Raw genomic sequence first — 60,948 nt, forward strand, 5'->3', positions numbered from 1 at the left:
GCTACATAGTGATACCCTGTCTTTTCGGTTTGTTTGTTTTTGTTTGTTTGCTTGTTTTCTGAGACAGGGTTTCTCTGTGTAGCCCTGGCTGTCCTGTAACTTGCTCTGTAGACCAGACTGGCCTTGAACTCACAGAGATACGCCTGCCTCTGCCTCTGCTTCCTTAGAGCTGGGGTTAAAAGTATGCTCCACCAACACCCGGCAGTGGCAGTGAAACCCTGTTTTTGTTTTTGTTTTTTGGTTTTTCGAGACAGGGTTTCTCTGTGTTGTTTTGGTGCCTGTCCTGGATCTCACTCTGTAGACCAGGCTGGCCTCGAACTCACAGAGATCCACCTGGCTCTGCCTCCCGAGTGCTGGGATTAAAGGCGTATACCACCACCACCAGGTGAAACCCTGTCTTTAAGAAAGAAGAAAGAAAGGGAGATAGGGAGGGAGGGAGGGAGAGAGGGAGGAAGGAAGGAAGGAAGGAAGGAAGGAAGGAAGGAAGGAAGGAAGGAAGTCATAAGGAAATCCACTATTTTGTACATTAAATTAAAAACATTTGCTGGGCAGTGGTGGCGCACGCCTTTAATCCCAGCACTCAGGAGGCAGAGCCAGGCGGATCTCTGTGAGTTTGGGGCCAGTTTGGTCTACAGAGCGAGATCCAGGACAGCCAGGGCTGTCATACAAGAAACCCTGTCTTGAAAAAAAAAAACAAACATTAATAATACATAATTTAATTGGTTCTTTGGCAATATTAAACTAGTCCTTCAGAATAAAAGTTTACTACCTTCAGAATTCTACTTATGCTGGACAATTTTATCCTTTTTTTAATTCCAAGCTACTCTTAACTGATATTCTGTTACATGAAGCCCAATATAACCTAACTAATTAAAACAAACAGTGACTACATGCCAGTCAGATCCAAATGCTTACAACTTGATGAAGGATACATAATTATTTTCCCACTATATAGATTGTATAATTAAGGCCTCCCGAAGTCAAATAACTTCAAGTCTGCACATCTAGTGAGTAGCATAGCAAGAGTTTGAACCCAGCAGTCAGCCCCCAAATCCCTCACTCTTGGATGCTGCATAAACACATCAATGGTGACACACAGAAGTCGGGAACAGGTGTTTATAGTTGGAAATCCAAGTGGAAATCCGGAAGCTAGAGATGCCAAAAACAGATATTCAGAACAAGGAGCCATCTGCATGAGACAAGAGTTGATGTACAACCTCTGAAAGATCCAAATCCTTCTATCTGCAAGGTGAATAGAACAGAGGCATAAATACAGCAACTTTACTTTGGCCTGAATAATGATCTTTAATTGATAAAAATGCCTTTACATATCCAGAAATGAGTGCACTTGTCTATACAAGCATTTGAGTTCTGGCTTACGTCATCAGCATTGCTGTGAAGCAGAGCTCAGGCCACCCTCTGCTCCTTACTGCCAGGGGAGACTTTGGGCTGTGCATAGCAATTAGAACATGACCTCAATCTCCCAGCAGCTATGCTGACCCAGCAAAACTGCGCAGAATCTGAAATGAAGTTCCCAGGGCTGGTGGCTGCTCTAAAACCTCTGACCTCAGAACAGCTGGTCCTTGGGAGCAAGAATGGATGCTGCTTACCTTCATAGTGCTGGGAAAGAAGAAAGCAGGGAAGGGGGTGGATGGTATGGACTCCAAATAATAATGAAATAAGAGCTCATCCTGTGCCAGGCTCTGTGCCAAGCAAGTGCTGCCCGTGAGTTATCTCACTTGCAGCAAGTACATTGCAGGTCTGCATCTATACTAACAGAGCTGTAAAGTTCCTGAAGAACACACTTGGTAACAGTAAGGACATCTTGGCGTCTGCCTACTGGTTTAGCGGTTGTTTAGACACTTGTTCTGGTTTGACTTTTTTCATTTTCCTTTTCCTTTCCAACTTTACCCTAAGGAAAGGTCTAATAAAAGTCAGCTGCTTAATATAGCCAACTGGATATTCTTGTGTTCACAACAATGCTATAATTCACAAGCAAGTGACAACCAGGTAATAGATCAGTCCTGTGGAAAACACATCAGCCTGGGGGGATGTTCTAAGTGGTCACACACATGAAGAAGCATCTTTGAGCTTCCTACAGCCCACTGTAACAAGAAGGTATTATGTAGTCCTAGGAATGGGCCAACCTAAGCCTTATTGATCCAACACCACATTGTTAATGTGCAGCTTCATGAAAAGAACAGAATGGAAAGATGCCCATTGTACAATCTTGGTGCAGGCCAACCTCATTCTGTGCTTTGCAGATAATTCATTGTTTATAAATGGAAGGTTTGTGCAGTCCTACATCAAGCAAGTTATTGGCACCATCCTTCCAGAGCCAGGTGCTCACTCTGTCTCTGTCATGTTTTGGTAGCTCTCCCAGCATCACAGATGTTCTTATTATTGTATCTGTCATGGTTATCTGTCCACCAGTGATCTTTGACATCACTACTGTAGTTATTTAGAGGCATCACAAATCATGCCTATGAAAGGAAGCAAACTAAGCTGTGTGTGCATCTTATCTCCTCACTGGCCACCTATTTATCTGCCTCTTTTTCTCTCTGTGGACTACCCTACTACATGCAACACAATATTGAAATATGGTCCATTGATAACCCCACAATGGCCTCTAAGTATTCAGATGAAAGAAAGATTTGTACATGTCTTAGTTTAAACCAAAGCTAGGTGCCAGGCACCACAACCACAGCTTTCCGCAGGCTGAGGCAGGAGGACTTCTTCAGGTGCACACAGCCCAGGCTTCTGGGACATCTCTCAAGAAAAATACCAACAAAAACCTCCACAAAATGAACTACAAAATATACAAATGATTAGGACGTACTGAGGAAGGTATGCTAAAAGCTGAGACAGCCCCAAAGCTTACCATTAAGCCAAGCATTTAGCTAAGTGGTAAATCTGAAGGAAACGTTCCTGAAGAAAATTAAAAGTGCTACTCCAGTGAACACATGAATGAAAAGAAAACAAAACCACCAGGAAGGTGTGGCAGCCCAGACTTGTAATTCTATCTTTAGGGAGGTTGGGCAATTGTGAGTTCAAGGCCAGTCTGGGCTATATAGCAAGACCCTATTTTGAAAAAAGGAAGAAAGAAAAAGAAACACTGATGATACAGAGAAAATCCTAGTGGTCTTGACAAACATCGGCTGCAGTGTTCCCTTAAATGGATGTGAGTACAGAGGAGGGCCCAACTCTGATGCTGAGCACACCTAAGAGATCGAGGACGCTGCAGGAAGGTTTAAACTTCGAGACTTAAAGGAGCCCTCCCTACGGCAAAGTAAGGTAGAGGCTGTGGATACAGCTCAGAGAAGCAGATCTTTCCTGCCCAAAACCTAAGGGTCAACCCTTAGCACCACAAAAGAAGCAAAACAAAGCAGAAAAGGGGGTAAAAAGGCCAGAAAAGGACATTGAATGCCTTGGAGCCGGAGTTAGAGACAGTTGTGAGCCACCTGATGAGGGTGCTAAGAACCGAACTCAGGCCTTCTGCAAGAGCGGTATGATCTCTTAACCGCTGAACCATCTCTTTATATACACTAAGCTATATAGTTTTAAAGAGTGTGTTTCAATTTTTAAATTTTTTGAGATTATAATTACATCACTTTGCCCTTCTCTTTCCTCCCTCCAAATCCTCCCATATACTCCCCCAACACCCTGCTCTCTTTAATACTCATGGGGTCTTTTTCTTAAATTGCTGAGTAAGTTGTGTAGATAGATAGATAGATAGATAGATAGATAGATAGATAGATATAGTTAGATAGATAGATAGATAGATAGATAGATAGATAGATATACATACATACATACATACATACATACATACAATTAAAGAGTATTTTTTGAAGGAATATTTACAAGTTTTTGCTTGAGGAAATATTTACAAAGGAAATATCTGAGGTTTCACAATAAATCAGAAGAGTGTTGAGAAAAAGTGGTACAGAATGGTTTTTTTGGGTTTGGGGAAATAGTTGAGCATGCAGGAGGCCCTGCATTGGATTCCTCACCCTGCATAAAACTAGGCATTGAGGCATATAGGCCTACAATCCTAGCATTTACAAGGTGGAGGCAGGAGGATCAGAAGTTCAAGAGCATCCTTACTTACACAGTGAATTAAAGGCCATCCTGGGCTAGAAATTCAAAATCAAAAGGAAGTATGTGTGGAGGGGTAGTGGTGTGGCACTGGGAGGAGGAGGAATGGTGGTTGTAGACCTAGTTTTTCCGTCCTGGAAGCCACTTCCAAATTACCACACAGAGACTTATATTAATTGTAAATGCTCAGCCAACAGCTCAGGCTTATTACTAACTAGCTCTTACATTTAAGTTAACCCATATCCCTTATTTATGCTCTGCCACATTGCAGTACCTTTATTAGCATGGCATGTTCATCTCCTGTTCCCTCTGTTTGGCTGGTGATTCCAGACTCCTCCCTTCTCCTTCCAGCATTCTCTTAGTCTGGCTGTCCTGCCTAACTTTATCCTGTTCAGCTATTGGCCAGTCAGCTTCTTTATTAAACCCATCACAGTGACAAATCTTCACAATGTACAGAAGGATTATTCCACAGCAGGTGGTGGTACCGGGAAGATAAACCCAAGGCCTTAGCCTAGAACACCACTTGTGAATGAAATTCTCAATCCACAGAGGTTTGCTTGTTTGAAGGTAATAGAAACAAAGACTATTTAAGAATGGAAATGGGGCCCCCCTTCTCCAAGACCCCCCAGAGGACCCTGCAATCTACACACCCTGCCCCCACACCTATCTGCCGGAGACCCCTGCCACTTCCTGAGACTTGGAGACCAACACCCAGCTCCAATCCAGTCCAGAGTGTTCCCACCTGGCCCAGAGAGCTCCCATCCGGCCTGAGAGCTCCCATCCAGCCCAGAGAAAGAGAGAGATCTCATTGGACCAAGAATAAACTCAGGAGACAGGGAATCCGCCAGCCCTGATTAGACCAAGAGTGGCTTTCTGAGAAGCAGAATCTGCCACTTCTCATTGGACCAAGAGAGGCTTCCTGAAACACAGAATCTGTCAGCTCTAACTGGACCAAGAGCCCTGATAAGACCAAGAACGAATATGTGAGTCACAGAATCAACTAGCTTGGGTTGACCCAAGAGCAGCTCACTGAAACACAGAAGCTGCCTGCTCCAATCAGACCAAGGGCTAAGATTAGACCCAGAAGGGCCCCCTGAGACACAGATACAACAAACACAGAGTGGACCAACAGCAACTCGCTCTGACACAGGCACCTCTTATACCTATTAGAGGAGGAGATGGGCAGATGTCAATGCAAAAATACATACAACAACATAAAGAGCAATACAACATCACCAGAACCTAGCCCTCCTCCAACAGCAAGACCTGAACATCACAAGGTAGAAGAAGCAGAAGAAAGCAACCTTAAGAATAGCACCATGAAGATGCTAGAGGCCTTTCAAGAAAAAATGAAAAATGAAATTGAGGAAAAGATAAACAAAAAAGTGGAGGAAATCAATGAAGAAAATGAGAAAAAGTCAAACAAAAAATGGAAGAAATCTATAAAGAACTAGAGGAAAAGACAAATAAAAAAGTGGAAGAAAACAATAAATCCCTTAAAGAAAACCATGAAAAAGCAATGAAACAGGTGAGGGAAACAGTACAAGACCTGAAAAGGGAAATAGAAACAATGAAGAAGACACAAACAGAGGGAATGCTGGAAATAGAAAACCTGAGGAAATGAACAGAAAACACAGATGTAAGTATAACCAACCGAATACAAGAGATGGAAGAGAGGATCTCTGGTGTAGAGGATACAATAGAGGAAATGTATTCATCAGTCAAAGAAAATACCAATGCCAAAAAAGTCATAACACAAAATGTCCAAGAAATCTGGGACACCATGAAAAGACCAAACCTAAGAATAATAGGGATAGAGGAAGGAGAAGAATACCAACTCAAAGGCACAGAAAATATATTCAACAAGATCATAGAAGAAAACTTTCCCAACTTAAAGAAGGAAATGCCTATGAAGATACAAGAAACCTATAGAACACCAAACAGACTAGACCCCCCCCAAAAAAAGTCCCCTCGCCATATAATAATTAAACAACTAAACGTACAGAATAAAGAAAGAATATTAAGAACACCAAAGGAAAAAAGCCAAGTGACTTATAAAGGCAAACCCATCAGAATAACACCCAATTTCTCAATGGAGACTTTGAAAGCCAGAAGGACCTGGACAGATGTAATACAGATGCTAAGAAACCATGGATGCCAGCCTAGACTAATATACCCAGCAAAACTTTCAATCATCATAGACGGAGTGAACAAGACATTCCAAGACAAAACCAGATTTAAACAATACTTATCCACAAACCCAACCCTACAGAAAGCACTAGAAGGAAAATTCCAACCTAAGGAAGTCAGATACACCCATGAAAACACAGGCAATAGATAACACCACAGCAGTAAACCCCAAAGGAGAGAAGTACACACACACTACCACCAAAAGATAACAAGGATGAAGAATCACTGGTCATTAATATCCCTTAACATCTATGGACTTAATTCACCTATAAAAAGACACAGGCTAACAGAATGGATACAAAAGCAGGATCCATCTTTCTGCTGCATACAAGAAACACACCTCAAATTCAAAGATAGACACTACCTAAGAATAAAAGGCTGGGAAAAGTCTTTCCAATCAAATGGTCTTAAGAAGCAAGCTGGTGTAGCCATCCTAATATCCAACAAAATAGACTTCAAACTAAAATAGGATAGCCAAAAGAATCCTATACAATAAAACAACCTCTGGAGGCATCATGATCCCTGACTTCAAGCTCTACTATAGAGCTACAGTAATAAAAACAGCTTGGTACTGGCATAAAAACTGACATGTGGACCAATGGGACAGAACTGAAGACCCTGACATTAATCTGCACACCTATGAACATATGATTTTTGACAAAGAAGCCAAAACTGTACAATGGAAGAAAGAAAGCATCTTCAACAAATGGTGCTGTCATAACTGGATGTCAACATGTAGAAGACTGCAAATAAATCCATATCTGTTACCGTGCACAAAACTGAAGTCGAAGTGGATCAAAGACTCAACATAAATCCAGTTACTCTGAACCTGATAGAAAAGAAAGTAAGAAGTAGTCTTGAATGCATTGGCACCGGAGATCACTTCCTAAATACAACACCAGTAGCACAGACACTGAGAGAAACAATTAATAATTGGGACCTTTCGAAACTGAGAAGCTTTTGAAGAGCAAAGGACATGGTCAACAAGACAAAGCGACAGCCTACAGAATGGGAAAAGATCTTCACCAACCCCACATCTGACAGAGGGCTGATATCCAGAATATATAAAGAACTCAAGAAATTAGACATCAAAATACCCAACAGTCCAACTAAGAAATGGTCTACAGAGCTTAACAGAGAATTCTCAACAGAGGAAGCTCAAATGGCTGAAAGACATTTAAGGAATTGCTCAACATCCCTAATCATCAGGGAAATGCAAATCAAAACGACTCTGAGATACTACCTTACACCCATCAGAATGGCTAAGATCAAAAACACTAAAGACAGCTTATGCTGGAGAGGATGTGGAGCAAGGGGAACTCTCCTCCACTGTTAGTGGGAATGCAAGCTTGTACAGCCACTTTGGAAATCAATATGGTGCTTTCTTAGAAAATTGGGAATCAATCTCCCCCAAGACCCAGCTATACCACTCTTGGGCATATACCCAAGGAATGCTCAATCATACCACAAGGGCACATGCTCTTGATGGAGGAAGTATGCCACTGCAGGGGTGTGCTTTGAGGTTTCCTATGCTCAGGATGCCACCCAGTGTCTCTGTCAACTTCCTGTTGCCTGCAAGATATAGGACTCTCAGCTACTTCCCCAGCACCATGTCTGCCTGCATGCCACCATGCTCCCTGCCATGATAATAATGGACTAAACCTCTGAACTATAAGTGAGCCCCCTCAATTAAATGTTTTCCTGTATAAGAGTTGCTGTGGTCTTGGTGTCTCTTCACAGCAATAGAAACCCCAACTAAGACACACACAAAAACTGGATAGAGATTTGAATAGAGAGGAAAGTGTTTTGAGATTCCAGGTGAGAGAAAGTTAGGCATGGCTAAAGAGACATGTTGAATCATTTCATTGAAATTGCCAGATGCCAAACAGATACTTTTTAAAATCTCAAACTCCTCACAGTGAAAATTGGTAACACCAAGAGAAAAAAAAAAAAGATATTTTGCCTATAAAAAACCAAGCATTCGAGTGTCAGAATTCATTTCCTGATATGCCCAGATGTGAGCAACTACCCACTGACACCACTGTGACTATCTCTAAGCCATGAGCTGAGTTAATTTCTTCTTTCTTTTTTTAACTTTTTTTTTTTTTTTTTGGTTTTTCAAGACAGGGTTTCTCTGTGTAGCTTTGGAGCCTGTCCTGGAACTCACTCTGTAGCCCAGGCTGGCCTCGAACTCACAGAGATCTGCCTGCCTCTGCCTCCCAAGTGCTGGGATTAAAAGGTTTATAATTGGGGGGGCTGGGGGTATCTGCACATGAGGGCAGGTGCTTTTTGAGGCCATAGGTGTCGGATTCTCTGGAGTTCTCAGTTACCTAACATGGTGCTGGGAATTAAATCCAGGTCCTCTACAAGAACAGTAAGAGCTCTTAATCACTGATAATATCTCAAGTCTTCATATGCTCATTTACTGCTGCAGGCCACAGGAATATATCATAAGAACTCAGCTGGTTATGGCAAAGTCACTACCTGGAGGGATCAAGGAATTCCTCCAGAGGAAGCCAAATTCCAAGGAGCTTTTGGTGTTATTTGGCTTGTTATATATCAGCTGTCTTCTATTATGAAAATCATGTGTTCCTTCATAGTTTTCCTAATTGATTTTTCCCTAAGAAGGGCTAACAGTGTGGACTGATCACTCTCTGGACATACACATTCAAGGTATTTGGAGAACAGCCTTAGAAAAGGCTTCCTCTGGAATCAAATATCTCCCTTAGCCACTTTCAAGGATTAACAGTAATAACAGTCCACATGAAAATCTCCTAATTTAAGTTAATTCCACAAGGAGACACTGCCTAGGTCAAGTGAACATTAAGTAATAGCTTTACACAATTTAGCTCAGACCCTCCTTTCTTACAGCCTTACTAACTTTATAGACCTCTAACTCCTTACCTAACCACTTCTAGGAATATATAACCTTCTGCGCTGACAGCTATGCTCAGCCAGAACCCCAGTTCAAGCCTCCCTGTAATTATCATCATTGGCAGCATCCGGTCAGGTCCATCCCCAGATGGAGGAAAGTACCTTATCAGAGATACCTCTGTACTCTCTAAGAACAGACTTAAGCATCCAGGCTACCTGTTTGAGAAGGCCTGGTGGATGTGCCAATTAAGCTTAACTTCCTCCTTTCCCAAATCTTACCTCTAGTTCCAGATCTCCCTTTAACTATCACCAGAGGCATCTAGCTGTACACAGGTTGCCTAGCGACTGAGCACACTTTCCCCCCACCCTGCAGAAAAACGGCAGATAGCTTGGACAGACAGGAGCCACAGGAAAAAAGGCAGTTTTATTTTCTCCCACTGACCTAGCAACTTATAGATTCCTAACATTTTCTTTTCTTTTCTTTTTCTTTTTTTTTTTTTTGTTTTTTGTTTTTTGTTTTTTGAGACAGGGTTTCTCTGTGTAGCTTTGTGCCTTTCCTGGATCTCGCTCTGTACACCAAGCTAGCCTTGAACTCACAGAGATCCGCCTGCCTCTGCCTCCCGAGTGCTGGGATTAAAGGCGTGTGCCACCACCGTCCGGCTAGATTCTTAACATTTTCTACCAATCACGTTTAAGACTATAGTTGAGCACATAAGATCCCTCTTCTTAGATATTACCCAAATTTAGCCTTTAGTTAATTCATTTCCCCATTAGTCACTTCCCTTTTGGGTTGCAAATGATAATTAACAATTACTGCCTCTTATGTGATTCTTATCACCCCTCCATTTGACCCTGGAAGCCTGGCTTTGCACTCCCAAGGGATTACTGCTTGTAAGTGTATATATACCAGGACTTCCAGGGCACAGGAGGACGGAGAAGAGAAAAGAGAATGGAAGAACTAGATGGGTAAGAACTTGAGAGGAACAAACTGAGATGAAGAACTAGGTTGAAAGGCTAGAAGAGAGTACTAGAGGAACGAGATGGAAGATGAGGAAGAGCCAGATGGGGAAGAACAAGATGAGGAAGAAACAGATGAGAGAGAAGGAGATGGGAGTGGAGATGATATGGGAAAGAACAAGATGGATGAGAACCTAGAAGCGGCAGAACTAAGATGAAGGAATTAAGATAGAACCTAGAGGGGACCACAGATAAGAGTAGAGAGAAATCAGGCAAGAAAGGAGCCAAATATGAGAGCAGAATATAAACCTGTAACTGACACAGAATAATAAAGTATATGGACTGAGGAATTTCATGTACATAGATTCATTTCTTTTCATCAAAGATTAATTATCAGCTGGTTGTAGATTATTCCCAGAACCTGGGAGGGGACTATCGAGGGGCTAGACCCCCATGGTCCCTCATAATTTACTGTTTGTACATGTCTTGCAATGAAATGTCACTCTCTCCACTAAGTTGTTTTTGTCAGTGTATTTTATCACAGTAACAAGAAAAGTAACCAGGTATTGAGCAAGGGGGTAGACAACTGGTCTGACAGAACCATCAGTGCATTAACACAGGCCAATTGCCTAGCCCCACAGCTCAGGCAGCTTATGTTCCAGCAGAGCAACAGTTCTTAAATGGAAGTATTTTCCCCTAGGATAGATTTAGCAACATCACAACTAGAAGGATGCTATCGGCATGGTGTGTACAGACCAGTGATGCTCCTAACATCCTACTGTGCACATGACAGCAAGTTATTCTGTGAAAACATCCAGCAGTGCAGTGATAGAGAAACAGGCAAGCTAGTAAAACAGCTGAATCAGTCTGAAAGATGCACAAAAAGGCACTGAAGCCCATAGTCTAGCTCATGAAACATTGAGACGGGCAATTAATGCTTTAACTGAGCTGGATATATGGGGAAGCGGTAGGGAATATGAGCACTAAGAGCAGAAGTACCTAAATGGGAGATACACTCTTATACAGATTTGGGCAACTACAAACAATTTGGGGTGAGTAACACTCAGGGGCAGGAAAAAAGGGGCATGACGAAACAAAAAAGGAAGTCAGGCTAGATCACAAATTGGGTAAGGAGTTTGGACTTTACCTAGTAATTAAGAGAATGGAAAGATATTGATATTAAAGGTGAATGATGAGAAAACAAGGAGAAAATCAGAAAGATTATAAATTGTAACCAAGAAACATCTTCCAGACACAACAGATCAGATCATGTGGCAGCACACACAAGACCTGCGCAGGTTCAAACCAGACACAATCCTAGCACAAAGAGGGGAAATGGACATTAAGTCCCACCTCTAACCGAGAAGGTATCTGCAATTGATAACTGCTGGGAAAGGGAAATCAGTTTTCTCCAACTGAGCATCACTGAGTATATCGAACACACTCCAGGGTAGGCTCCATGCCCAGAAGTTGTTGGTTAACATGAAATGGACACCATAGGTTTTTGATTTGTTTTAGTGTGTGTTGGAGCATAAATTAAATTAATCTTATCAATAAAAACCATGAGTCAGATATCAGGGTAAAAACCTGAAAGATCAGAGAAGTAGGGGATTAGCCACCAGTGACTTCCTACCTCTTCCATTCTTCTAACCAAAAGGGCTGAAATCCTGTCTCCTGCCTGTACAGACAGACCTCAAGACCTCTATGGCTAACTAGTGGCTAGCTCTGCCCTCTAACTCCAAGCAAGCTTATTTTCAGAACAGAAACAAAATAGGACATAACAGTGCATTCACACTTTTTATTATTTTTCTTATTGTTTGTTTTGACTTTTTTTTTGAGAGAGAGAAGCTGGGTAGGTAGGGAGGTGGGTAGGATCTGAGGAATTGGGGGCAAGAAAAATATGGTCAAATATATTGTAAGGAAAAAAATTAATTAAAAAAAAAAAGATCAGCCAGGTGATGGTGATGCACACCTTTAATCCCAGCACTTAGGAGGCAGAGGCAGGCAGATCTTTGTGAGTTCAAGGCCAGCCTGGTCTATAGAGTGAGTTCCAGGACAGCCAGTGATACACAGAGAGACCCTGTCTCAGGAAAAAAAAAAAAAAAAAGTCACTCTTGCAACATTATGAAGAATGGTTTGACAACAAAATTAAAACCAATTAATAAACCACTAAACATAATCCAGATCAGATTAGACTCAGAACCAAATCTTGGTTGCCAACTGACTGGATCTAGAATCAAATAAAAGATATACCCTTGGGCAGGTCTGTGAGGGTGTTTCCTGGAAGGACTGAGGGAAACCCCTGCCCCAGATGAATAGCACTTTCTAGCAGCAGCCCAGGTACAAAGCTCTCTGAGGCTGTTGCCACCATCCTTCACAGACATAGGAACCCATCTTCTGTGGCCTTCCAACACAAAGTCAGGTAGCTCTTCAGAAACCTTTCAGGCTTTCTGCATCAGACTGGGACAGCTGGGGTACCAAGCCTCATCAAACCAGACTTAGCCAGGCTCCCAGCCTCCCCAGTATGCAGATGGCCACTGATGGACTACCATGCCAACATGGTGTAATCCAATTTAGTAAATCTCTTTTGTAATATATATTCATTCTATTGGTTCTGTTCCTCTAAAGAACCCCAATGTAGCTGGAGAGCTTCTCTCCGGGTCCCGCCAAGTCCCGCCAGTCCCGGAGCCCACTTATAAAATAAACACACAGCCGCTTACATTATTTAAACTGCTTGGCCATTAGCTCAGGCCTATCATTGTCTAGCTCTTACTCTTATATTTAGCCCATTTCTATTAATCTATACTTTGCCACGTGGCTCGTGGCTTACTGGTACCTTACATCTTGCTTGTCCTGGCGGTGGCTCCAGGCAGTCTCTCCCTCTGCCTTCCTGTTCTCTCAATTCTCTCTGTTAGTCCCGCCTATACTTCCTGTCTGGCTACCGGCCAATCAGTGTTTATTTATACAGAGCGATATCCACAACACCCCAATACAAACACCAGGAATACAGAACAATGGATTGATACTTCTATTCAGTGATGCAGTATCAAGATCTAATTATATATATTTTAAGCACCATCCATGTATTAGTCAAGGTTCTCTAGAGTAACAGAACTTATAGAATAAATCTCTATATATAAAGGGGGCTTATTGAATGATTTACAGGCTGTATTCCAGCTAATCCAACAATGGCTTGCTGTGAACAGAAAGTCCAAAAATCCCATAGTTGCTCCATCCACAAGGCTGGATGACTCAGCTGGCCTTCAGTATATGCTGGAATCCCAAAGAAGTAGGCTCCAATGCCAATGAAGAAATGGATATGCTAGCAAGGCAAAAGCAAACTGACAAAAAAGCAAATGCCTCCTTCTTCCATGTCCTTATACAGACTTGTAGCAGGAGGTATGGACCTGATTTAAGGTGTGTCTTCCCATCTCGAAATCTGGATCACCAGTATTCCTCAGAGGTCTGGACTAGAAGTGGATTCCTACTTCAAACCAAGCAAAAATAATTGCTCACCATTTCTAGATTGTAGTTCATTCCAGATGTAGTCAAGTTGATAACCAAGAATAGCCATCACAGCCCACAGAGACTGTTATTTAAAAGAACAAAATGTCACACACACATACACATCTCACAGTGAAAGATATCTAAGTATACAGACAGGAGTACTATGAGAGTATGTATCAGCAGTATCTGTATTCTTGGAACTGGAGAGAAGGCTCAGTGGTTAAGAGTACTTGCTGCTCTTGCAGAGGACCTAAATTCAGTTCTAAGCACTCACATTGGGCAGCTTACACACACCTACAGCTCCAGGTGATTTGATGCGCTTTTGGCCTCTGTGGGCACCTAAACACACATGGCAGACACACATTAAAAATACATATTTGTATTCTTGTGCTTTGAACTGGTTTTTCCAATGAAAAACATTTTTGCATCCTTTCATTCAAACTTTTTTTTTTTTTGAGACAAAGTCTCATGTAGTCCAAGCAGGGCTCTATGCAGCCAAGAATGATCAACTTTTGATCCTCTTACCTTCATTACCATGCTGTTTTTCTGAATTATGAAACCATACATGGTGGCACTCACTAGAGGCAGGTGAATCTCCACCTTTGAGGCCAGCCTGGTCTACAGAACAAGTTCTAGGACAGCCAGGACTACACAGAGAAACTGTCTCAAAAACAATTTTTAAAAATTATGTATATGTGTATATACACTGTGCCCATAGCCACACCTGGGGAAGCCAGAAGGTGTCAAATCCCCTGGAGATGGGGGTTACTGGCAGCTCAGCAGGCCATCTTAGGGACCAAATTTGGGTTCTGTAGAAGGGTAGCAATCAGCTCTTAACCACTAAGTATCTAACCAGCACCCTATTTATAATTTTAAGATAAAGGATTAATAAAAATAACTTCACCTCCAAAACAGTCTCTTTAACAATCACAATAAAATTAAGTAACTTATATGCACAGCTAATTCAAAGGTCAGATGCCTCATGAATTTTAGGCTACCCTGGGCTACATAGCGAGGCGCCATCTCAAAAACCATGGGACCAGTCATGGTTTAGCAGGTAAAAGGTGATTGCTGCCAAGTCTATGACTATTTTATTTCCAGAATCTGCATGGTAAGAGAAAAGTGACTCTCACAGGTTGTCCTCTGACCTATACAGGCAAATAAACGTAAAATGACACCTAAATAATAGCACAAATTTTTGGAAAGTCAACATATTAGAGGCAAAATTACTTTCATAATTTCTAACTTTCAATAATGTATCTCATTGGGGAACATCCTCACATTTCTTTATGTTTTATTTATTTTTTTTTTGTTTTGTTTTTTGGTGTAGCTTTGAGCCTTTTCTGGAACTCACTCTGTAGCAGTCTGACCTCGAACTCACAGAGATCCGCCTGCCTCTGCTTCCCAAGTGCTGGGATTAAAGGCGTATTGTTTTATTTCACTGTGTGTACTTGTGTGTGTGTGTGTGTGTGGTGGGGGCACATGTGGAAATCAGAGGACATTTTGTGGGAGACAGTGTTCTCTTTCACTATGTAGTACCAGCAACAGAATCAGGTCATTAGGCTCAGCAGCAAACACCTTTACCACCAAGCCCTTTTGTCAGCTCATCACAATTCTTTATCAGTTATCTTACATTCAATTCACAATTCTTATTCAATTATCTTATATTCTCAGCAAGAATGGGTCAGCAAAGTTCTTCAACAAGCAGGACTGGGGATGTAGCTCAGTTGGTAGAGTATTTGCCTAAAAAACACAACCCTGGTTTTAAGCCAATGCACCAACTAAACCTACACAACCCTAGTTCTGGCACTTCGGCGATGGAGACCAGAGACTAGAAGGTCAAGGTTACTCTCAGCTATACAAGAGAGCTAGAGGCCAGCCTGGGAATATGAGATCCTGTTTCCAGGAAGGGGAAAAAAAAAAATCAAGGGTCTAGAGATGTTGCTTTATGATAGCATTACAAGACCCTGGCCCAGCATCACCAAACCAAACAAAAATACCCTTACACATACATTTTGATTAAACACTTTTATTTTTAAATGTCTGTGTGTGTGTGTGTGTGTGTGTGTGTGTGTACTCCATGCTGCATGTGTGGAAGACAGACAACAGAATCTGGGAGTTGTTTCTCTCCTTCAGTCCCAAGGGACCTGGGGATCAAACTCAGGTCCTCAGTCTTGGCAGAAAGTCTCTTTAACCACTGACCATCTCACCCGTTTTTAAGCTCTGAAGCTTTTTCTTCTTTTACAGAATTCCAAAAATAAGAATATAAACAAATTTGGTTACAAATATTTGCATGTTGTAAAGTGTACTCCAATAGTATTTTGGCAAATTATTTATTCAGCCGCTTCTTTAGGTTCTCAAGGTGCTCCACACCAACATCCTGCAATTCAAGTACCACGGCTTTACATGAAGAAGGATTAAATGAAATAGTCATCAGGCAACACAAATCTATCAGATCTCGTTGACATTTTTGTAATCCTTTTAGGAATTTTTGATATTTAAGAGGGTCCTTTTTTAATTGTTTCATTTCTGGTACCGAAAACCCTATCATACTGGTAAGTATTTCATCTATAAAATCTACATCTAGATATGCGGTACCATCAGAAACCTTTGCAGTTACACCCCAACAGCCCCCAGAGCTTGAGAGATTTCCAGTTAAAGTGACAATAAATGCTTTGACTTTCACAATAGTAACTTCCTTTGGCTTTCTGGCCATTAGAACAGACAAATAGATAAAGGGTGGAGAATTTAAGTCCATGCCAATATAAAGATCAATATTATTCTCAAATGATCTTGAAGAACAAGCCTGTAAAGGGTAGTCGTTTTCATTAGAAATTTCTGAACTCTTTTCTGATAGACAGGTTCCCAGTTTTCTATTTAACATTGTATTACTTAAGCAATGCTCATCTGAACTGGCAATGTTTGGTTCTGTTGTGTTATCTACCTCCAAAGTCTTGCTGTCATTTGTAAAATCATGGGCTAAGAGTCTCTTATGATGGTCTCTAGCAGACGAACAGCCAAAAAATTTGTCTTCGTCAATCATTTGTTCAGATAACTTTTTTTCATTGTAATTGCCGTTTCCTTGTTTATGAATCAAAGTAGTGTGGTTCAGAGTATTAGGTTTATATGAAAATATCTCTACACATTTATCTGTATTTTTCTTCAAAGTTAGTGGCTGCAATGCTTTTGTTTCCATCTGTTCTTTCTGGACAGTTTCTTCTAAAAGCAAGGCGTCTTCCAGTGAAAAGTCATCAAACTCTCCATCAGTAAAAGGCACAGATTGGTTTGGTGGCTTCTCCTTTTGCCTTGGAGAAATATCACATCCTGGCTCAAAACTAGGCTGACTTGTGGGAGTAGTATTTGAGGAACTGCCTGTGCCGAAACAGCTTCCTTCCACCGATGTGTCATTATCTGCTGCAGGTTCTTCACTTTCATAAAGACTTGCCAAGAGTTCTTCATCTGAAGGTCCCAAAATAGGATCTAACCCCCCCGGAACTCTGGGCAAAATGTGATCAGAATTATTTGGTATGATTGAAACTGTAGGATCAAGTTCACCAATTAATCTTGCAAGTACTTTTTCTTGAGCATATTCTTCTGAAAGACCATCTACCTCACCTCCTAACACCTTCACATTTTCTGGTTTCAACAAGAGAACACCAAGACGGAACAAAATGCATCCGTGAACCAAAATTTTTGTACCTGGAGGAAGACCACTATGGAGAGCTGGAATAGACTGATATTCCATCCCTTGAATTTGTGTGACACCATCAGTGAGCTGCAGCATCAGCATCCGTGAAGGCCTTGCTTCCCATGGTTTTGGAGTAATCTGTGTTTCAGCTGAAACTAGATCATTGGTTGTATTCTTTCCTCTCAGCTTTTGTATCTGGGAATATGCGGGCTGACTTACGTCAACCAAGGAATTGACCTGTAGAGCATAAAATCCATTCAGTTCTCCCTTTGGAGTTTCTAAAATGTTATTAGGTAAGAGAGGATGTTCTAAGTCTCTCAGGTCAGTAAGAAGCCATTGCTCCAACACTTGTTTATTTACTTGTGCTTGGCTCAAATTAGCATTATTATTTTCTTCTTGGATCCAGTTAACACAAGCTTCCAGCCACATTAAAGGCACTTTAACATGCCATGTTGCCAAAAGCCAAGTTTCAACTCTCAATACAGCACTTGATACACTCATTTCTTTAAATAAGAGCATACACATCCACCTGAAAAAGAGATTCAATACATTTAAAGTTACACTCATTTCTTTTAAATAAGAGCATATATGTCCACTTGAAAACAAAAAGAGTGATTTAATATACTTAAATACAGCACCTATAACTCTCAAATACACAGACAGGCCTAATTACTACACCCTTTACACTTTTCTCTCTCCAGCATTAAAAAAATCCTTGACTTTCTACCCTGCTGAAACTCAAACTTTAGAAGTACTCAGATAGTATAATGAGAAAAACAAAATGTTTAAGAGCTAGCTCCGTCAAGATACAGGCTACACGACCTAATGCCAATACTTTAACTTTTCTAACTCAGTATTTTCATCAGTATCACCATCTGTCTTACAGGGCTGTTGAAAAATTGATATGCATAATAAAGTGTAAGTGTCAGATCTTGAAAGATACTCAGTCATTACTATATCTACTATTTTCTCAAAATAATAATCAGATTCTTTTTTCCTCCCTTTAGTCCATATATCTTTACTTGCAAGTGCTCATTGCAATGAGTCGGTTCAAGGCCTTTGGCCTTTGGCAATGGGTCGGTTCAAGGCCTTTGGCTTCTGCTACATCATCGATACTGGATCTTCACTTGGGACTCTTCTCAGATATTCTTTTTGCTGCCCTGTATCTTGGAGATTCTGCAGTTTTGGATCTGCAGGACCAGCCCCTTCATGTACTCCAGTAGTCCACAAATGGGGTGGACCCTGGGACAGGCCAACTCATAGCTCTGGATCTAGACCTGGGTGGTAGCTTAGTTGGTCAGCCTGCCAGCTTGCCTGCATCCTCACCACCTAGGCAAGCTCTCCAGCACTGCCCCAGCTAGCTTACCCAATGCAGGCAAGGGGCGAGCCAGATCTGCCCTTCGGGCTGGTACACCAGCACCCATACCACCAGTGCCAGCTCTACTGTGTTGTCTAGGTGAGATGCAGGGCCCACTCTCCTGTTCTCATGACTCCAGGGCACGCTCTCCCACCTGTCATAGGTGGCGAGGAGTGAAGGGAGGGGCATCTCTCCCTTGTGCGACAGACAAATAGCAGTGCTAGCTCACCCCACATGCATACTCCCAATTCCCCCACCCCCACCAACTGGGTCAGCTCTACTGAGTTGCCCAGGTGAGGGGCAGGAGACGACAGGGGGGAGGGCATCACCCTCACCCTCACCACTAGGACTAGCCCTACTGTGTTGCCTAGGCAAGGTTCAGGGCCCACTCTCCAAGTGCTGCAGATGGTGAGGAGTGGAGCCAACTCTGTGCAGTCTGTGGATGTTAATGTGGTCTGAGGCAGTAGTTTAGACCAGACCAGGGACATCCGAACAGCCTTTGGTGGTGACATGGGCCATGAACACTGACACAGACCCCTGCTGCTATATGGCCACGGAGTCAGACATGGCCCTCAGCAGCAGCATGGGCCAGGACTTCATCAAAGGCTATTCACATTGGGCTGTTTCTCTCCAACCTCATGTCTCCAGACCTGCCTCTTCATAATGCTCAAGCTGTTCTGCTTCTTTCTCTCCCATCTCTCCACCCCATACTTGCACACAGTAGTGGCTTGTGCTTCAGGGCCACTACTTGGGTGGAGTCTCTAGTCTTCTTCCTGCCCACTCTGCATGGCGGTGGGTGAGGCCTCTGGGTGTCTTCAAGTGTTTGTCCAATCCAAAGCTTCCAAAGGAAATAAATCTCTGGCCAAAGTTAGACGCAGCACGGTAAAACTATAATTCAACAGAGTTGCCCAGTCTCATGGTTGAACCACTACAACCAGTGATGAGAAGTAAACACAGCCGGACATGTCCAGCCAGATATGGTCTCCATTCTGCAGATACTGCTCTTCTGCCTGGGCTAGGATGCAGCTCTGGGAGTCACAGCCACTCATACAGAGGTCGGCTTTCTCAAAGGAAGACTCATGAGCCCACTAGTACTTGTGTTTGTTACTGGCTCTCTTGATGGGCAGTATATTTTACCTTTTCCACGGAGCAAGAAGAGAAACCGCCTTCAAGTCTCCTATTCAGCTTCACTTCACAGCACACAAACCACTCATCTTCTATTTCTCTACCACCTATTTGCTCACTTCTTTCTCTCCCATCACTTCACCATCTACTTACTCACTTCCTACCTCATGGGGCTTTGATGTTGTCTGGGGGCTTTTCAGCATCCAGGATGACCCCAGTCATGGTAGCTGCCAGGAGCTAGCACTGCTCTCATGCTGTTCCTCACAGCCAGGCCTCGCCTCACCAGGCTACAGAGGCACCAGAGCTCTCACTCTTGGGAGAGATCAAGGCCCTGGCCAAAGCTACAGCTGCCTCAGCCACCGCCAAGAACCTGAAGCCTGAGGAGCCTGACGTTTAGGTTGCAGTGGCCAGCAGCACCATCTTGATTCTCCAAATAATCAGATTCTATTAATTTAAATTTTACTCAAATAATGTTCACTAGGTTTTTTTAATATCTATAATTAACTTCATATTTTAACTCTATTAAAATTTATATGACTATGGTTGGTAACCTAGCTCTGGGCTGACATTGAGAAGTCTTGTTTGCCTAAATATTCTCAACTGTGCTGTCAGGAATACTTAAATCTGTCTTTCTCAGTATAATAATGCAATAACAAAGTACTAAAGACAAATCATATATCTATATCTGTTCCTGCCAGAGAGGAAGATACTTAAGAGGTAGAACTTATCTAAGGTTTAACATGTCTATAAGAAAACTTACCACTTTGCCGGACAACATGAGCTCTGATGACAAGATTTCAAGTGGGGCCAGTGGAGTACTCAAAACCTCTACTGCAGAGAAATGACCCTGAGGGAAAACAGCAGCAGTAAGGATTCTAAAATGAAGCCACAGAATGTAAGAGTATGATCACATGGTTCTGGGGACTTCTTAACAAGGTAAAACGGAAATAATATAGGCTAAAAATGGGAGTGTAGCCAAGCGGTGGTAGCACATGCCTTTAATCCCAGCACTCGGGAGGCAGAGGCAGGTGGATCTCTGTGAGTCGAGGCCAGCCTGGTCTACAGAGTGAGTTCCAGGACAGTCAGGGCTACACAGAGAAGCCCTGTCTGGGGAGTGGGGGGGGGGTGGAAAATGAGGGGGAGTATAGAGTGAGATAAACAGAAACAAGCTGTTGAAAGTTACTCTCTTATTTCATTACTAAACTCATCAGGCTACTATGAAAATTAAGGTAGAAGAAAATTAATGCACCAGGTGGTGGTGGCGCATGCCTTTAATCCCTGCACTTGGGAGGCAGAGGCAGGCAGATCTCTGTGAGTTCGAGGCCAGCCTGGTCTCCAAAGCGAGTTCCAGGAAAAGGCGCAAAGCTACACAGAGAAACCCTGTCTCCAAAAAACCAAAAAAAAAGTAAATTAATGCAGTGTGATGGAGCAGTTCAGAGGAAACTCTGGTAACATACTATCACTACTTGTGTGTGTCTGGAGAGCATATATACCATGGTACCCATGCAGAAGTTAGAGCACAACTTGCAGGAGTTGGTTCTCTTTCCACCAGGTGGGTGGGTTCCAGAGTCAAAACCATGGTTTCAGGCTTGGTGGCAAGTGCCCTTAAAAATGGTGGGAGAAAGAATCAAACCATACAACAGGGCCCACATGGGAGGTCCATTGAGGGGAGGGGAGAAAAGGGGCAGAGAAGGGAGCAAAGACCAGTCCCTGGGGACAAGAGCAAGGAAGACAAAGAGACAGGAGGTAAGGCCCCACCTTTTATAAGGAGACTAGCAAATGCACACAGGGGTGCTCTTAGTGGCTACAGCTGAGGATGTCTCCTGTCAGGACCCTAAGGGCAGGGCAGAGCAGGCCAGTACAGTACAGATGTTGAAATGCTAACAGGGACCCCACTTGCTTTTGGTTAGGCATACCTCTACTCTTGTAGAATTGTATCACCACAGTCACAGCAGATAACAGCTCTGAAGGAAAGGTTAGCTAGGACAGCACAATTTCCCATCTGCTGAGAGACAAATAACAGCATCAGAGTCTCAAGAACCCCTCAGTACAGAAGAAAAACAACTCTGGAAAAGATGTCTCTTAAATTGGACATTAAGTTTATAACCTGTGTGTGGGATATAAACTTTCCAGAACCAATATTAAAAGAAGCCAGGCATGGTAGCTCCCAGTATTCAAGAGGCAGAAGCAAGTGGATCTTTGAGTTCAAGTTCCAGAACAGCCAGGGACAGACAGAAGCCTTGTCTCCAAAAGCAAACAAACAGAAAACAAAACAAAAAAACCAACATAACAATCAGAAATATAGGCAAGAACAAGGTTTAGCTCTAGAGCCCTGGGTTCAAACTCTAGGATTTACGAAAGGAGGGGGAAAGGAAAGGCAAGAGGAAAAAGAGAAAAGATGTCAGAACATTTATCTTAATGTTTATGTTTTTATATTACAGGGGTTTTGAATGTTATCTAGAAAAAAACTACATTATATCCATGAAATAGAAGGCTTTGTAATCTTCACTTTTTTTTTTTTAATTTTAAGTGTCTTGACTATACGCACATGAGCACAGGTAACCAAGGAGGTCAAGTGTCAGATCCCCTGAAGTTGGAGTTATAAGTAGTTAGGAGTTAAATTCTAGTCCACTGGAAGAGCAATCAATATATGCTTTGACCCCAAACCATCCTTCTAGAACTTGAAGGGGTTTTTTTGGTGGTGGTTGGGGGGGGGGGGTGGTTGTTTTTCTTTTATTCTTTCTTTTTCCATTTATTTTTTTATTTTTGGTTTTTTGAGACAGGGTTTCTCTGTGTTGTCCTGGCTGACCTGGTACTCTCTTTGTAGACCAAGTTGTCCTCGAACTCACAGAGATCCGCCTGCCTCTGCCTCCCAAGTGCTGGGACTAAAGGTGTGAGCCATCACACCCAGCTCCGAAGAGGTTTTTAGGGACCATTTAGTGACATGAAAATAGTTCATGTTTTCTTAGTATAATAGCCATATATAAAATTACAGAACTTAACTTTTATGGTAAGAAAGTATTTTCATTAACCTTTGTGCCTGATAAATTTGGCTGTTTGTACAAATCTCCATTCTAAATCCCAACTACTAAGAATGAAACAGAAGAGAACAAAGTAGAAAAGTTCTATTACTTGTCACTAAGGTTTAGGCATCTGGCTCAATGATTAATTTTCAATCAGCCTCAAAATTTTTTTTTAGTGGAAAAGTACCATCCCTAGATAGTGTATTTGACATCCAACCAATAGTTGAGATTCTAAAGCACTGACAAAAGATTTATATCCATTATATACATATTATTTTCATCTAAAAAATTAAAGTTTTAGATGGCTCAGCAGATAAAGGTACCTGCCACTAAGAGTAATGACTGAATTCAATGACTGAGTTCAATAGTCCCACATGGTAGAAGAGAGATCCAACTCCACAAGGCTGCCCTCTGATTTCCACTTGTATGACATGTGTGCATGCGCGCTCTCTCTCTCTCTCTCTCTCTCTCTCTCTCTCACACACACACACACACACACACATACACACACACGATGTAATAAAATTTTAAGTCCATTGTAACTTGTTAAAGACTTCAAGGTCACTTCTGAATTTTGAGAAGGCACTCAAAAAAAAAAAAAAATCAGGGATGAAAAAACAGGAGTTGTTTGTGTACCCTCCAAAACCAGAAAAGTGAGAGAAAATTCCATTTAGGAGTCTGCAACCCAGCTGTTATATGGCCGTTGATATGGTTCTTATCCTCAATATTTTTTAAAGTTTTTGCATTGTGTGTGTGTGTCACACAAACACACACATGCATGTGGAGGTTAGAGGTTGACTTGAGAGTCAGTTCCCTCCATCCACCATATTGATTCTGGGGATGGAATTTACAACAAGCTTGCCCTTGCCATCAAACACCTTTAACCACAGCTACGCCCCCTTAAGTTTTGAGTTTGTTTTTTTCTTAGAGTTTAACTATATGGCCCTTTGGATGACTTTGAACTCACAAATCCACCCTTTTCTGCCTCCCAAGTGCTAGGGTTAAAGGCATGAACAACCACACTCATAAAACAAAGATAACCGCCGGGCGGTGGTGGCGCACGCCTTTAATCCCAGCAGAGGCAGAGGCAGGCAGATCTTTGTGAGTTCGAGGCCAGCCTGGTCTACAGAGCGAGATCTAGGAAAGGCACAAAACTACACAGAGAAACACTGTCTCAAAAAAAACAAAGATAACCACAACTTTTTCAAAGAACTGTGATAAGCATTAAATTGCCAGCACAAACTCTGGCATACAATACAGAATGCCGGATTTGGTACCTATAGTATTTTAACTATTATTCCAACTAGCTACTTACTGTACAGTTCCAATTATACTAAATCCCACAGTCAAGTAATACTGGTTCCAACCGACACTAAATCATTAGACTATACAATCTAACCATTAACTCCTGGTATACCCGGGAGCCACTAAATGAAGCAAACTGGCACAGGCCTTGTTGTGCCACCCAAATCCAGGACCTCCACAGTCTAAGTGCTATGCCACTGAGCAGAGGTTTTGATAATGAATTGAAAACTTCTAACTTCAAATAGAAAATGAAGGATGGAGAAGAGACAAACTTTTAGTTACTCAAAGAGAAAACCTAAAAAAAGAGAAGAAACCAAATGGGTGTAGCTGAGGGCATTAACAATCCCATAATGGAGTCTAGGGAAAATAACTTTTCATTAGAGTCTAGTCAAGATAGTTCCAGTATAGTTTCCTTTAGATTCCCACTCATCACTACTTACAAAGCCAAAAAAAAAAAGTTAACTTTTGCTGGGGTGTGGTGATACCCGCCTTTAATCCCCAACTCTTGGGAACTGGAGGTAGAGGGAGGCGGTTGTGAGGTACATAGTGAGATCCTGTCTCAAAAAACCAAAAAAAAAAAAAAAAAAAAAAAAAATTGGGCCAGGCATGGTGGCATACACCTTTAATCTCTGCATATGAGAAGCAGGGGCAGGTGGATTATCTGTGAGTTCAAGGCCGGCCTCATCTACATAGTCAATTCCACCGCAGCTAGGGCTATACAGACGGTCTCAAAACCATTCTCACATCCACCCTCACTTCGTGCTTCATCAAATCCTCAATTCCCAGTTTTCTTCTGTCAAGTAAGTAAAAGATAACGCAACTACCATACGATGGAGCTACTTAAAGCCTCCCTCATCAGAGACCACCTCCACAGACCACAGCCTGACAGAGTTTCTGCAAGAGTTGGGGGCAGTAGGTGAGACGCTGAAGGTGAGGAAGTCGGACTACCCAGCGGGCCCTTCCCCGGCGGGGTCAGCCACGCTGCCTGCGGGCTTCCTGGAGCTCTCTCAGGATCCATTACGGCGCCGTGAAGGCCTGCCAGGCCGGCGCGCCGCGGGGCTGAGGCGTCGAGGGGCGCCGAGGGGCGCCGCTCCCGCCCGGGCCGCCGCGTCCTCCCGCCCTCCGCCCGGCGGGCCGAAAGCGCAGCGGGTTTCCCGGGCCCAGCCGAGGGGCCGCAGACCCCGCAGCGCTGGGAGCGGGCGAGACGCGGCGGGCAGCTGTGGACCCCCGGCCGAGCACCGACCTGGCCGTGCCGCCTCGTCCAGGGCCGCGGCCGGGCGCCGCCTAAGCGTCCTTCACGGTTCCCGGGGCTTCCTTTTCCTCCCTTCACTTCTCACCGCCCAATTTGGCGCGCACCGGCCTCCCTCCTCCAATCCCACAAACCCGCCTCGGGGCTCGAAAACACCCCTGTGCCGCCCCCTCCCGGCACACGAGAACAGCCACTTCAAATCTCGCGAGAGGAGTGGCCCTCTTCCCCTCCCCCTCACTCCAGAGTGCGCGAACGAGAAAGGAGGAGGGCGCTCCGGGCGACAGCGCTGCAGACGCCATTATCCTCTGTTTCTCCGCTGCACGGACGTCGCCGTCGTGCTCGCCTCTCTCTCGGTTGCGGCCTGTAGGTATGGGGCGGCGGGGCCTCGGGGGCGGCGGGGCCGGGGAGCGGGCTGGCGTCCCGGGATGGCGGCTCGGGCTGTCCCCAAGCCCGGGCTTTCTCAGGCCCGCGGCCTTGCAGCCCAAAGGGAGTCGCCGGCGGAAGGCGGGGTTCTCGGCGCCGTCATTGACGCGGCCTCGGGCCAATCGCCGCGCCCTCGCACCACCGCCGAAGCCTGGGCAGCCAATGGGGCGCGACGCCGAGGCGGGAGGGGGTTGGCCCTCGTTCTCTATCTAGCTGTGACCGACCGTCGGAGGCGGCGCGGCCGGGAGGCAACGGCGGACTCGCGCGGTGAGCGGGGCCGGGCGAGCCGCGCGCGTGTGGGAGCGGGGCCGGAACCCCGGGGCTCGGCGGCCGGGAGGGGCTCGGGCCGGCCGGCGCCCGTCCGCCCGCCCGCCGGCCCGGGAGCGGGGCCCGGCCTCCCCTCCCCCACCGCCGCCATTTCCCCGAGCGTGCCTCTGCAGTTGGCGTGCGGGCGCTCGAGGCTCCGGGGGCGCGTGAGGGGAGGCCTGCCCAGGGCCGAGCCGGAGCGCGGGTGGGGGCCGCGGGCGCCCGGGGTGGGAGGAGCGCGGGCCGGGCGGCGGGCCGCGGCGCCTCCGCCGCCCCCTTTGTCCCTCCGCGGCGTGGGCCCCCGGGCAGGCCGATGGCACGGCCGCGGAGGCGGCTTTGTCTCGGGCGGTGGGGGAGGTGCGGGGGACGGGCCCGCGGGCCCGCGTGCTGGGTGGGGGAGGGGGTCTCGCGCGGCTCCGCCTAGTCGCACGTAGTCGCCATTACGCGGGCCGCCATTTCCTGTCGGATCCGGGTGAGGAGAGGCGCGGCGCCGCTCGGCGACGGGCTGAGCTCCGGAGGGCCGGGCCGTGGGCAGGAGGGCGGTGTGCGAGCTTCGGCTCGGCGGGTCCCGCTGGTGCTAGCGGGTTTCGGGGACGGCGGCTGCAGGGCGCGGGCTGTCTTCAACGCCCGAGGCTATTGGCCATCGCGGCTGGAGACGGAGTGGCGAGGCTCAAGCCGCCCTTTCGGTGACACCACCGGCCAGCGTTTTGGAATAGGAGGCGGCTTAAATGTGATGCCTTGACTTTCGGCACTTGTGCTGTGACCGCGGTACGGCCTCAAGTTACGTCGCTTTGGTAGCAGGCTTTGAGCGTTGTGTTAGAGGTGGAATTGTTGAATTGTAGCCTTTTTAGCACCATTTAAAATTATAACGATGGTGTTGGTGGTTAAAGGCTCCGCTAGCTTTGCTGGATAGTGGCAGTAGTTTGAGTCTGATCCTTAGATTTCTCCCTGTGGACGCTGAAAGCAGCTTTGTATTTGCCATATTCGTAAACCTGGCAGATTTCATTGAATGGTGTCGTCAACCAAAAAAGAAAATCCAGTCACTACTAGTCTTAGAGTAATAGTTGTCTAATTTTGTGATAAGGTGCGGTCTTTTCAAGAATTAGTTTTGTGAGCAAAATTTTGGTCGGCTGGCTTTGCAGTTGTAATGAAATGAAGTTGGTTGAGGACGGGTAACTGATTGCTTTGCGGGAAAACGGGCTTCTCTTAATGATGGTGGAGGTAGTCTCAGTCTAAAAGCAATCCACCTGGTTTTCCCGCTTCCTCGAATGAGACCTGCGACCCCAATATTAATTAGTATTAAGTAATGAAAGGCAAAACTGATTTCTGTTGGTTTTTATAGACTACTGTAGCCCTAGGGTGTCAGTTCTGCTCTTCAAGGCTGTGTGTCTGTGTTCTGGAAGCAGAATCCCTTTTAAAGATTTTAAGCAAGATAGTGTTTGCTTTCCCATAAGCCAAGTGAACTAGCTTCTTCATTTTTTTTTTTTTTTACAGATTGGTGTATCCATTTAATTCAAGAAAATGGAGACCGAGCAGCCAGAAGAAACCTTCCCCAACACCGAAACCAATGGTGAATTTGGTGAGAAGATATTTTAATTATAAGCAATTATACATACATGTGTTAATTTCAGTATCATGGTAGTTTGTATGTGCTGTGGTTACCTCGTACATAATTATAATTCCATAGTCTGGAGATTCTGTTACTTCTTGGTTTTTATGAATAGGAAGTAACCTTGTCTTCACAGTAAAAATTGTTTTCACCCAAATTTTTAATCCTTTGAAGTGTTTATAATAATGATCTTTGATGTTACAAAGGGGAAAGACCGAGAAAATAGCAGAGATTTTAAAATATAAACTACCCTTTCTTGCGGATATTTCTAATTTAAAATGTAAATTTAATTTCTAGGTAAACGCCCTGCAGAAGATATGGAAGAGGAGCAAGCCTTTAAAAGATCTAGAAATACTGATGAGATGGTTGAACTGCGCATTTTGCTTCAGAGCAAGGTATAAATACACATTTTGTCCTCTTAAATTTAAATATTTCACTTTAAGCCCTGATTTGGCTCCCTGGAAAGCTTTGAGAGCTTTTATTATTAAAGTTTTGTAGATTTGTTTTGAAACAGGATCTTATATAGGTGAGGCTGGCCTTGGAACACTTGATCATCTGCCTTTTTGAGTACAGGGATTACAGATGTGTATTTTCCCATTTAGTTGGTTTGGTTCATTATAAAGACTTCTGAACTCTGGGTGGTGCTGGAGTTTGGAAGGTATGAAACCCTATTACCAGGGTCCACCAAAGATGGAATGAGCGGGACTCTAGGCATTGAATTTTTAGATATTGGTTAGTTTTGTTTCCCTGGGGAACTAGTTTATTTAGGTTTACCTTATAACTTTGTTCAAGTCACAATAAAAGTATTTGCTGCGCAGATTGTACTCGGTTTTATTTGTAAAGTAATCTATACTTTCTAGGAATTTTACACTCATGTCTGATGTTGTAAATATTCCAACAAGCTATTGTAAAATTATTTATACTCAGGAAGTAGAATCTTTGTTTCCACTCATTCTGAAGTAGATTTGTTGTTAAAGTTTAAAAGATACTGGTGTAAATGTTAATCTTATGGAAATGCAAAGTGAAGTGTTTTTTTTTTTTTGTTTTGTTTTGTTTTTTTGTCTGTTCCAGAATGCTGGGGCAGTGATTGGAAAAGGAGGCAAGAATATTAAGGCTCTCCGTACAGACGTAAGTATTAAAGTACTAAACAAGCAAATTCGTTGTATGTTTCTAGAATTTTAAAGGTTCACATCTTAGAAATCACTGAATGCAGCTACAAACCATTTGTAATAATTAATGGTTATATAGATGATTCCTGCTTTTTTTTAAACCCTGATTAAGGTGGAACGTAAATAATCTTCATTTTCTGATAAGGCCCTTCAAATTAATTCACTTCAAATAAAATAAAACATCTTAATTAGAAATAGAGACTAAGTGTAATAAAAACTCTTAATTGCATCATTCCTCTTGTATGTGTGAGAGGGAACCGGGTATTACTGAAAGCCGTTGAAGATGGCTTATAAAAACCAACTTATTTTCTTCTTTAAAAAAAAAAAATAGTTCATCTGTTCCACAGCTTGCAACATGGAGCTAATGTTAAATGATTTTTAAACATGGATAACAAATAGATTAATCTTGGCAATCGAAACTATGCCTGGAATTTGAGTCTTCGTAATTTATAGTGGGTTGACTCTTGTGATTAGACACATTGTTGGCAGCACCAGAAGTGTGTGTGTGTGTATTTCTAGAACTTGACTACACCAAAATTTCTTAATGTTTATCTTGGTAAAATTAAGGCGAATAACTTTGTTGAGTACCTAACAGTATTTCATTTCTCTCTCGGTAACAGATCTTTGTGTTTCTCTTGATTGCTATAAACTTTAAATTTTGTTTTAATTTTTATAAGCCTGCTTATGAGATATAGGAATATGTTTTACACCTCATGAAACCGAAACAGTCTTACTAGTTGGGGGTTTGGTGTGGGAGTTTTTGTTTTGTCTTTGAACCTCTTTTTCCTCTTAATCCAGATGTTCTGTATAATTATCTGGGTTATTTCCCCATTTTCCTCAAGAATTTCAGTAAACTTTTGAGTCATGACAGGTTTTGTGTCTACCCTCACGAGCCAGCCTGCTACTGAAACATTTAAAAAAAACAAAAAAAAAAAAAACTAGAACCATCATTTAAGGTCCTTAAATGTTAAGCCACAGTCAGATATAGAGAAGTCCATTATTGTGTTAGTCTTCAGAACAACTTAAGCTTGTTTCATTAATTGAGAGTATGAGTATAGTTTGTATTAAATTAAAATTTATTGCTTTTCCCCCTTTTCCCTCTCCTTGTTTTTTTGGCCATATATCTCCGTTGCCCATGTACTGGATCGACTTACCCCTGCGTTGCCCACCATGACGTTGGCCCATCCGCCCCTGAACGCCCATGTGAAAACCCTGGTTGGCTATGCCCAAAAATGTGCTCGTTGCCAAACGGGTACAATACTTGACAACTTCTGATTGAATGCCCATGCCCAATGCCAACATCCACGAACGCCAATGACCAATGCAGTACAATGCCAGTGTTTCAGTCCCAGACAGCAGTGGCCCCGAGCGGTATGTCCCAACAGTTTATGCCTCACTGCCTGATTAGAAAGAGAGAAATGTATTTTATTACCTGCCTTTTATATAATTAAATAGTATCCCCTTTAGACCGGTGTATTGTTTTTCAAGTTTCTGTCTTATTTTCCCCATTAAGTCCTTTTGTCACTGAACTTTGACCGTGAGTTGCCCACCCAAACGATCCACTAATTTTATTTCAATGGAAGGAGCACAGCTTCAAGTGTTGCATATTTGCTGCATTGTAAATCAAACTGTTACCCAAATAGTCTCTCGCTCTGTCTTTGTGGCCCACCTTGCTTCCCAAACATTGTCTGTTCATAATTTTTTCTGATGAAACGCTAACTGGTTCACTTTTCCTTCACTTCTCATTTGTATTGTCTTTGTTTTGTCTTGCATTTGTATTTGTTTTCTTGCAGAGCCCATTAGTAGTCTAATTTCTAACTGGTATCCATAACCTTACTCCAGATACAGTGTTCACCACTTGCATAGTCCACTTTACCCAAGAGAAGGTGTGCCAGTATTACCAATGTAACAGCGAGGGTGTCCTTAACTTGGTGGCGGGGAACATGAGAATTCAACTCTGCTTCAATTCTGGTCGATTATTGCCACTTAATCTGAGCCCTTCCAGCAGCCCATTCTCTTTCTCTCTCTCTCAAAGTCTTCTAATAATGTTATGTCTGTATTGGGCATAAAAATAAAATGCATGTGTGAGATTCATAAATAGGCTACTTTAAATGGGGACTATTAAGTAATTGTGATGTTACTTCTCTAAAAGTTTATGACTGCTGATGACAAAACTCACTTTTCTTTTCCACTTTTTTGTATTATGTGATATTTGATATTTGGCAGCATACTGAGTATCAGTGCTGATATTGAAACGATTGGAGAAATTCTGAAGAAAATCATCCCTACCTTGGAAGAGGTAAGTTTTTTCTTTTTTCTTTTTTTCAATAAAATTTGGCAAGATGAGGGTTGATGTTTTAACTTTTATTGGGGTATACTGGGAGAGGGAAGAGAAATATGACAGTTTTGTAGCAGCAAAATCTTCACAGTATATATAGCATTCTGTATTAGTCTTTAAAATTCAGGCTGGCCACTCCTGGAGTAGTAACTATCTGGTCATATATCATGATATAGCATGTATTTATTTTAAAGTTTTAGAGTCTTGTCTCTTTAAATAACAATGTTGAGATGTAATGGGCAGATTAGATATAGTTAGTGCAGGTTAAAGTTCTTTTTTTTTTTTTTAAGTGACAAGAAAAGGTTTGTTCAGTTCCAGGTTTACAGTCCATCTTAAGTCAGGAACGTGTCCTAGGGCTTCTAGACAGGAGGCAGCGGACCTATGGCTGCTGGAGTCTATGTAAACATTTATTTACTGGGTGGAACAAGGGTTTTATGTTGGATTTTAGTGTTAAATAAGCTGTTTTCTGGATTAATAATAGATTTTAAAAGTATGCTGTAGTAGCTTTACCAATATATGCGACAATAGCCTGATCACGCTAGACACTTAACCTATTATTCTTATTTTTCTACTTTCAGGGCCTGCAGTTGCCATCACCCACTGCAACCAGCCAGCTCCCGCTCGAATCTGATGCTGTGGAATGCTTAAATGTATGTCATAGTGCCATTGAACCCCACTGAAGTATGGAGCCTGGCCCATAGGATCGATTTATTTTTAACATAGTGTGCTTTTCCCATCTCTATAGAAAAAGGCTTAAAAATATGAGATATGAATGGTCTTACAACTCACTGTTGACCCTGCTCCATGCTGCAGTGGGAATTAACTACATTTGCAAAGTGCTTTGCAGTCATTTTTATTATGGTGTTATTTGAATGTTAATAATTTTGTGGTAACAGCGACATGCTAAATGGCTGCAGTGTGGGTATGGTGTTGCAGGACCTGAAAATAAAATAGTTTTTTAAGGTGGTGCAGATTGTCCTTTTTGGGCCTGGCTATTGAGGATAATAAGCACATAACTGGTAAAGTTATTGAGATATAAATTCAGGTTGCTTACTGCAACAGTGCATTATGGTGTGCTTAAACATAAGCTGATAGTGTGTTGGGAAGATACTTATAAGAGAGTAAAATTGTGTATTTCCCCCTCCACAGTACCAGCACTATAAAGGAAGTGACTTTGACTGCGAGTTGAGACTATTGATTCATCAAAGTCTGGCAGGAGGAATTATTGGTGTCAAAGGTGCTAAAATTAAAGAACTTCGAGAAGTAAGACTGTTTTGTTCCTTGCTGGATTTAATTTTCTATCCAGGGTTGGTTCTGTGGGCTATTCCCTAAGATAAATAACCCCATCACTAGTTGGCTCTTAGAGTAACAAAACTAAGTTGTTCTGTTAACCATTTCTGGCACTGTTTAGTTGACCACATTTTTTTCTATTGGGAGTAATTGGGTTCCTGTCTGAACTAGGGAGCCTATGAATTTTATTTAATGTGTTAACTTGCTCTAATGAATTTTCTTTTTGTAAATGTGTTATAGAACACTCAGACAACAATCAAGCTTTTCCAGGAATGCTGCCCTCACTCCACTGACAGAGTTGTTCTTATTGGAGGAAAACCTGATAGGGTTGTAGAGTGCATCAAGATCATCCTTGACCTTATATCTGAGGTATCTTTGGGGTTTTGTTTTGTTTAGCATTCATTGTCATCAAACAGAAATGTGGCAGTATTTATTTTTGAAATTTCCCTGGGAGTTACATGTTGCCTGCTTTTTTGAGACATACCTAGACGTGATAATAGCTCTTTAGTATTGTTAAAGTCCTTTTCATCATTGCCTTTTCCTGTCGCTGCCTCTGTTACCATTGAGATTAATTGATAATTGAAGTGGTTTGATAAGACCAAAGCTCTTTACTTCAGTCTTTAAAGTGCTGTGTTTGTTTTTAGTCTCCCATCAAAGGACGTGCACAACCTTATGATCCCAACTTTTATGATGAAACCTATGATTATGGTGGTTTTACAATGATGTTTGATGACCGCCGTGGACGTCCTGTCGGATTTCCTATGCGTGGAAGAGGTGGTTTTGACAGAATACCTCCTCGGGGTGGGCGTCCCCTGCCTCCTTCTAGAAGAGATTATGATGACATGAGCCCTCGTCGAGGACCTCCTCCACCACCACCTGGTCGAGGTAGCCGTGGTGGCAGCAGAGCTCGGAATCTTCCTCTTCCTCCACCACCACCACCTAGAGGCGGGTAAGTTTTTAGCCAAAAAGAGGCTTCATTTAGCAGTAGATGGGGTGGTCTTGGTGTGAGTATATAAACAATACAACACTTGTTTATGCTTGCAGAGATCTAATGGCTTATGACAGAAGAGGAAGGCCTGGAGACCGCTATGATGGCATGGTGAGAAATTTGATTTATAAGGATGTGTGTGTTTTGTAAGACCTTATAATCAGACATTTTGTGCAAGATTACACAGCCATTTAAATAGTGTGGTATTTCTGTCTGAATACAGGTTGGGTTCAGTGCTGACGAAACTTGGGACTCTGCAATTGACACATGGAGTCCATCAGAGTGGCAGATGGCTTATGAACCACAGGTTGAGTATTAATAGTGTTAATGTGATTATCAGCAATCTAACTTTCTTATTAACAGTAGTTGGTTTCATATTCCCATACACACACACACACACACACACACACACACACACACACACACATACACACATAATTTTTAGAGTTTCTTAGAATGCTGTGCACCTAAATCTCCAGTTTGCTTACTAGAATAAATTGGATGTGTATTGTTATGGGGAGGGGGCTTTTTTTTAAAAAAATAAAATAAAATAAGTGATTTTGGCCAGGTAGTGATGGTTGCGTGCCTTTAATCCCAGCACTCGGGAGGCAGAGGCAGGCTGATCTCTGAGTTCCGAGGCCAGCCTGGGCTACAGAGTGAGTTCCAGGACAGGCTCCAAAGCTACACAAAAACGTTGTCTCAAAAAACCAAATAAATAAATAAGTAATTTTGTTTTCCTTTGTTTTTAGGGTGGTTCTGGATATGGTAAGTTTCTTCTTTGTGAAATCAAACATTATTTCATACTTATTCTTACATGAACTTACTGCTCATTATTTAAATCAGATTATTCCTATGCAGGGGGTCGTGGCTCATACGGTGATCTTGGCGGACCTATTATTACTACACAAGTTACTATTCCCAAAGATGTAAGTATTTTTAATTCAGGGGGCTTTTTTATTTTTGTTATGATTGCTGCTTCTGTAAATTCGGCAAAGACTTAAAACTTATGATTATGTTTAAGAACTTGTGGGGGGGTGTTAAATCTCACATCAGATGGTGACATTAATAAAAATAGGTGGTTTTGGGTTCTTGATTAGTTGATTAAGAAAATGTTAAATTACACATTCTAATCCAAAATTTAGTTAAGGAACTCAAGACTGCTTTTCTAAATAAATTACTATATAATAACTATAAGATACTAAAGTCATTAAGCTTGTATTTAAAAATCTTTTCAGTTGGCTGGATCTATTATTGGCAAAGGTGGACAGCGGATTAAACAAATCCGTCATGAGTCTGGAGCATCGATCAAAATTGATGAGCCTTTAGAAGGATCCGAAGATCGGATCATTACTATTACAGGAACACAGGACCAGATACAGAACGCACAGTATTTGCTGCAGAACAGGTCAGTTTAAGCTTACCTTTGTGTTATCATATTATATACACACACATATATACTAAAACCTTTTTTAAAAAGCTTTTCTTCCCAATTGATTTTTCTTTTAGAAACCATGGTGTTTCCGTCACTTGGGGAATCTAACCTCTTAAACATCCTAATTAATAGCTCTGCCTTGATTTTCTTCTGTTTTCTTACTAAAAAATGAAGACACTCAATACTAATCTTGCTGGAAGAAGCCTTAACCAAGCAAACTTCTCATTTCTCTGGTGAAAACTGCTGCCAAAACCACCACTTGTAATAAATTATACAGAGCCTGTAGAAAATGTAGAAGAGTCATTGGATGTTGGCCTAGTTCTGTGTGGAAGACTAGTGATTTTGTTGTTTTTAGATAACTAAAACGACAACAAATCACAGTCTGCCATATGGCACAGGCCACCTCTACAGGACAGATAATGATGGTGCTGTAAAACGCAGCATTTCACACCTTCCTCGCATTCCTTTGTCTTTCTACCAAGTATTAACAGCTTCTAGTTTCATTTTCTTAACTCTGCACTACTACTGTCTAACATTTTCTAGAGTTTTACATTGCTTTAATTTATAGTTGCTAGTGCTCTTTAAAGTTCTTCTAATTGTAATGGACGTGTTTATCATTTAATTTAGCATTGAAATTGTCTTAATGTTGATTAAAATGTTTCGAACAAAAATTCTAATTCGTACTTTTTTTTCTTTTCTTTTATAGTGTGAAGCAGTATGCAGATGTTGAAGGATTCTAATGCAAGATATTTTTTCTTTTTTATAGTGTGAAGCAGTATTCTGGAAAGTTTTTCTAAGACTAGTGAAGAACTGAAGGAGTCCTGCATCTTTTTTTTTTATCTGCTTCTGTTTAAAAAGCCAACATTCCTCTGCTTCATAGGTGTTCTGCATTTGAGGTGTAGTGAAATCTTTGCTGTTCACCAGATGTAATGTTTTAGTTCCTTACAAACAGGGTTGGGGGGAGGGCATGCAAAAACTAACATTGAAATTTTGAAACAGCAGCAGAGTGAGTGAATTTTATTTTTTGTTCATTGTTGGTGGTTTTAAAAAAAATTCCCCCCGTGTAATTATTGTGAACACCTTGCTTTGTGGTCACTTGTAACATTGGGGGGGTGGGACAGGGAGGAAAGTATTAGTCCACATGTCCCTGGCATTTGTTCAGAGCAGTGTGCAGAATGTAATGCTCTTTTGTAAGAAACGTTTTATGATTTTTAAAATAAATTTAGTGAATCTATTTTTGGTGGTCCTTTTTTTTTTTTTTTTTTTTAATTAAGACAATTTTCAAATGGTGGTTGAATTTTTCAGCCCACCCCTAAACTAAACACTAAGTTTGATTTTTCAGCTCCTCTGTTGGATATAAGTGCACCTCTTGGATATAGGCAAAACACAGTGGCAATTTCAGTTTGGGTGATTTCTTAATGGTTGGAAAGATGTGGCTTGATTAAATTTCCATCACATATTCATGCTTATAATAAGCTTGGGATTTTGTTTGTTTTTGCAAATGTTTGCCAATACTTTTCAACAGTTTTCTGTGTTAGTTGTGGAGAACTAAGGTGGGGAGCAATATTAGAAGAGTTAACCATCTTAAGTATATGCCAGAAGCCTGATGGGCAATGAGCTTTATTAATCAGAATAACACTTGGTTATGGAAGTGGCTGATGCTGAGTAAATCTGGTTATTTTTGTTAGATAATTTCTCACCTATAGACAAACTGTCAACCTGCTAGTGTCTTGTTAGTTGAACTTTGTAAAAATATATATATACTTGTTTTTCCATTGTATGCACAATGAAAGAAAAAAGATGTACCATTTCTCTGTTGTGTGTTGAATTATGTAGGAAATGTTTGTGAACGATTCAAAACAAATGGAAAAAGTTCCTGTGGATGTTTTGTGTAGTAACTTGGCATCTGTATTGATAGTTCAAAATCCACATCTAAATAAAACTTCCATGATGTTAGTTTGATGTGTTCCCAATTTGAAAGGGGGTTGACTGATAATATGTAAAGTTTGTTGACGTGTTCCTCTTGTAAGGAAATATAGTAAGTAACCTTAAATTACATTGGGGTTTTTTGTGTGGAATGTTTTTTTTAGCACATAAGAGACAAAGTCTGGTTAAGGGCAGTCCATAGACAGTTCAGGAAGTTCTTAGAGACAATTAGATCACCTAAGAACTCAGTCATTTTGAGTAAATCAAGCCTCAAATGTGTGACTCATTGGAGACAGTGTAAAATAACTGCAGTGAGTAAAGATAACTTGGTTCCTGTGCCCGTGAGTTTGAGATAGAGTCATAGCTTAAGCTTGAAAAGGTTGGTGTAAGAATGTAAAATGGGCAGGTTTTTGTTGTAACACATGTTGAGTAGTGCTTGCCAAGGACTTTGTAGGGGTGACATGCTTATGAAGGGCATGTAGTTTCGTTAGGGAACCATTAAATGAATTCACTCTCAAAACCAGCAAGTCATAACCTGAGATTTTTTTCCAGAAGGGTAAGGCTTAGCTGTGCTGCGTCCTAGGCATGGCCGGCCTTGCCTTGGCATTTAAGTGAATTAGGGTTTAAGTTTGGAGTGAAGCAAAAAAGTAACAAATTGCTAGTACTGCCGGAGGGAAGCATCCCTTAAGACTGCTTTCACAAGGTCAGTAAAGGAACACAGTGTTCTTTCAACAACATAAATGCATCAATACATGGATGCCCCGGAGAGTGACACTGATTTGAATAAAGTTTTGGGAAGGATGGGCTTTTTACCTAGTGGTCTAAGGACTAAGAACCAGGCTAGCCCACTGTAAAGGAGTGGCTTAGTTGGTGGAGTGCTTGAGGCCTTTGGTTCTATGCCCAGTATCTCGGCAGCTGGGCAGGATTGTGCATACCTATAATCTTGGGACAGGCAGATGGATCATTGAAGGTTTGGGCCAACCAAGGGGTACATAGCAAGACTTCAAAGGAAACTCTACAATGCAATTTTCCAGGGAGCAACTGGTGCATAAGACTTAGTGAAGTTTGTATGCATGTATCTGTTTATGAGGGGATTTACATAGGGTGTGGGGGCCAGAGGGTTTTCTGACTTCACCTTCCTGGTTGTTCGTTGAATTGGCTCTCTTCCTAGCAGTTTTCAGGCTTCTGCCCTGACTTTCTATGGGGTTCTGGGAACCTTAACGCATGGTTGTACAGCAAGCACTTTCCACCAACTGAACTATTTTACTAGCCCCTCAAAAATATGATTAATAGGGTCTTTTTTAATGTGTCTACCAGAAGTTTGGAAATCAGATTTTTCCAAAAACTCAGAAATAATCCCAAATTCTATATTAGATTTATTTGTGTGGGGTGGGGTGGACATGTGTGCCATGCATGTGTGGGGGTCAGGGAACAATTTGGAAGACTCAATACCCTTGACTATGGGCGTTCCATGGATGAAACTGGTCAGAATTGGCACACCTCTACGAACCCATATCAACTTGTGTTCTTTGTTTACTTTAAGACAGGCTACCTGGCTGGCCTTCACAGTCTGGTCCTTCCTGAGCCTCCTGAATGTAGGGGGTTATAATTTTACACCACCACACCAAGGCTGGCACAGCTTCGTAGTACTAATTAGAACAAACAAAAACACCAAGGGTGCTGGTTAATTAAATCCAGGGGCCAGCCAGCACTTGTCACACAAGCCTTGCAACCTGAGGTCAATCCCCAGAACCCACAAAGTTGTCTTCTTATCTCCACTTACAGAGATCAGAGTGCCTACTCATGTCATACACAAAAGTCTTAAATTGGTATTAACAAAAATGAAATTTCAATGTCCATTTTAAAAGGTTTTAAGCGAGGGGTGGAGTGGCACGTTCCTTTAATCCTAGCACTTGGGGAGTAGAGGCAGGTGGGTGTCTTGAGTTTGAGGCCAGCCTGGTCTATAGAGGGAGTTCAGGACAGCCAGCAACACAGAAAAACCCAGTCTTGAAAAGCCAAATAAAAAGGTTTATGATGCAAATTGACAGCACAGGAGAGGCAGGAATAGGAAGGTGCTCAAGACCAGCCATGGATGCCTGAGACCCTATCAAGACAAAGCAATAAGCATAACAACTAAACCAATCTATGGAGGGACTAGTAATGGGCATGTTCCTAGGTGTGGTGGTGAATATTACTGCCTATGAGAGGGAATCCAGATTGGGTTAATTGAAGTGGGAAAACTCGCCTAAATTGGAGGTGCATCCTCTCTATGGACTAGGGTCTGAGACTGAATAAAGTGAACTAAGCATAATCATTCATTGCTCTGCTTCCTCACTGCAGATGTGAGTGGCTAGCTCAGCTCCTGTTGCCATGATAAAACTGTCTTCAAGCTGGACCAAAACAATATTTAAGTTTTTTGTCAGGTGTTTTTGTGACACCAGTAAGACAAGTAACTAACAGACTGTGTTACTCAACCCCATCCCCCTATGGGAATGAGTGTAGGTGCTTGGGGACCCCAACCTAAGTGGAGGTCAGAGGACTATTTTGAAGTCATTTCTCTCCTTTAACCTTGATTTTGATGCAAGGTCTCTTCTGCCTGCTCTCTGCTGTGTACTGCAGGTGGCCAGTCATGTGTATATACATTCTCAAGCATGTTGGGACTCCAAACTGGTCTACTTAGTAGAGCCATAAAAGTCGGCACTGTCAGTTTGCGCAAATGGATACCATTCCTCCAAGCTTAGTCATTTCCCTTTGAGAAAAAAAATCTGACCCAAGGAAAAGCTCAGACACTTAAGTTTGAGATCCAGGCCCTTGAGTACTCCCAGCCCTTTGTTCTGTAGTGTATCTGACTTGTACTATTGCTGTGTTTAAGTTTCCTTGCTACTTTATAGTGTAAAATAAAATAATAAAGCTTTTAAAATGAGGAACTTGTCTGAGTTGGGGTGGCTATATACAATATGAAATGTTAATGGTGATGACTAATTTCTTTGGATGAAGAGATATCTAGATGTGGCTCAACATAGATAATCAAAAATGTACTACACTGGGCTGGAGAGATGGCACAGCAGTTAAGAGCACTTACTGCTCTTCCAGAGGTCCTGAGTTCAATTCCCAGCAACCACATGGTGGCTCACAACCATCTATAGTGGGATCTGGTGCCCTCTTCTGGAATAAAGGTGTATAGTATATGCAGATAGAGCACTCATATACATAAAATGAATAAATCTTTTTTAAAATGTAGTACACCATATAAACAAACTTAAAGACAGAAACCATATAATCTCAATTAAAAAGGCTTTGACACAGTTCAACATGCCTTTGTGATAAAAAGTTCTGCAGATGTTAGAAATAGATGGACTGGGGATTGGGGATTTTGCTTAGTGGTAGAGTGCTTGCCTAGCAAGCGCAAGGCCCTGAGTTTGGTCCTCAGATCCAGGAAAAAAAAAAAAAAGAAAGAAAGAAATAGATGAACTGGATCATACCTCAATAGAGTATATACAACAAAACTAAGCATTTCTTCTAAAATCAAGAATGACACAAGGCTGCCCATTCTCCCTGTTTATTCAATATAGTGCTTGAAGTCTTGGCTGTGATTGAAAATAGGAAAAGAATCCATCTGTTCGGTGGTGGCGCACGCCTTTAATCCCAGCACTCGGGAGGCAGAGCCAGGCGGATCTCTGTGAGTTCGAGGCCAGCCTGGTCTACCAAGTGAGTTCCAGGAAAGGCGCAAAGCTACACAGAGAAACCCTGTCTCGAAAAACCAAAAAAAAAAAAAAAAAAAAAAAAAAAAGAAAATGGGACTCTATTTACAAGGCACTATATATGGACTTAAGAGCTGTCCCAAAGGTTAAGAGCACTGGCTGCTCTCCCACTGGACCCAGATCTGAGCCCCAGCACCCACATTGCCACTCACAATCTCCTGTAACTCCAGTTCCAAGAGCTCCAATGCCCTCTTCTGGCCTGTGTGGGCCTAAGGTACATACATAGTTACACCTACATGCATGCAGGCAAAATACTCCTGACAAAAAAATAATAAATTTTTAAAAAAGACCTTTATAAAATTTACTAGAAGAATTTTGGGGATTGGGGACTTAGCTCAGTGGCCCTGGGTTCGGTCCTCAGCTCTGAAAAAAATTTTTTGAATCTAATAAAGAGCAAAATTGCAGGATACAAAATGTAGTTTTGTTTTTTAACTCTTTGAGGGCCTGCCACCCAGCTCCCAAATAAATATACAGATTTATTCTTATGAATGCCTGGCCTTAGATTGGCTTGTTTCTAGCCAGCTTTTCTAACTTAAATTATCCTGTTTCTCTTTTACTGCATTTTACCTCTGGGCCTTTTACTTTTCTCTATTCTATATATCTTTCGTTCCTTCTTAGTCCAGGCTAGCTGTGTGGCTGGGTGACTGGCCCCTGGTGTCCTCCTCTCCTCCTTTTCTCACTCCTCGCTCACTTTCTCTAGCCTAGATTTCTCCTACTTCTCTCTTCTGCCTAGCTATTGGCCGTTCAGCTCTTTATTAGACCAATCAGGTGTTTTAGACAGGCAAAGTAACACAGCTTTACAGAATTAAACTAATGCAGCATAAAAGAATGCAACACATCTTTGCACCATTAAACAAATATTCCACAGCATAAATGAATATAACACATCTTAAACTAATATTCCACAACAACAAATCAACATCTAAAGAACAAGACAAAGTTGGACATGGTGACCCATGGGTGCCTTCAATCCCAGCACTCAGGAGACAAAGGCAGGCAGATCTATTTGAGTTCAAGGCCAGCATGGTCTACACAGTAAATTCTGGGTGATCCAAGTCTACACAGGCCTTATCTCAAAACAACATCTCAAAGAATAAAAACATCCTTTTATACTAATTCTGCATTCCCAGGCAACTTTGGATCACTTCTACATTGACCAATGTATCTATTGATAAGTCTGTTAAAACTTGGAATTTGGGGTGATATTTCATTTATTGTCTATAGTTGCTACTTTGTTCTTCTGGGTAGCCCACTAGAGATCACCACTTACAGTACATAGTCAATTGAAAGTCTTTATTCTAGCCAGCTGGGACCACACCCAGGTATTCAGGGACTTGGGTGTGGTCCTGAGGGTCCAGATCACCAGTTTTGTTTTGTTTGTTTTCCAGACAGGGGTTCTGTGTGTAGTTTTTGGTGCCTGTCCTGGAAGATCGTCAATCTTTTTTTTTTTGGTTTTTTTTTTTTTTTTTTTTTTTGGTTTTTCTCTGTGTAGCTTTGTGCCTTTCCTGGAACTCACTTGGTAGCCCAGGCTGGCCTTGAACTCACAGAGATCCGCCTGCCTCTGCCTCCCGTGTGCTGGGATTAAAGGCGTGCGCCACCAAGGCCGGCGATCATCAGTCTTTTAAAGGCAGGAACCACCACGTCCTGCCACCTCGCTCAGCCCCTGTAGGGAAGTTTTCAAGAAGTAGGCAGTTTTTGTTTTTTGTTTTTTTTTAATTTTTATTTTGCAATACAATTAAGTTCTACATACAGGCACAGATTCCCTTGTTCTCCCCCCTCCCGCCCCCCTCACCTTCCCCCCAGCCCGCCCCCCATTCCAAACTCCTCCAGGGCAGTTTTAACAAAATCGGAGAAAAGCAGTTAGCTGGAGGGGATTCCACACAAACAAGCAGTTTTAACAGAAGCTAAGTTAGCTGACCTCTGGGTCCTAGAATAGAGAGTTGGGTAATTTTCTATGGGATTCTCCATCAAGAGCGGCAAGAATACATGATAGAGGAACTTTTGCACTGTCTTGCCCTGTCACCACTTAATGACCAGAATGGTTAGCATTTATGATTGATGTAAGCATTGCAACTCAGATGTAAAGGGGTTCTGGCAATCGGCAGCCAAGGAATACTAAGTGTTACAGCTCGGATGGAAAAGTGTTCTGGCAGTTGGGAGCCAAGGAATAGCACAAATCACAGAGAGCGTAGCAGCTTACAGCCCTGCTCCAGGGAAGATTGCTGCAATGTAACAGCTCTTGCTCCAGCAGCGCAGGGCTTCACCAACGAAATTGTTAGTTACAGTTCTGTTCAGGTTTCAACAACTCTGGTCCCCTAGGGGAAGGTTTCCCCAGCCAAAGTGTTAAAGCCCTTCTCTGCTCCGCTCGGTCCAGGTTTCAACTCTGCTCTGGCGAAAGAAGAGATTTATTTATTGGGAGGGAAGAATCCACTCTGCCAGGGTGGAAAAAGGCAGCTGCGAACTGAACAGGCTGGCGCGCAGGGCTTATAACAGGGCTTCCATGAGGAAGTTTTTCTGGGTGGGAATTGGTCAGATTTCAGTCCCTTGAGCTCTGATTGCCTCGATCTCGTGCTCAGAGATTGGTTCGTTTTCTGCTTAGTTGGTTAGGGGCAGATTTGGATCTGGTTTCAGGGCTAAAGTGTTTCTTTCACTGGCTCTGGATTCAGGGCCAGGGTGGGTTTCTTTGGCTGGTCCTTTTCCCTACAGTTGGCTCATACAGTTCCCTTCGGGGAACCTCATCATACGGTTATTCCCCTTTACTTGCAAACCGGGGCTCACCATCACTCCTGTTACATGCAGGAAATCCAGTGACTGTAGCTTGAGTTTTTCTGCCTGGCCCACAGTCAGGACAAATCTCTATCACCTGCCAGTCCCACAGCCTCAGACCCGACCAAGTAAACACAGAGACTTATATTGCTTACAAACTGTATGGCCGTGGCAGGCTTCTTGCTAACTGTTCTTACAGCTTCAATTAATCCATTTCCATAAAGTTATACCTTGCCACATGGCTCGTGGCTTACCGGCATCTTCACAAGCTGTTTCTCATTGTGGTGGCTGGCAGTGTGTCTCTGACTCAGCCTTCCACTTCCCAGCTTTATTCTCCTCCTTGTCCTGCCTACACTTCCTGCCTAGCCAATGGCCAATCAGTGTTTTATTTATCGACTAATTAGCAACACATTTGCCATACAGAACTTCCCACAGCAAGTGACTGCGCACAAGGTCAGACACACAATAATGTTCCCTCCTCTACTCAATGTTCCAACTAATCCTAAACATCTATTCGGCCTCTGAAGTGTGGAGACAGAGGGGCTGCTGGGGGTGCAGCCAAGTAGCCGTTTGCTGGCTGCCCCCGAAGGCTTGTCTACATCTCGCCACCAGGCAGCGCCGCAGTAACTTTGAGTCCCCACGACCCACGCGATCCCCAAGTCTTCCTCAAAGACCCGCGTGCCATTGGCGTGCGACCAGGAACAATTTGGCCGAGCCCGGAGCCACAGAGTCCATCCGGAAGCCTCCTGATGCGACTTCCGGATTTCACATCCGGAAGAGGCCCCAAGTGCGCGGCCCCAAGGTGGGCGTGGCCACAGCCGTGCGGACCAGGGCGAGCGCAGCATGGATGCACCGCTGCCGCCGCGCGAGGCGGCATGGTTCGTGACAGAGAACAGTCGCGACGTGTACGTGGACCTCGAGGGCGTGCGCAGGACGGCCGAGCTGCTGCTGCCCGCGGCCTCGGCGTGGCGCGTGGAGCAGTGGAAGTCCCTGCACGAGCTCAACCCGCGCGGGGCCGACGAGGCTGCGCTCAACTGGGTGTTCGTAGTGGACACGCTCAACTTCTCCTTCTGGGCGGAGCAGGAGGAGCACAAGTGTGAGGTGCGGTACGGCGGGAGAGCATACACCGGCTTCTGGGCCCTGTGCGCCGCGGTGAACCGAGCGCTCGACCAAGGTGGGTGTGGCCCTTCGCACCTGTTGCCTGGTGCGGGTCTGGAGATGTCCTCTGCCTAAGGCTGAAGTCCACACACAGAAGCTATATGTCAGTCAGCAGAGGTGACTGTTGTACCCTGAGTCCCCCGAAGAACACCAAGAGACCGAAACCGATGCAAAAGCAGACTCTTTGTTACCAGTTAACTCGGGACTCTCAGTCTGTCCGACAGCAGCAGAGCAGGAGAGACACCCCCCCCCCCATTAGCAATGGGGCAGGGTTTTTTGTTTTTTGTTTTTTGTTTTTTTTTGGTTTTTCGAGACAGGGTTTCTCTGTGTAGCTTTGCGCCTTTCCTGGAACTCACTTGGTAGCCCAGGCTGGCCTCGAACTCACAGAGAGCCGCCTGCCTCTGCCTCCCGAGTGCTGGGATTAAAGGCGTGCGCCACCACCGCCTGGCTTGAAAATATTTTTTTGTTTTGTTTTGTTTTTCGAGACAGGGTTTCTCTATGTAGCTTTGCGCCTTTCCTGGAACTCGCTTTGGAGACCAGGCTGGCCTCCAACTCACAGAGATCCACTTGGCTCTGCCTCCCGAGTGCTGGGATTAAAGGCATGCGCCACCACCGCCCGGCGGGGGCAGGGTTTTTAAAGCAAGGGGGGCTTGGGGTCTACAGACTACATAGGAACAGACTCAGGGTTGGTTTATGGGAGTGGCAATCATGTTAGTAACTTTTAATTGGCTAGGGTTAGTTGGGGGTTACCTTAATCATTTGGGGCAAGCCTGGTCACAGGATTTGTCCTTGAGCTGCCTTGAAGGCTGGCTGGACTGGGACGTATTGACTGGGAGCTAACTCAATGGTCCAGGCTCTGTCCTTGACTCATGCACATAGCTCTGAGTTGGTGAGGGGTCCCAGACAATGAACAATTGGCTGAGCCTTGAGCGGTCAGAGTACATTGTAGCCTGAATCTTAGAGAGTCTTATTAATAAAATCAAACCCCGGGCCAGTTGTTGGGGTGAAATGCCGGATGGTCAGAGAGACAGAACAAGCCACAGCTATCTTGCCAATTCCTCAGCTGGTCCTGTTTCCTCAGACTGGAAGCTTCTGTGTCCTCATCCCAATGGCTCTCAGCTGAACTGCTGCTATAAGCCTGAATGCTTAACCAGCCAAATGCTTCCAGTTTCTGGTCCTCACGCCTTATAAACCTTTCTGCTTTCTGCCATCACTCCCTGGGATTAAAGGCTGCTTTTTGGGATTAAAGGCGTGAGTCACCATGCCTGGCTGTTTCCAATGCGGCCTTGAACTCACAGAGATCCAGAGGGATTTCTGTCTCTGGAATGCTAGGATTAAAGGCGTGTGCTAACATTTTCTAGCCTAAGTATCTTGTGGCTTTTCTGTTCTCTGACCCCAGATAAGTTTATTAAGGTACACAATATTTTGGGGAACACAATACTACCACAGTACATGCAGAAAGGGAGCCACTGCAAGACAAGGACTTTGTCTTTTGTTTATGGCCCTCCTAGAAACTGCTTGCTCAAGTCTCAGGAAACTGAAATTGGGGCCTGATCTCTGAGAAAAGACTGAGCAGCCTGTTAGGGCTTCTGCTTGGTCCTTTCAGTGACAAAGCCAATTTTCTTTAAAAAAAAAAAAAAAAGTCACTTTAAGTTGGCCATAGTGGTTCCTGTCCACAGTCCCAGCACTCCAGGCCACAGCAGGAGCAGGAGGATCACTGGTTTCTAGGCCAGCCTGAACAGCGTAGTTTCAGGCCAGGCTCGTAGAGAGTGAAACCCTGTCACAGGAAAATAAATGAAAAGTGAACACCACCTGAAGAAGAAAAGGACAGATTATAGAACGTTTTATACAATGTCACATTTTATAGCAATGTCACATTGCTGTTGTGAGTAGTGTTTGAGTAAATATACATCGAAGCAGGAGTTACTTCAGATTGTTATTTGTGCACCTTTTATGCATATCTGGAGCACTTATTTAGAGTTATTTATTTTGTTTGTATGTTGTTGTTGTTTTGTTTGTTTTGCCTGAATGCATATCTGTGCACCATGTGCATGCAATGCCCACGGAGGTCGATGCCCTTGAACTACAGTAACAGAAGGTCGTGAACCGCCATGTGGGTGCTGGGAATTGAACCCTAGTCTTCCGATAGAATGACGTCTCACTGAGTAGCCCTGGCCGGTGTAGAATTCAGACTACACTGGCCTTGAACTCACTGGGATCCCATCCTGCTGCCTCACCCCCTACCCCAATGCTCAGAGTAGGCCAGCAGCACTGCACTCCATCATCTTTAACGTGAATTTGATTCCATATTATTTACAAGTTGTAAAAATCTCTGAATTTTCTCTTTAAAGGGATACCAATAACTAGTGCCTCCTACTACGCCACGGTGACTCTTGATCAAGTTCGGAATATATTTCGTTCAGACACAGCTGTGCCCATGCCTTTAATAGAAGAGAGGCATCGGATTCTAAATGAGACTGGGAAAATTCTGCTGGACAAATTTGGAGGCTCTTTTCTTAATTGTGTCAAAAAAAGTGAAAAGAGTGCACAGAGGTTAATGTACCTGGTTGTTAAAAATTTTCCTTCTTACAGAGATGTGACAGAGTTTAAGGTGAGTTTATCGCCAGAGGATTTTGGAATCCATAATGATTCTGAGTTAATGCTTTTCTTTCCAGAGCTGTTTTTAAGGCTAGCAACTTAAAATTTGAGGCTTGTTTACTGTGGACTAGAAGCAAAAACAAAATTTGCCTTTCAGATCCATTATTTTTTGTTTTCCAGTTGAAAATTTCCTTTATTTTGTCTTTTATTCCTTTAAAATGTTTCAGCCCTCAAAATAATGCTGTCACTTGAGGATAAAGAAGCACCTTTAGTACTTTAAAAGTTCATGAAGTTGGACGAGAATCAGAAGGTAGAATGTATAACAGTTTTTCTCTAGGAATAACGTATTTCTTGGGAAGCTTGGTGTATGTTTTCTTACACAGTTATAATAATTTGTTTTATGATACAAAAAAAATTAAATGGATGTACTTTTTAATGATGAGCATTGGTTTTATGCTCCCACTACACACCTAGGTTTCATTTTTGTGAAATCCTTTGGAATCCTTGTCACTGAGTATTTTCTGTTTTGACTGATTAATTGTATGTGTATGAGCTGTGAGCTCTCAGCCTCCTGTGCTGTGCTGTCAGTCATGCCTGTGGCCCGTGGCCGGTCTCCTCCCCCAGAATCTCCCTCTGGACCTGTAAACCCAAACCAACTCTACTTTTTCTAAATTGCTTCGGATCATGGTGCTTTATCATAGCAACAGAAAAGCAATTAAGTCTCCCTCCTCCAGGCTGAGTTTCATTTCTTTTTTAGATGTGTTTAGTTTGTGTATGAATGTTTTGCTTGCCTGTGTCTATGTGTGCCATGTTCATGGCTAGTACGCATGGAGTTCAGAAGAGGGTGTCCCCAGGAGCCAGCGTTAGGGATGGTTGTGAACCACTCGTGGGTGCAGGGAACCTGCTTCCTCTCATCCAAAAGTCCTCAATAGCCACTTTAGAAATGTTCTTTTCATAAAAGGAGGTAAACCTTTTATGAAAGGCTAGGTAATAGGTTATTTCTCATTATGATGGAGTATTTTTATAAGATATCGTTTTTTACTGTTTAAAATTTACATGTTTTTACATTTTTACTTATCTGTGTGTGCATGTGCACATGCCCAAGCACTTGTGTACACTGCGTGTGTGTCAAGACACCCATGTGGATGTCAGAGGACAAATATGTAACCGCTGGACTACACCCCCGACCACAGATAAGCATGTTTTCAGTTAAAGAATTTTTCAAAAACAATGCTGTCTACATATAAAAATAATAACTAGTTGAATTATAGCACATTGACATATATTTACGACTAATATTGAAAATGAGTGCAAGAGACTGGAGAGCTAGCTCAGAGGTTAAGAACACTTACTCAGTCGGGCGGTGGTGACTCAAGCTGTAGCAGGAATCTTAGAAGGTCTTATTAATAAAATCAAACCTGAGGCCAGTTATTGGGATGAATGCTGGAAGGTCAGAGAGACAGAACAAGCCACAGCTTCCTCACCTGGCCAACTTCTCAGCTGATCTTGTTTCCTCAGACTGGAAGCCTCTGTGTCCTCATATCCGAATGGTTCTCAGCTGAACTGTGCTTCTCAAAACCTAAAAGCTTAACCAGCCAAATGCTTCTAGTTTCTGGTCCTCACACCTTATATACCTTTCTGCTTTCTACCATCACTTCCTGGGATTAAAGGCTGGCTTTCTGGGATTAAAGGCGTGAGTCATCATGCTTGGCTGTTTCCAATGTGGCCTTGAACTCACAGAGATCCAGAGGGATTTCTATCTCTGGAATGCTAGGATTAAAGGCATGTGCTACCACTGCCTAACTTCTATGTTTAATATTGTGGCTGTTCTGACTCTGACCCCAGATAAGTTTATTAGGGTGCACAATATTTTGGGAAACACAATACCACCTCACAAGCCTTTAATCCCAGCACTCAGGAGGCAGAGCCAGGCAGATCTCTGTGAGTTCAAGACCAGCCCGGTCTACAGAGCCAGTTCCAGGACAGGCTCCGAAGTTACACCAAGAAAACTTGTCTCAACTCCCACCCCACCCCCCAAAAAACCAAACACTTACTCTCCCAGAGGACCAGTGTTTGGCTCCCACCACCCATGCTGGGCAGTTCACTACCACCTGTGACTCCAGCTCCAGGATATCTAATGTCTCTGGCTTCTCCAAGCACCCATACATGCGTCATAGACCACCACCACCCCAAACACGTGTGCAAATGATTAGAAATGAAATAATTTTTTTTTTTCCTTTTAAAGAAAGAAAATGCTGGCGTCTAGGGATCTAGCTCCTTGGTCACTCGCCATAGCTCCCTGTGCTTACCTTGTGCACATGAAGCCCCGAGTTTGATCCCTAGCACTGGGGGGTGGGGGGAGGGAGGGAGAAAAGAAAAGAAGAAAATGACTACTGAATGCCAAAAGGTATCAAGACTGAATATGGTGATATTTTATTTGTGGTGAAATGTGATCTTATTTGTATGTTAATAAATAAAGTTACCTGGGGGTCAGAGCTAATAGCAAGCCATAGCAGAAGTCTGGCAGTGGTAGCACACGCCTTTAATCCTGATCACATGACAGGCAGATCTCTTGTGTTCAAGGATACAGCCAGCATGGAGACACAGGCCTTTAATCTCAATACCAACCACAGAGACCTAGAGGTCAGTATAGACAGGCAGTGATGAGGAGGTCATGTGGTTGGGTTTACAACCAATGAGTAGACATAACAGAAAGTCAATAAAAAGACAGACACGCAGGAAGTAGGTCTCTTTCTGAGGGCTTTTAACTCAGTATTTGCCTCTGTGTTTCTTATTTAATAAGACCGTTACATCTACACTGAATATTTTGTGTACCTTGGGTGGCTGAGTGAGGGGGTGGTGGTGGTGTGGGACATGACAAAACCAGGCAGGCATAGTGGGCACACCTTTAATCCGAGCACTAGAGAGGCAGAGGCAGATATGTCTCTGTGAGTTTGAGGTCAGCCTGTTCTATGGAGTGAGTTCTAGTACAGCCAGAGCTACACAGAGAAACCCTGTCTCAGAAAACAAAAACAGAGGATTTGTAATGATAATGTTTTGAGACAGGGTCTCACTGTGTAATCCTTGCTGGTCTGGGCACTGTGTAGACCAGGCTGCCCTCAAACTCAGAGATGCACTTGCCTCTAGCGCTGGGATTAAATGCATGAGTTGCAAACTGGGCAAGAATAATTTAAAAATCACATGTATATATTATGTGTTTGGGTCAGGGTTGTGCGCTGTAGTGCAGTGTGCGTGTGGAAGTCAGAAAACATTTGGGAGTTGGTTTCACCATGTGGGTCCTGGGCAACACAGACCTTAGCTTGCTGAGCCATCTTGCTGTTAGATCCTTTTATTTTCTGTAAAAAGTTTATAAATTCTTACCAACAGAATAGGATCGTTGTCCCTTGAAAAAATGCTTTCAACAAGTGCCCTTTTTTGTTTTTTTGGGACAGTCTGTCTCCATCAAGTGCCCTTTTTAAATAGTATACGTTAAGACTACACAGAAGCCACAGTGATCCTTATTCTTCACTTACCAGGGGAAAAGGATTGCCTTTTACAAACGAGCCCAGATCCTTGTGGCAGACACATGGAGTGTGTTGGAAGGAAAGGGAGATGGCTGCTTTAAGGACATCTCCAGCATCACCATGTTTGCTGATTACAGACTGCCACAGATTCTCCTTTACTTTGGAGCCCTGAAATACTCGAATGAATTACTGAAGAAGCTTCTCAGAGGTTTGCAGCTCATATCCTTGTTTGCTGTTCTGTGGTTTGTTGCTGAGTCTGTTTGGGCTTGTTTACAAACAACTCCTTTGCTTACAGTGTGGAATGTGGACAGAATGAAAATTGTGTTTAGATGGACATTATAATTTCAGAGCTTGATAAATGAAACCTATTTTGTTTCATGGAGATGTGTAGAATACATGTAGTGATTGATGTGTGTTAACTGAGCCGACTAAAGTGCATTGTGATATGAAGGTGGTAGGTACAAGATTTTGAGTCAAGAGAGTTAGGGTTAAGGCCTGCCACTGAGTTATCTTTCATAGTCATGATTGGGCACAGTTACAGACATGAGGCTGGGCATCTTGCATGTTAGAATAGGTAAGGTAAATTAAAAAGTTTGTGTGAAAGTTGTTGCACAAATCCTAAATGGTATTATAATAAAAATTCAGAGCCAAATATTGGGGTAAATGCCAAAAGATCAAATGTCTCTAAGTCTTTAGCCGAAAGGCTCTAGTTCCTGTCTTCTCCAGCCTTATATGCCTTTCTCCACCCAGCCATTTCACTTCCTGTCTGAACCTTCCTAGTGCTGGGATTAATGGCATGTGTGCTTCCTAAATACTGGAGTTAAAGGTATGTGCCACCACTGCCTAGCTCTATTTCTCTCCTAGACCGGATCAATCTCATGTAGCCCAGTGTGGGCTTGAACTCACAGAGATCCAGACGGATCTTAAAGGGTGTGTGTCACCACTGCCTGACCTCTATGTTTAACTCTGTGGCTGGCTCTGTCCTCTGATCTTCAGGCAAGCTTTATTTCTTAGATTACAAATACCACCACAGAAAGTGACTTCTTTTTACAAGAAAAATGACTGTATTACTTTCATGTTAGTTCTTTATTTTTTAATTTTTTTGGGGGGGGGTTCGAGACAGTTTTGGTGCCTGTCCTGGATACCAGCAAGTTGTGTATCATATAGGTTTGGACACATTTCCCCCTTCCTTTTCTGCTGAAATCAGCCAGTGAACTCAAAGATAACTTGATCATGAAAATGCTGTAGTTTCTTTAGGTTCAGTGTTGTGCTTCTGGCTAGTGAAGGGCTCCAGCAGGCCCAAGCATGGCAAACCTGGTGCCAACGGGTTCCCCTCCCCCTGATGAAAACCGTGAGATCACACTCCTAAAGCCAGCCGCCAGGAGCTAGGCCCTTATTTGGCGACTTCCTCCCGCTGAGGCTGACTACCAAGATTCAGCTATCAAAGTATTAAACTCCAACACAAAATCTCCCTTTGGCCACCCTAATTAATGTGCCCAATTAAAATTAAACACCCCATCCTACCATGGTTTCCCCTTTTCTCTTTATAAACCACCATTTTCCTATGGGCCACATCTGTCTCCTTTATATCCAGAGGCAGTCCTTTGCCCCTGGGGAAAATATTCCTTCCCTCTCCCTCTTTCCCCACCCACCTCCTCTCTCTCCTGTCTTTGTCTCTTATTCCTGCCCTTTGTCCCTGTGGGGCACATCAGTCTTTGTGCCGAGAGCTTGGTCCTGTGTCCTTGCTGACTGATTCTTTCACGTTTCCCCCTTCCTTTTCTGCTGAAATCACAGTTAACTGGAAGATAAGTTCTTCGTGAAATGCTGTAGTTATTATTTTAGGTGTAGCACTGTGCTTATGATTTGGGTTCTAAGAGACTTACTGCAAAGCTGTGAGCCAGTGTGCTTCAAGAGTCCATTCACGTTGTCCTCAGTGGCCTCTTACCAGAGTCAGTGTAAACTCAGCCCTGGGTTAGTTCTCTACCTGGAGAGTCCTCAGCCACATGGGTGCTTTCTGAAGTATCGGCTAGTTGGAAAATAAACAAACTCTGCTCCAGTTTCCTCCAGTTTGGATAACCACATGTTGGGAGGAAACAACAGCCAGGAAACTATTGGTAGCTACCATCTGACCTATTCCTTATGTTGACCTCACTCGGGTCCCCTTATGTGAGGTCATGGGCTGTCATCTGACCTTTTCCTTATGTTGACCTCACTCGGGTCCCCTTATGTGAGGTCATGGGCTGTCCTCTGACGTATTCCTTATGTTGACCTCACTCGGGTCCCCTTATGTGAGATCATGGGCTGTCCTCTGACGTATTCCTTATGTTGACCTCACTCGGGTCCCCTTATGTGAGGTCATGGGCTGTCCTCTGACGTATTCCTTATGTTGACCTCACTCGGGTCCCCTTATGTGAGGTCATGGGCTGTCCTCTGACGTATTCCTTATGTTGACCTCACTCGGGCCCCCTTATGTGAGGTCATGCAGACAGTTTTGGTAAGTGGCTCTGGTATGAAGCTCCTACATGGAGGAAACCTATGAGAATGCTCATCTGAATCTCTACCATTTAGTTCTGATTCATGTCTTAAGAAGCCTTACCGCTAACCATGTGTTATGGAGCACACCTTTAGTCCCAGCATTGGAAGACAGAAGCAAACAGATCTCTGTGAGTTCTAGGCCAGCCTGGTTTTACCTAGTGAGTTACAGACCACTCAAAGCTACATAGTAGGACCCTGTCTCCCCCCCCCCCCCCAAAAAAAAAGGCCCTTTAAATTTAGGACTACCATATCTTCATATAACAGATTTGCTTGAGGAACTAGTATGTGCACAGTGTAATACTAGGTTCTGGTCCTGGAGTACTAAGTCAAGCAAGCCAGACACAGCCTCAGTCACTGTGAATTTAACTTGTGTTCTTACATTAATGCCTAGGCTTCATTTTTTTTTTTTTTTTTTTTTTTTGGTTTTTCCAGACAGGGTTTCTCTGTGTAGCTTTGGAACCTGTTCTAGAACTCACTCTAGGGCTTCATTTTTTTTTTTTTTTTTTTTTTTTGGTTTTTCCAGACAGGGTTTCTCTGTGTAGCTTTGGAACCTGTTCTAGAACTCACTCTGTAGCCCAGGCTGGCCTCGAACTCACAGAGATCAGCCTGCCTCTGCCTCCTAAGTGCTGGGATTAAAGGCAGGCACCACCGCCGCCCAGCAATGCCTAGGTTTCTAAATGATTTTTTTTTCTTTCCCTTTTTTAATTCTTGCAGGAGAAATGCTCTCAAATGGAGATAGACTAGAGGTGGAAATTAGAGGTTGCTCAATTTGGTGTGTCGAGCTGATCCGGGATTGTCTTCTGGAGCTTTTTGAGAAAAGGGGTGAGAAACCTCAGGGCGAGATCAACTCTGTTCTTCTGGATTTTCACTTGTGGGACTATGCCCGCAACCACAGGGATGACATGAGAGGAATTCCCTTTCATCGCACACGCTGCATTTATTACTGACACTGAATGTCAATGGATCCAGTGGAAATACTTGCACTTTTAGATCAGTCATTTGCATCATTTTGATTTGATAGAGATAGAAATCACAAGAATAGGTAATTGACTGTCCAGTCTTTTCTTTTTTTTTCTTGGCATATCATTGTGTATTCCCATAATCCCATAATCATATTGCATAATCTTCAATGATAATAGCCATGTTCTTCTTCTTTCCCTCTTTTGTGTTTCTGTGGCCCTGGGGTCCTTGTGTATGCTAGGCAAGTACTCTACCACTGAGTCACAGGCCAATTTACTTATTTTCTATGTGCTATAATAATTAATATTAGATAGCGTACTTTAAGGATGGATCTTTAGCCTTTCCAGCTGCAGGGGGACTCAGTCTCTCTCGGACTGAGACACCCTTCTTTTTTTATTTACAAGGGCATCTTTATTATCTTCCAATTTACACTTTTAGCAAGTCGATATCCATATCCCCAAAACATCCTAAGCTTCCAAAAGGACAATGGCAAATGCAGATTCTCAATTTACGACTATCACAGTGTGCAGGATTTTTCCCAGCTAAGTTTTGCATAGGCTTTGCACCCTTGGGACTCTCTCAGACAAGATTGACTTCAAGGGCAACAAGGAAAACAAAAGGTGGATCAAGGCTAGGTGCTCTGGAGCCAGACCAGGTGTAGCTCAGTGGGAATTCTCCCATCAAGTAATGCTTGGTGTGGTGGCACACGTACATGTAATCCCAGTACTCAGAAGTTGGAAGCTGAGGGATCATGAGTTCTAGACCATCCTGGGTCATCTTAAAAGTCAAAAATAAGTGCTAAAGAGACAGTTCCCTAGTTAGGGACATTTGCTGCTCTTGTAGAGGACATGAGTTTGGTTCCCAGCACCCACCCTGGGCACTAACAACTACCAGTAACTCCAGTTCCAAGAGATCAGTGCCCTCTGCTGGCCTCCACAGTAATCCACGTACATGTGCACATACACATAAAGTCTTTTAAAAAAAATTGGGCTATGAATGCAGTGCAGTTGATGGAGTGAGTGCCTGCCATGAACAGGGCCCTGAGTTCAGTTCCCAGCACTGTATAAAACCAAGTGTGTGATGTTGCATACCTGTGATCCCAGCACTGAGGAGACGGAGTCAGGAAGGAGACATTTAAGGTCATCTGTCTCAGCTAGATAGTACAAGACTAACCTAGAATACTTAAGACCTTGTATTATTTTTAATACAGCACTTTAATTAATTCTTTGAGAATTGTATACAGTGAGCTTTGATCCTACCCCCTCAATCTACCCCTAACTCCTCCCAGATTCACTCTCACCTCACCACCTCCAAGAATTTATCTTTGAAAAAAATAAAAAAGATCAAGCTTGGCATTTAATTTTGGGCTTTTTATTGGTAATAGTAGTGGGTTTTGAATGTCTGTTTGCCTAAATGTTTGTTTTTAGACTTCACTGGAACTGAATTAAGATCTTAGAAACTTCTTTAACATGGAGTAGAATATTATCATCAAGATAGAATTTTCCAAGTGTAATTTTAAGAGACTTACAGTAAGATGATTTCCTGTGTCACAGAGCTAAGTACCAAAGCTCTGGTGCAGCTGGTTAGTGTGCGGAGATAAATGCCTAGGGGCTCTCCTCACCCCTGCCTTCATGCTGTAAGCACATAAACCCGGGAGAGGTGCTTTGTGTCTGAGTACCTTGCTGCCATCTGCTAGATACTTGTGACAGTGACTGAGCAGTACACAGCTTACATGGAGTAGCTGGTGCCTGTCCCTCCTCCTCGTGTGATTCAAGGGCAGGCGATCCTGTGCCCATCCAGAGGTAGGTGTGGTTCAGTCTCAGTGAGTAACTGTCAACCTGTCTCCTTGCTTGTGATCATCCTGGTAGCGGGGGATGCAGCTGTCAGGAAGGACGCAGGGAAGTTCTCTTCTTTGAGAGATGGTCTGTTGAAGCATGGCAGCTGAGACAATAGTAGCCTTTGTTTTTATTCCATTTGATGTTGGGAATGGAACCTAGGGCCTCTGGTATTCTGTAGGTAGGCAGGTACGCTCCCACAGAGCCACACCCTCCCCCATTGCCGCCAATTTGAGGATCCAGAGTTCTGCTGTACCCCTGGTACCTGTTCTGTTTGTGCACTTCATGCTTGAGACAAAAAACACATTACATTTTCAGTTTGTTTTGTTATGTACTATGTGTGTGCACATGCATGTGCTTGCCATGGCACATGTGTGGAATTCAGAGGGTAACTTGCAGGTGTTGAGTGTCTCCTACCACCATGTGGGTTCCGGTGATTTAACTATAGTCATCAGGCCTGGATGGGTTTATATGTACCATGTGCATGCAGGGTCCTGCAGAGGCCACAGGTGTCACACTTCCCTGTAATTGAAGTAACGGGGTTATACACTACCTGATGAAGGTGCCCAGAACCAAACCAAGGTCCTCTGAAAAAGGAGTAAGCACTCTTAACTGCTCCAGCCCCTTGCGGAAAGTAGTTTTCACTGCTCAGCCTGCATGGTACCACTGGCTTCTGATGTCGCTACATCAAAGCAAAGGGCACACTGTTTTCAGGCTGCTTTCAGAAATTGTTTTCTCTATTGCTACAAATGCAGAAGCCGTACATTTGGAAGCCAGGCCACCATATGTCACAAGTAGCTTTACACGTTTGCTATGACAGAGCTCAAAGTCTGTCAAGAAGAGCATCTATAGGAAGCCTTGGTGGGTCATGCTTGTGGTTTCAGAATTCTAGAGGCAGAGGCAGGAGGATGACTGTGAGTTTGAGGCCAGTCTGTGCTATATAACAGAATTCTACTATTAGCCTGTACCATAATAAAAGGCCCTACCCAAGTAACAACAAAAACCTATGGTGAACAAAAAATTTCATTTTCCAAGATTTTCTCCAAAAGACAAACTGTTAGTTTGACTTTTATAATGTGAAGAGCAGCTATTACAGCCTCATCACTTTCTTCCCTATTTCGCTGTTCTCAGGGTGGGCTAAAGGTCCGTTGATACTAACTAACTAACTAACCAGTATCCCTGTTGCAGGGCTGAAATTCAGTTTTTAAAATTTGATTGTGCGGTTGTTTTTGGTTTTTGTTTTTAACTTTTATGTGTGCGAGTGTTTTGCCTGTGTATAGGCATATGCATCAGGTGTGGTGCCCAGTGCCTACAGAAGTCCCATCTCCTGGAACTAGAGTTCTGAACAGTTGTAAGCCATTATGTGGGTGCTGGGAATCGTACACAGGTCTTCTGCCAGAACACGTGCTCTTTACTGCTAAGCCACCTCTCCAGTCCCTAGTTCAATTAAGTTTAATGAAGCCTGGGTCAAAATGAAGTGAAAGAATCTGTGATGAGGCTGGAGAGAGGGCTTGAAAGCACTAGTTGCTCTTGAACAGGACCTGGGCTCTATTCCCAGCACCCACATGGTGGCTCACCACCCCCTGTGACTCCAGTTCTAGGAGATCTGATGTCTTCTCTGGCTTCCTCAGGCACAAGGCACACATGTGGTACAGAGACACATATTGCAGACAAAACATACACACACATAATAATAAATCCTTTTTTAAAAATAATAGGTTATGATGGTACTGAGAAGCCTAGAAACTCTTTGAGACCCAGTAGAGTATTGGAAAGCAAACAAATAAAAATCTATAAATTCATAATTACACATACTCTAAGGAAAGAAATTATATTTGGTTTTGGTATGTTGGTAGGAGTCAATTCATCACTGTCAAAATTGATAAATGAGAGAAGGAAGCAGCACTAGCCCTCTTATTCCTGCATGAACACCATTTCAGGGTAACTAGGTAGAAGGAGGCCTTTATTATAGAATAATATGAGCTAATGAATGTAAAATGACTATTAGAATTTGAGGGCTGGAGAGATGGCTCAGAGGCTAAGAGCACTGGCTGCTCTTCCAGAGGTCCTGAGTTCAATTCCCAGCAACCACATGGTGGCTCATAACCATCTATAATGAAATCTGATGCCCCCTTCTAGCATTCAGGAATACATGCAGACAGAACACTGTATATATAATAAATAAATCTTTAATTAAAAAAAAAAAAGGTTGGGTGGTGGTGGCACACACCTTTAATCCCAGCACTCTGGAGGCAGAGGCTGGTGGATCTTTGTGAGTTCGAGGCCAGCCTGGTCTACAGAATGTGATCCAGGAAAGGCACAAAGTTACACAGAGAAACCCTGTCTCCAAAAAACAAAAAACAAAAACAATATATAAATATTTTTTACTGTTCTGCAATCTAATGAATACATCTTGAAAATGACTATCAGTGGCCACTGAAGTCATTAGGTGAGATACTGAGGAGGGAGGGGCTAGAGAGGTGGCTTAGAGGTTGAAAAAACTCTGCTCTTGCAGAGGATCAATGTTGGATTCCTAGCAGGCACATGGCATCTCCCAACCATATGTATCTCCACTTCTTGCACCAGGCACACATGTGGTGCAAAGACATACATGCTGGGAAAACACCCACATAAAAATAATTTTTAAAAGCAGATTATGTGGACATCACCCATCTGGTGTGCTGCAGGAAGTGCACAGCCACCCTGATCTTGCCATAAGCTCTGAACATGAATCTAATAAAGACCTCAATTCTACTGTTTTACAAAAATGAAGGCAATAAAAGAAGTTAAATGAAAACACAGATAGGCTAGATCAAATCTAGTTTAAGAAATTCTCCTGGGCAATGATGGCATACTCCTTTAATTTCAGTATCTGGGAGGCAGAGCAGGAGGCTCTCTTGAGAGTTTGAGGTCAGTCTGGTCTACAGAGAGAGTTCCAGGACAGCCAGGGTTATTACACTGAGAAAACCTGTCTCAAAAAACCAAAGGAAAGGAGAAAGGGGAGGGGAGGGGAGGGGAAGGAAGGGAAGAAGGGAAGAAGGAAAGGAGAAAGGAGAGAAAAGGGGAGGGGAAGAAGGGAAGGGAAGGGGGAAGGGAAAGGAAAGGGGGAGGGGAGGGGGAGAGAGGAAAGGAAGAATTCTGTACTAATTGATGTAGCTTCTCCTCTCCCCCTTTTTTCTCCTCTCTTCCCTTTAACATGCTCTTATTACATATCCAATCTGTCCTCACATTTGTGATCCTCCTGCCTCAGCATTTCAAGTGCTGGATTACATTTCACCTGACCCAACATAGATTCCTTTAACAAATGAATGGTGAAACAATCCATAAAGAAAGGGGGTGTGTGGATGTGGAGGGTTGGGGGTTGTCTGTCCACAAGTATCCTAAACTTCTGGTCTGCCATTAAGTCCTTTGTGCTCTTATCAGGAAAAACTAATTCTGCCAGGTGGGCAAGGTGAACCTGGGTCAACTATTTGAAAAGAGTTAACTGAAGTGTTTATCTAATTTTTCTTTTATCAATAAAAACTTGGAGTCAGATATGGGATAAAAACCTGAATGATCAGAGAAGCGGTGAAGAAGCAACCACTGATGTCCTCTCTCTCCTTCCTTGATCCCAAAGGGACGAGACTCTTTCTAAGCCCCTCCCTACTACTTCCTGTGTCTCTATATGTCCTCAGTCCTCCAAAACCTCTATGGCTGGTTCAGGTCAGCTAGTAGCTAGTTCTGCCCTCTGATTCAAGGTAAACTTTATTGGCAGTCTCAGGAGTGTCAGGGTGCAATCAAAATATCCCACAACAAGAAAGACTGCTGTACTTAAAATAATTCCAGTAATATGTAATATTTTTGCTGTGTAAATAAATTCCCTATCTGCCGGAACGGCCAGACTTTAGTTTCCTCTCTTTGTATAAATTGTTCAAAATGTAACCTGGGGCCAGGATCTGGAAGAGATTTAAGGATGACAGTGTTTGGGGAATGCATAAGCCTAAAGTGTATATAATTTAGTAAAATCTGTTGAACACCCAGCTCTTCCTTGGGTGTTAGTCCAGCCAACAAGCACTATGAAAGAGATTTTCCTTAATTAATCTCTAAGTGTGTGGAGTAATTTCTCACTAGGAAGTTATTGCAGGCAAAGGTAGGTACACTCAGTTGGTATAAAAAAAATTATATTTTCTTATGCTGAGGGTCTTCACACAAGGTTTGCACTCCAGGTTCCTGACTGTGATCCTAAGCCTATCTCCCCAAGGCTGCATGTCTTAGCAGGAGGTCAGGTCCAGTCTCTAATAGTAGTCTCCAGTTCAAGGGTCAGGATCCTGGGGGACAGTCTTCAGCAGCAGGACAGAGCAGGTGGCATCTCTCCAGTCTTCAGGAGTCCTGAAGAGTGTCAAGTGGGTGTCGTAGGGTTTCTGCTTACAAAGTTGTATGCCTGGTTACCTTGAGTAACAGGTGTCACTGGGTTCTGGTTATTAGGTACAGCCTTGAGTGTAGTGGGGATCCTGACTAGGCTATTTTTATGTCCAAAAGTCATTTTTAAAATATGTTCATTACAGAAGGCATTCTATTTTATCAGGGACCTTTCTCCCCTTATTTTGATTTATGCTCTAGACTAGAGCTTCTCAACCTTCCTAATGCTAAGACCCTTAACACGGGTCCTCATGTCGTGGTGACTCCCAACCATAAAATTACTTTCATTGCTGCTCCATAACTGTAATTTCGCTATTGTTATGAACTGTAATGTAAAAATCTGTGTTTTCAGATGGTCTTAGGTGGCCCCTGTGAAGGGGTTGTGACCACAGGTTAACACTGCTGTTCTAGACAGATCACTAGAGAGAGCATAGGACCTTTTGAAGCCCCTGAATCAGTACTCAGCTGAGCCATTCCCAGGCTCAGGACTCAAACTGTGGAAACTGTCTGTCGTTTTCAGCCACTAATTTCAGGGTAATCTGTTGCTCAGCAGTAGGTA

At 43.1% G+C, this 60,948-nt stretch overlaps 3 protein-coding genes across 12 annotated transcripts; 2 read left to right on the plus strand and 1 right to left on the minus strand.

Annotated features, from left to right (window-relative positions):
- Positions 1-14,934: 14,934 nt before the first annotated feature.
- Positions 14,935-22,492, minus strand: Rmi1 (RecQ mediated genome instability 1). The gene is made up of 3 exons (XM_059262795.1): positions 21,713-22,492; positions 20,557-20,643; positions 14,935-17,843 (listed from the first exon to the last, which is right to left on the minus strand). The coding sequence occupies exon 3, from the start codon at positions 17,837-17,839 to the stop codon at positions 15,956-15,958; it is 1,884 nt and encodes a 627-aa protein (XP_059118778.1). The 5' UTR covers positions 17,840-17,843; positions 20,557-20,643; positions 21,713-22,492; the 3' UTR covers positions 14,935-15,955.
- Positions 22,493-25,599: 3,107 nt separating this feature from the next.
- On the plus strand, positions 25,600-36,884 carry Hnrnpk (heterogeneous nuclear ribonucleoprotein K). 10 transcript variants are annotated; one of them, XM_059262797.1, is made up of 16 exons: positions 25,601-25,740; positions 27,597-27,681; positions 28,009-28,106; positions 28,783-28,839; positions 30,208-30,251; positions 31,107-31,179; positions 31,797-31,868; positions 32,368-32,481; positions 32,749-32,877; positions 33,153-33,457; positions 33,553-33,607; positions 33,720-33,803; positions 34,246-34,261; positions 34,340-34,422; positions 34,732-34,901; positions 35,635-36,884. In XM_059262797.1, exons 2-16 carry the CDS (start codon positions 27,624-27,626, stop codon positions 35,666-35,668), a joined length of 1,392 nt encoding a protein of 463 aa, XP_059118780.1. In that variant the 5' UTR covers positions 25,601-25,740; positions 27,597-27,623; the 3' UTR covers positions 35,669-36,884. The 10 variants fall into 10 exon arrangements, with proteins under 10 accessions (XP_059118788.1, XP_059118780.1, XP_059118779.1 ...); XM_059262796.1 differs by having other exon boundaries at positions 25,601-25,736; XM_059262802.1 differs by having other exon boundaries at positions 25,601-25,736; positions 34,355-34,422.
- A 7,306-nt stretch (positions 36,885-44,190) lies between these two features.
- Positions 44,191-55,516, plus strand: Qng1 (Q-nucleotide N-glycosylase 1). Its single transcript, XM_059262807.1, has 4 exons — positions 44,191-44,555; positions 46,891-47,150; positions 50,674-50,869; positions 53,911-55,516. The coding sequence occupies exons 1-4, from the start codon at positions 44,225-44,227 to the stop codon at positions 54,141-54,143; spliced, it is 1,020 nt and encodes a 339-aa protein (XP_059118790.1). The 5' UTR covers positions 44,191-44,224; the 3' UTR covers positions 54,144-55,516.
- The last annotated feature ends 5,432 nt before the right edge of the window (positions 55,517-60,948 follow it).

The sequence above is a fragment of the Peromyscus eremicus genome, chromosome 5 (assembly GCF_949786415.1).
Source record: "Peromyscus eremicus chromosome 5, PerEre_H2_v1, whole genome shotgun sequence".
NCBI lineage: Eukaryota > Metazoa > Chordata > Mammalia > Rodentia > Cricetidae > Peromyscus > Peromyscus eremicus.

Bases quoted from the DNA above. Each gene is read 5' to 3' on its own strand.
- Qng1 (XM_059262807.1), top strand. From the start codon at position 44,225: ATGGATGCACCGCTGCCGCCGCGCGAGGCGGCATGGTTCGTGACAGAG. The intron at 44,556-46,890 runs GTGGGTGTGGCC...TTCTCTTTAAAG, and splicing joins GAACCGAGCGCTCGACCAAG to GGATACCAATAACTAGTGCC. The intron at 50,870-53,910 runs GTTTGCAGCTCA...TAATTCTTGCAG, and splicing joins ACTGAAGAAGCTTCTCAGAG to GAGAAATGCTCTCAAATGGA.
- Hnrnpk (XM_059262797.1), top strand. From the start codon at position 27,624: ATGGAGACCGAGCAGCCAGAAGAAACCTTCCCCAACACCGAAACCAAT. The intron at 27,682-28,008 runs GTGAGAAGATAT...TTTAATTTCTAG, and splicing joins CGAAACCAATGGTGAATTTG to GTAAACGCCCTGCAGAAGAT. The intron at 30,252-31,106 runs GTATGTCCCAAC...GATATTTGGCAG, and splicing joins GACAGCAGTGGCCCCGAGCG to CATACTGAGTATCAGTGCTG.
- Rmi1 (XM_059262795.1), bottom strand. From the start codon at position 17,839: ATGTGTATGCTCTTATTTAAAGAAATGAGTGTATCAAGTGCTGTATTG.